This window comes from Hyperoodon ampullatus, assembly GCF_949752795.1.
Source record: "Hyperoodon ampullatus genome assembly, chromosome: 5".
Lineage (NCBI taxonomy): Eukaryota > Metazoa > Chordata > Mammalia > Artiodactyla > Ziphiidae > Hyperoodon > Hyperoodon ampullatus.
Genome location: NC_136918.1, coordinates 110,669,908 through 110,741,996, shown reverse-complemented (window position 1 = coordinate 110,741,996; position 72,089 = coordinate 110,669,908).

Genomic DNA, 72,089 nt, shown 5'->3' with positions numbered 1-72,089 from the left:
AATTGGTATTCAGTGTCAAAGACATATGTGATGTTTTTGATCCAATAACTGAAAGATGAAATTGCTAACAACCGGAATGTGGCAGAACAAGAAGGAGTACGCTTGCAATTGGAGTGGGGTACCAAGAATATAATTATTAGAATATGAAATTTGAAATGCCCTCTAGATATCCAAGTGAAGATGTTAACTGGAAAACTAAATATACAAGATGCATTAGAAATATGCCTACTAGAGACTGCATAATTTCAGGAGCCCAGCTGTGGTGGGAGTTCAGCCTAGGAATAAGGTGTAGGTGCCAGCAGAATAAGGAGTAAATCCTAGAGGGTAGGCCAAAGAATTCACAGTACACACCACGGGTTTCTCTCCCCAGAGACTAATTGAGCAACCTGTATCTTTATCACCTTCTCTTCCCATTTTCCTGAAAAGATGGTGAGTTGCCCAAATAAAACAAGAAATGATATAGTATTTTCTGCAGCAACATCTTATTTATATTTCTGCCAAATATTGCCTCCTCTCTGCACAGTTTTTACTTTATTTTGAAATTTAATTTTCATCATTTATTCATTCATTCAGCTTCCTGCTCCCACAATAAATAATGTATTAAGAACTTTCTGTGTGTCGGACACTCCGTTTTTACAAACCGTAGCAGGACGAGGGTTGCAGACACCAACCAAAAACAGGAACAAAAGAATACAAACATATGTTTTTAAGAGTCCCATAGTCTATTAAAAATATAAAAGATGTTTGAAATTGTAAAGATTAGAGAGGATTATTGTATTTAAACTAAAACTTCAGGAGGGTAGTATTTTAAAATGGACCTTAAATAAAAAATATTTTATTTTTTTCTTGGAAATTTGTAATATTAACATTTATTATTATCCCCATAACTGGTGGGGCCTTAACGATTTATGCTTTTTGTTGGCATTTACCTATGGCCATTTAAAAACCTCTGTCCATACATTTGAGGTACTGTGTAAAAAATACTTCAAAAGGTAGAAAGAACACATACTATAAAAGGCAAACAGGGTGTCGAAATTTCTGAGTTAGGAAGATCCTAGTCATAAACACTTTTCCTCCTTGCAGTCAGCATCTGTTTGACCAAAACAAAGTTAATTTTTTGAATTATAATTTCAGTTAAATTATTTTCAAGAAATTTATTCCAGTAATTCAAAAATGTTTCTGCAAAGAAAACTATGTTATTTAGAAAGGCCAGTTGTCCACAATGGTACCCAAGCAGTTAATCTTACAATGTCTGTTTTTAAAAATAAATTGAATGCTTTAAAAAGTTATCTTTTCACTTACTGTATAAGTTCAAGTTTAATTAAGACAACTGCATGGAATAAAGCATGTTAAAACTCTGAAGATCATTCAACTGGCAAATTTAAGTGATTTTGAATTTGGGTCATAGAATAAAACTATTCTAAGTCTTTCATGTTATTTAAGTGAACAAGAAGTATAGCAAACCTCAACCACAATGAAATGATACCCTCTAAATCTTATGTGGGTTTCAGAGTATCAAAAATATTTGAACAAATAAATGCAGATAATCATTTCAGTACTAAGATCTACTTATTTCTTTTAACACAGATGAGATACAAAATATATTGTTAAAAGTTAATCTTAGAGGGATTATTAAAATTTTTCATAAGATATTTTCTAATAATATCAATTATTAAAATAACACTTACTGTAACTGACTGCTCTCTTGTGGTCTAACAGAACTATGATATAAGTAACCCTGGCACTAGTAACTAAAGTTAGAGAAAAATAGCTATCAGCTGTAAATAAAAATATTGATTTATTTTTTCTTTCTTCAGTCCCCATGTATGAAGACAGACCACAGAATTATAAATAAATATACACAAGCCCATCTATATTGGGGTAGAGGGATATTTAACATAATGGTAAAGGGCAAAAAAATTGTAAATGTTAATTTTTCAGAATAAATAAGTAATGTAAACATTTTTTGGAAAGAAAAAGAAATTTGTTTTCGGATCTCTTGTTATGTAAGTGCCTACATAAGAGCTTCGATTTCACCTCTTGGCCTGCAAAGTGTAAAGAGTTTACTATCTGGCTCTTTACAGAAAATGTTCACTGACCCTTGGTTCAGGGTTTTTCAGTATTTCTATATAACATATTAGAATATTTTTTATTCAGTTTTCTCTAGACAAAATAAATTCACCTTTGTACTATCCAAGAAAGTATTTAAAGTATCTAGATGTGATGATTTTGGATAAAACACAATCATTTTTTAACATTCAGTTTTTCAACACACAAAAAGAAATACTGGTTAATTTTACTTTGCAGGCAAAATAGAAGTTGACTTTATGAATGGATTTCTCAGATATAATCTAACATTTCCTGAGTATTGATTTATGAGACAGTAGGATTAAATCCTTTAATTAGCTGAGTTACAGCTATCATACATTTCTGGATTTCTTCTTATTAAAGGTTGAAAGAAAATCAAGCATGTCCTAGAACTGTCAACAAAAAAATTTCCGCCCCTACAGAGTTCTTTGATTTTTATTTTGTTCTATGTAGGAAAGTAGATACTTTGATTCTTTGCCAAAGAAGAAAAAGTCAATGAATTGAAAATTTTTCTGACCATTGATAGATTAGGTGATATCAGTGTGAGTCCTGGGGTATTTTAAGTCAGTCAATGTTGGAAGATGCAACTCAGTGAGGTTTGATAACTGTTTGTACAGGATGTTCTTACACATACACACACAGACACTCGAGGTATATCCTTTGTGCACTCCATTCTACTTAGAGTGTTTTATCTAAATAATACAACTATTATAGCATTTAGCAGATGCTAACTGTATACTCTAGAGTTTTTTCAGATATATTACTCTCTGTAGGAAGCCAATTCACAAGCAATTTTCTTGTTTGTACTTAAAAAGTCCAAGTTTTTGTATGCTTTCAGGTCATGGTTCAAACACTTGCTTTTTCTTGAAAATCAAGTCTCTTCTAACATTAATTTCAAATGCCTATCTCTTATGAATCTTAAAAGTGCATTTCGAAGTTAACACACCCTGTGATTTGAAACAGTTATATGTGGTCATAAATAATATGCCAGAGGCTGCCATTGATCGCATCCATTTCTACTTATATTCCACTTTCACTGTAACAGGCACTTGGGACCAAATTACTGGATCTCAGTGGGGACTATTTTAATGAAGAATAAACACTAAAGCTGTGATTCCTTTGTGGTACCATATATATTATGTCTTGGTTTCCCTTTTCCCACTTTTATCCATTTATATTTCTGTGTTTAGTAAATTTAATGCCTGTAGTATACATTCTCATGCTGTTCTATATCATCCAGCACCCTTTATCTTTTACCTGGTTCACCCATTAGAAATACTTTTCTATTCATAAGAGATCATAGTAATTTAGGACAGTTGTGGATTGTATACTACTATTAAAGAAATAGAGAGAACCAAAGTTTTCAGATTATTTTTATACATTTTATGAGATTGCCATTTTTTATATTACATCAGTCAAACATACTAAAGCATCAGAAGGCTCTTGTGTCAGATAAAGATGGTCAATCACTACATTAAAGGTAAGAGAACTACATACACATACATACACTACACACACAAATAAAATTCTGAAATTTTGTACAGTCTAAGGTTTGAAAATATTTTTGTTATTTGGAGTAGTATGAAAATTATGACCATAAGCAAAAACATTCAACTGTCATCAGGCCTTATCTAGAGCTTTATTCCTTATCTCACTATAGTAAACCAAAGTCAAGTTAAGAGTACATAATGCGATGGACCCCATATCTGATTTTCTTTTCCACTTATCACTATATGATATAATAGACTACTTATACACCCGGCTCCATTTAGATGATGTTGTAAGGTCTGTCAAATTAACAATGATTTTTCAAAATATTGATGTCAGGTAAATTGATTAGTATTCTGCACTTCCTAAACTTCTTTGACTGGAGGAACATATAAAATTATGGATTTAAATGCTAGTATCAAATAGGCAACAGACTCTCATTACAAATTTTTACTCATATCTTAACGTACATTTTTAACTCTATATGTATAGTTAACTATAACTAAATCTGAGAAACTCTGAACTTTCACACAGCCCTTAAAGCAATTTGTATACATATTTACCCTTTCCCCTTTTTGGATAACATTATTATTATTATCATTATTATTATTATTATTAATTATTTTTTTGCAGTATGCGGGCCTCTCACTGTTATGGTCTCTCCCGTTGTGGAGCACAGGCTCCGGACGCGCAAGCTCAGCGGCCATAGATCACGGGCCCAGCTGCTCCGCAGCATGTGTGATCTTCCTGGACTGGGGCACAAACCCGTGTCCCCTGCATCGGCAGGTGGACTCTCAACCACTGAGCCACCAGGGAAGCCCAGCATTATTATTTTTAAGTGCGTGAATTGCCCTAGGACAGAAATAATGAAGAAACACATTTATGTTTATTATTAGAAATTGTATGAATAAGCAACACTAATATGAGAATTTTTGACAAACCTGTGTGAATTAGTAAGATATTGTTGAGAAAGGGGATCAGAGACTTGAATCCTTGTACAAGGAGAATGTATGAGAAAAAGACGAATAAGTAAAATCTGTAACGTGCCAATTTGGCTTTCAATATGATTAATAAAAATGAATTATTTTTGCTTACTTGGCAAAAGGGATACTACCTATTCAAGAGGCTTTTTAGATCACCAGTATCTTGCTTTCCTCAAGCAATAATGTAAATAAATCAAATGTGGACAGACAAGTGAAGCATGGAAAAAATCCAATTCTTCATACAGGCATAAGGACTTTCCCTGTCAATTTAATAAGGTTCATACCTCCACAAAGGACTTGGAAACCCAGAATCACTTGGGTAGTAGTAATTAATTGAAGTGGCTAAGGCCAGGTCTTCTATGTTGAATCAGTTATGTGACAAGCATAATTCTGCTGAAACTACAATGGGTATCATGGGGTTAAAACTTGGTGGCAGCAAGAAAGAATATAATCAAGGGTGAAACATTATCAAGATTAAGAATCTGGGGAGGCTATTTGGAGATTGAGTATATTTTTAGAACCTACATTCTCCCTTCTTATATTCAAAATAGTTTGAGAGAAATAGAGATTCAGAGAGAGAGAGAGAGAGAGGGAGGGTACAGAGATTTAGAGACAAAAATAATGCCAAGATATTGTAAGGAGAAAAATCTCTGGAAAGCACAGACATACACACATGCCACCACCAGTATATATTCCACAGTTTATTAGACTTACTGACATTTTATATAATACCTTGAGTTCCCTGAAAGAAAGGTGTTTCAAAAATGCAAAAACAGAAATCTCAGGGGAAAAAAATGTGGGTTAGTTCTAACAGAAAGAAAATATTGCTCTATAGTCATTGAGAGTTTTAGTTTTCTTAGAATTCGAAAGTTAGTGAAAGAAAGAAATTGCAACACAAAGCAGAAAGTGCTCAAAATCTTTCAAGTTTCTTATTACTTCCCTTCTCTCAGCCACTCAGCCTTGGCAAGTCAAGGTAAGTAGGTTCTCTTATATATAAACGTATGTAAGAAAGTAGAGAAAAAAGACAGATTTCGTTGAGAGTATCTCTGTACTTAGGAGATCTGCAGTCTCTTTCAAATGCAGTGTTTTCTAATATTTGCTAGAGAAATTTAACACATCCCACTACCTTCTTCCCATGCTTTTTACATTATAAGATTTTTTAAACTGGCTTACTCTGTCCCTCAACTACTTTATTTATATAAGGCATACTATGATTAATGAACTCTGTTAAGCAACTTAATCTGGTTAAAACATTTAAAATAGGCATATTTGGGCTTCCCTGATGGAGCAGTGGTTGAGAGGTCGCCTGCCAATGCAGGGGACACGGGTTCGTGCCCCGGTCCGGGAAGATCCCACATGTCGCAGAGTGGCTAGGCCTGTGAGCCATGGCCACTGGGCCTGCACGTCCAGAGCCTGTGCTCCGCAAAGGGAGAGGCCACAACAGTGAGAGGCCCACATACCGCAAAAAAAATATATAATAAAATAAAATAGGCATATTTTTAAAAGGTCAGGATGCATAGATTAGTAGCTTCGTTCATCAGATATGTTGGCCCCAGAGGTATTGTTAATTTTCATTTTGACCATTGTCAGGAGTAGGGTATATGGTGAGAGCAAACAACTGGAATAGGGCTCCTATATTCTTAGCAAAGTAGAAGAAGACACTGAATTTGTCATTTTCAGAATCACTTTAAATCTAGTATATTTTACTTACTTGTTGAATATGAAACAAAGTCCCATGGGCTGGTGTATGAGTAAGATGAATCAAGTAGGATCCCTGGCTTCATATGCTGGCATGATACAGTGCAGCAAAGAGGCGTTCATAAAACTGAGACAGCCAGTTTGTTGAAAGAGAGTAAGGGAGAAATATGAGTGTGGGTTGAATGTGAGAGTATTCAGATTCGTGATTATAAACTTGGTGTTTAAGAAAATATTTCATGGTCTGCAGTTCTTAAACTTGTTTATCCATAAGTCCTTATAGGGAAGGGTAATCTTCCACTATCAGTGTTTTTCAGAAATAATTTTGAAAATGATAACAAGATATATCCATATATATGCATACACACATATGTATGTGTTATTTCTCTTTCTCCATCTCCTTCTCCTTTGATGATGACTTCTCTTCTCCTTTTTCTTCTCCTTCTCTTCCTCCTTCTTATTCTCTTTTTTTTTAATTTATTTTTTTTCCAAGCAGTGTGTTTCAAAGTAGATGCTTCTCTTGTGTTGGAGGATAGAAAAGCATGTTGAATAAATGGAACTATTTTAAATTCCATCCTAGAGGCATGACCAATGCAGAAGAGTCCTCAGTGGTTGGAGAAATCTTATAAGAGATTTGAACATTTGGATGGTCAGAGACTCATTTAAAATAGTATACAAACAACTACCATATGTAGTGAAGACTTTAGATATTCAATTTGGGAAGTACTGATACATAGAAGTCTACCACAAAAAAGGATAACACATACAAGATGGAAAATAAAAACACTACTTTCCTGGATATTCAGTTTCATGTAAAATTTCCTGACTATGCTGTTTGTTTTGCTTTTTTTTTTAAAATACATTTGTCCAGAATCTCTCTGAACTGCAAAGACTGTGTGTACCATTAGAACAGTAGCTTCAGAACAGGCTAGTGCAGCTACCTAAAGGACCTTTTAGAGTTTTCTGAGCATATTTTTGATTATCATCATTTGGAGGACATATTGCTGAACACCTTGCATTGATCATAGTGGGCTATCTTAACAGATGATTATCAATCATGTGTGTGAAATTTTGCTTAATAAGACTAGAAGATAATTTATTCTTGAAAGTCAAATATTTTTACACAATTTTAATAAATAAATGGAATTTTCCAAGAATAGAACTAAAATCAAGGTTAGCTTGTATTTGATTTTGTTCAGATTTTCCTTTGCATTTATCACTATTTTGTAGTCATGTCATTAACAGTAACAATGTTCATGATATCTGAATCATAAGAACAGCACACCTCTCTGCATTGGTAGCTGTAGAATTAGGTGGAAACATTTCACTCTGTCATCATATTTTCTATTGTACAATAACATTGAACATTTGCTTATTGGAATTTATATTGTTTTACTTTTAATTACCTTTCTTCTTTATCTTTTTATTTTATTTGTAGAGTGTTATACTGATATGAATTTTTTAAAATGATTTGTGCAGGTTGGTTATGGTATCTATGACTTTCATTCCAAGATAGGAAAGGAATGTTACAAAATATTTTTTATACAAAGGGAGTGAAAGGTTTTACAAGGTTGGAAAGTGCTACATGTGAAGAGGTCAAAATTTCCCTCTGTTGCATTCCATAGGTATCAGAGACTGCTAGACAGAGTAAGAAGGGATCAACTGTTACTAAAACCCTCTTCATTTACAGAGGATTCTGAGTCCTAGAATGATTAAATTTCTTTCCAATGGTGACATAAAAATTAGGATAATGGAGTAGAAAATATCTATTAAAAGTAAAGCATTTTCAATTTAGACACATGAAAGCCATATAGATCAGAAACTTGTTTCAATAATGAGGAACTGGGGTGGGAAAACTTGCCTAGATGGAGTTATGTATAATATACACCACTGCCCCAGATTCTACAGTCAGAAGTTTCACTACAGTAGGTCTTTATGCATTTGTATATTTTTTTCTGCTTTATATTATGTGCTAGTAATACCAAAAATGCCAATGATTACTGTGATAAGTCAACACATAATAATTATTATTAAAGTTATTAGCTTTAAAACCTTTGATTCACATTCAGAAGTACATAATAAACTCCACCAGTCACATATAGAACAAGTTGGAAATGATTTTCAAACGTGTGATCAAGTTAAATACACATTTCTGTGTTCTGATCAAAAGACTGAAGTGTCAAGTAAATACCAAACAAAAGTGGAAATTATGTGTTCATACATAAAGGGTAAAATTGTTTTCCATATATTATCATTTCATTTGGATTTGATTTCTAAAACTTCAGTTTATCTTTCAATGTTGTTATACTTATTATCAATTAAACCAAATCAGATACACCTGTTATTTAGATCATGTTGCTGAATTAAAGCAATAGTAACTTTTTTGTTGTTGTTAAAGTGGCAGTGTTTTACTTATTTCTTATTTCAAAAGGTGAAAGTCACTACATTTATAATTCAATAGTGGCAGCAGAAACTAGGGAGAAGATTTATGTAGTCTCAAGCAAGAGAGAAACTATGAATAAAAAATTCTGGCTCAGTTCCATAATAGATTTCCAATTTTTTACCTGATTAGTTGTGAGATAATTCTAAATGGAAGTAAGGAGTGCTTCACCTTCTAAAATAGACCATAAAATGCTGATGAAATCCTTTGTTCTCATTACCAATATCAGTGCAAATAGGGAAGAAAAATATTTTCCTTTTTTTCTCTCATGTGAAGTACATAGAGCTAATAAAGGAATTTAAAATATTTTATGAAGTTATAAATTTATATTTATAAATATATTTTATATATATCATATCAGAAATAAAATACTTCTGAAAATTGTTAGTTTTCACTATATTTATTTAGAATAAGCCTAAAGACCTTCGAGTCTTTCAAACAGGTATGGAATGATGATATTGAACTTTTCATCTAAAAGAGTAAATTATTATATTTAAATAGAGTTGCATGCTATTAATAGTTTTGACTAAAATAATACCATATGTTGGCTCTTTCTTCCAGAAAGGTTGAGTAGATACATTTCTCCCTATTCTGCCGGTTAGGAAATTAAAAACAAAACAAAAAAGAAACCCAACAACCCTGCCTGTTAGTATAAAAATCTTGGGTATTATGTGTAAAACAAACATAAGAAGACTCAGAAAATTGGAGAGAAGAAGGTAGAAAATCTAGTGATCTCTACACAATGACCTACATGGTTTTGAATTCTCTAGGTTTTCTTTTTGCCTCAATTAACCAAAATGGGTTCCAGAGAATCCAATAACTTGGAAATACCAATGGACACAGACAATAAGATACCCAACAAAAACCTGCTCTTTATAGCCAAAGGACCAGGAAATGGGGAACTTAGCTAGGCTGAAAACCTTTAGAAAATGACTGCACCATTGCAGCCAAATACCCAAAAAACATATGAAAACAAAAACAAACAAATAAAAAGCAGCAACTGTGGGCCACCCAGGCCCAAATCACCAATGGCTAAGTGGGAACACAAACTTCTCTTCTTGTTGTCAATAAAGAAGTACCCCCACCTTCTGCCAATCTCTCATCCCACTAGGGTAGGATCAGAGAAGACTAAATAAGGAAACTGGACTTTCACCCCATCCTGACTCACCTGTCCCTCACATTGGTGTCAGAAGCCCATGTTGGAGAGTAATAACAAGGAATCCCTAGCACTCTCAGCCAAGGACATATCAGTGGATGGTTACGTGGAAACTGAAACTCTTATTCCCACCCAGCAAGGATGAGGAGTTCTCCTTCCTCTGACTGATGGGGAAACTTGGGCTTCTATCCCCACTAAGCTATAACTAGATGTCACTCCTGTGCAGGGTCAAAGAAAGCTACCTAAAATAGAAGGTTTAAATAAGACCCAGAGTCATATGACATGTTAAGGTTTCAACAGAAAAATTACTCATCATACTATGAACCAGGAAGACCTCAAACTGAACACAAAAGACAATCAATAGTTGCCAAACCCCCGAGATGATAAAGATGTTAAAATTATCTGACAAAGATTTTTTAAAAGATATTATAAAGTTGCTTTGACCAGCAATTATGAATATGCCAGAAATGAATGAAAAAATACCCAGTCTCAGAAAACAACATAGAAAGTCTCAGCAAAGTGATAAAATACATAGTGAAGACCCAAGTGGAAATTTTAGAACTGAGCTGGAGAGCTGAGCTGTCAGATATAGGAACTGTCAATTCTAACAACAAACTAAAATGAAAATAACCCTCCAGTTTTTAATCACTTACTCCCATGGTGTAAGCAAGAGGCCAAACCTAAGAAATTGTTGGCTCTCCCAACATCAATTTTTCACCATGGGAACAGCTCCAGGCCTGGTCAGCACAGACACAGGGATCTTTGCCCTTCCAAGGGACATCTGATGGTCAGTGGGGAAGGACAGGGGTAAGGGTTAGGACTAGAAAAGTATTGAATGCTGAGTTAGAATGGAGAAAAATATCTTTAAGTTTCCCCCCAGTTCCCTCTATAAAATATTCTCAGCAGAATTGCCTGGGGGAGGAATGCAGATAAGTATAAAAGCATGGCCAGCTGAGGACCCTGAATCCTTGACTTCAACTCCCTTGGGAGACTGCAAGGCAAAGGCTGTGTGCGACTCTTGTGCCCCCTGAAGCCTGACAGGTACAGCCTTTGTAATTTCTTCTGGTCAGGCCTGAAAAATCAGACACAGGCTATTTAGCCAGGAACCAGACCCCTCACTTACCAGCCCATGCAGTTTTTTTTCTTTCCTTTATCTTTTCACATGTTATTGAATCATTACTGTTTCATTTATTTAATTAAATAGTTTGTGACTTATTTAATATGGACTATTCCAGGTCATTCAGATTTGAAGAAAGACAGGAAAAGAGACAAAGCTTTCACATTTGCTTCACACTTTTTCTGGACTGGGAGGGGTTGAATAGCAGAGTGTAAATGCTAAACTAAGGGAAAACAAGCTCACTCCAAATGGAAAATTTTACTCAAAACATTTAGGTTTAGAAGTTTCACCTTAAAGTGTAAATTGTCCCATTTAAGCAGAAAACTTAAAAAAAAATTAAACTGTCTCAATTGATATGGATTTATTTATTTCAAAAATCTAAAGAAACATATTCAAAAACATGTCTTTTCTTCTTAAACATCTGACAGTGTGGATTTAGAAAAAAAAAATCCTCTCTAATGGCTTAGTTTCCAACTCATAGATAGGGTGTTAATAATCATCACCAGTAGAAATCCTCATACTGGCTTTGGTTACAAATATACATAATGTGATTCAGATGATTATTTTTCCCCTAAGGGGATATGAACTCAACTGAAATGCATTTTCTTACAGCTGACAATCCTTTGCATAATCCTGATATTTTGATTAGCGTTTAGAAGACTTTAAAAGGACAAGCAGAAAATGTCACACCTATGGTATCTCAATATGGGATTCAGATTGCATATCAGATAATGTGACGCACATGTCATTGAAAGGATTCGATTTTCTTTCTGTTGCTTAATTTCTGGGTCATGGGGGTTGATGCTCCAACAGGATCATTTCAGTGCTTCCTACAGAACTCTTGAGAACAGTTTTGAGTTTTCTGCTTTTAATTCTTCAATAACAGTCAACCAAAGTAATGATACACAGATCAAAAAGTACAATGCAGGGCTTCCCTGGTGGCGCAGTGGTTGGGAGTCCACCTGCTGATGCGGGGCACACGGGTTCGTGCCCCGGTCCGGGAGGATCCCACATGCCGCAGAGCGGCTGGGCCCGTGAGCCATGGCCGCTGAGCCTGCGCGTCCGGAGCCTGTGCTCCGCAATGGGAGAGACCACGACGTGAGAGGCCCGCATACTGCAGAAAAAAAAAAAAAGGACAATGCAGAACAGACAAAAAGATACATGTATCCATCTATTTTCTCTTCTAAAATTATCCATTAAATCTATTTTAAATATAAAGTTTATTTTCATGTCCATAAACTTTGCCTTGTATCAAGGAAGCTATTTGTTAAGTTTCATTATTTTCACTGTAAAACATCAAAGATTTTGTGAATTTTAATGAAGACCTAAAACTAAGACTATAATAAAATATCTACAGAAATATCAAGCAATTGTTATTTTACTCAGATCTCTGAATTAGAAATTAGGAAGACACACACCCATAAACACATGTAATATTTAGTTGCTATTTCACTTTAGAATATCTCTCCTCTTTCTTAAAAATATTTCTGATATTTCATCCTCCTAGTTTAGAACTTCTGATTGTAAACACTAAAATTTTGGCGCCTCAAATAAAATGTCATTCATTGGATATGTTATAAAGAAGTGAAAATATTTCAATGATAAGTGAGAACACTATAACATATCTGGAATTACAGAACTGAAAATGTTATATGAAAACAATAATAATGAGTATTTGAAGAAATGTACATGATATGTAGAGAAAAGAAAATCATTATATTTGTTTTTAAGCACAATTGAGGATGTCAATTTTCAACACAAAATGGTGCAATCCTCCCAATCCTACTGAATATATAAACTTGGAGAATATATGAAATGAAAATAATGATCCCTTTACATAGAATGACAGAAACTTGCTATCCAGAAATGTGTTTAAATTTGTGTATTATAATTATACTTGTACGTTAATTCCCATAAAAATATTCATATTTAACAGAAATGTATGTGCACGTGTTTGTGTGTCTCTGTGTGTATTTAACCTTTAAGTAAATCTTTTTTTTCCTTTTGTGAAGTTTTTCTTTAATTTTCAAATAGTACTTTTGACAGTGTACCTATGTTTCATACTAGTTTTTTTTATTGTTTGATAACAAATAATGTTAGCATCCTTGTTATCTTAGGTTAATTTGAATTTTTGTATATTCATAGTAATGAAATCAAACCAAATGTACTTTTTTGGGACTGGCTTCTATACTCAACATAATTCTTTTGTGATCTTTCCATGTCATTGCATGTAGCTGGTTAATTTACATTACAGAGTAGTACTCCATTACATGGATTTACCAAACATTATTTTTCAGTCACCCATTGATGGGCATTTAAGTTGTTTCCAGCTCTGGCTATCACAATGAAGTTACTATAGACATTTGTGTACAACTCTGTGAGAACGTATATACTCTTCCCTTGAGTAAATACCCAGGAGTAGAACGGATCTCTTGTATGGTAGGTATATGTATAACTTTTAAGAAACTGCCAAACTGTTTTTCAAGTTTGTGCCAGTAAACATTCCCACTAAGTGCATGACAGTTCCAATTCTTCCATATCCTTGCAAATTCTAGATATCTTCAATCTTTACTTTTAGTCGTTTTAATAGATATCCAAATGTACATCATTTGTGGGGTAATTTTTCATTTCCCTAATAACTAGTGATATGGAGCATCTTTTCCTGATATTATGTCATCCATATATCTTCTTAGTAAAGGATCTGTCTAAATAATTTCTAATATTTATATATTTTGTTTTCTTATTAACAAGTTTGGATAAGAAATATTGGATAAAATTTTTAACCAGATACATGTTTTGTGAATATTTTCACCCACTTCATGGCTTGTCTTTTATTAATAGGATCTTCTGAAGAACAAATTTTTTTAATTTTGATTAAATGGAATGTTCCTTATCCTTGTATGTAAGAAATACATCACAAAGAACCTAATATCACAAAGGTTTTCACTTATTTTTTTCCTAGATGTTTTATAGTTTTAGGTTTCATTTTTAGATCTACCATCCTTTTTAGTTAGTTTTTGTATATTTGTATTAAGATACCCAATTGTTCTTGCAATATTTGTTGAAAATAATTATTTTTTCTCCACTAAATTACCTTTGTACTTTTGTCAAAAATTGTCTAAAACTGGTAAAAACTGAATAAGGTCTGTGTTCTAATTAACAGTATTGAATCAATGTCAATTTTGTGGTTATGATTGTACTACAGTTGGGTAAGATGTCACCATTGTGGGGAGCTAGGTGAAGGATTCGAGGTACTCTATTTTTATTTATTTATTTTTTTGGCTGCATTGGGTCTTTTTTGCTGCATGCGGGCTTTCTTTAGTTGCGGTGAGCGGGGGACTGCTCTTTGTTGAGGTGTGCAGGCTTCTTATTGCGGTGGCTTCTATTGTTGCGGAGCACAGGCTCTAGGCGTGTGGGCTTCAGTAGCTATTGCTCGCGGGCTCTAGAGCACAGGCTCAGTAGTTGTGGTGCACAGACTTAGTTGCTCCACAGCATGTGGGATCTTCCTGGACCAGGGCTCAAACCCGTGTCTCCTGCATTGGCAGGCAGATTCTTAACCACTGCTCCACAAGGGAAGCCCCGAGGTACTCTATTTTTGCAATTTATTATAAGTTCATAATAAAGTCTAAATGAAAGATTAAATATTTTGTCCATATATTTTTGATATACATCTAGATTCTCTGTTCCACTGGTGAATTTTTTTTCCTCTTCATGCCAATACCACACAATCTCATATGCAGTTTTATAAGAAAACAAAATTAAATACAATTAACCCTCCAACTTTGTTCTTTTTCAGTTTTTTTGGTTGTTTTTATTCTGTTTTTGAATTTTAGAATCAATCAGATTTTCTATTTCCACAAAGAGTGTACTGGAATTTTGCTTGGGATATACATGAATCTATAGACCATTTTAAGGAGGAATTGAAATCCTAGCAACTTTGATTATACCCAGTATATATCTCCTTTTATCTATGTCTTCTTCTCTCAGCAATATTTTATAGTTTTCATAGTACAGATCCTAAACACCTTTAGTCTTGATTTCCCACAAATTATTTTATATTTTATATGCTATTATTAAAAGATTTTTATTCAGTTTTTGACAACTTATTGAAATATGCTAATAAACATGTAGAAATACATTTGATTATTTTATGTTGGTCTAGTATACTGCATCCATGCTAAATTCAGTTCTAGAGCTTTTTTGTATATTCCATTGACGACATCACCTGTGAATAAGGCAATTTACTTCTTACTTTCAAATATGTGTGCTTTTACTTATTCTCAATTTATTGCACTGGTTAATATCGGCAATAAAGTTTGGATACGTGTGATGAGAGCAGTGATGTTTATTTTGTTATAGAACTTAGAAAGTCTTCATTAATTATAAAATATGACATCCTCTTATTATTTCATACATTTTTTTTTAGGTTAAAGAAGTTCCTTCCTTCTATACCTATGAATGACTTCATATTAGTAGTTCTTATTTAAGAGTTGATCTTGTTTTGAGCAGTTTTAGGTTCAGAGCAAAACTGAGGGGTAGGTGCAGATATTTCCCATATAGACCCTGCTCCCACATATGCATAGCTTCCCCCATTATCAACAAACCCCAACAGAGAGGTACATTTGTTAAAATTGATGAACCTACATTGACACATCATAATCAACTGAAGTCCATAGTCTACATTAGTGTTCACTCTAGATGCTGTACATTCTATAGGTTTGAACTACTGTATGATCACATGTATCCATCATTATAGTATAACAAAGACTACTTTCAATGCCCTGAAAATCCTGTGTTCCACCTATTCATCCCACCTTGCTCCAACCTGTGACAACCACTGATCTTTTTATTTTCTCCATTGTTTTACCTTTTCCATAATGTCATATAGTTGGAATTATACAGTATGTAGCCTTTTCAGATTGGCTTCTTTCACTTAACAATACGAATTTCAGGATTCCTATGTTTTTCACGACTTGATAGCTCATCTCTTTCTAAATCTGAATAGTGTTCCATTATCTGGACATACCACAGTGTATTTAACCATTAACCTACAGAAAAAATCTTGGTTGCTTCTGAGTTTGGCCAATTATGAGTAAAGCTATTATAAACAATTTTGTGCTGGTTTTTGTATGGACATAAGCTTTCAGATGCTCGGTAAATACCAAGGTGTGTGATAACTGGGCTATATGGTAAGATTATGTTCAGTTTTTTAAGAAAGTGTCAAACTGTCTTCCAAGGAGGCTGTGCCATTTTGCATTATCACCAGCAATGAATGAGATTTTCTGTTTTCTCCACACCCTCATCAACATTTGATGTTGTCAGAGTTTGGGATCTTGGCCATTCTAGCAGGTGTGTAGTGGTCCTCATCTTTGTTTTAATTTGCATTTCCCTGAATGCATAAAATGTAGACAAAAATTTTAATATGCTTATTTGCCATTTGTATATCTTCTTTGGTGAAGTGTCTATTCAAGTCTTTTGCCTATTTTTAATCCAGATGTTTTCATATTTTTGAGTTTTAAGAGTTGTTTGTGTATTTTGGGTAATAGTCCTTTATTGTATATATCTTTAGCAAATAATTTCTCTCATTCTGCTGTTTATCTTTTCATTCTCTTGACATTATCTTTCACAAGCAGAAGTTTTTTTTTATTTTTAATAAAGTACAGATTATCAATTATTTCTTTCATGGAACATGCCTTTAGTTGTTGTATCTAAAAAGCCATTGTCATACCCAAGATCATTTAGGTTTTTTCCTATGTTATCTTCTAGGAGTTTTATAGTTAGTTTTACATTTAGTGTTTTCATTCATTTGAGTTAATTTTTATGAAGGGTTTAAGATATGTGTCTAGATACACTTTTTTGCATGTGTATATCCAGTTGTTATAGCAACATTTGTTGGAAACACATTTGCTCCATTGTATTGCCTTTGCTCCTATATCAAATATCAGTTTACTATGTTTATGGGGCACTATTCCTGGACTCTATTTTGTTCTGTTTGTCTATTTGTCTATTACCTCTCCAATGCCACACTATCTTGATAACTGTAGCTTTACAGTCTTGAAGTCAGTTAGTGTCTCTCCTCCAAATTTGCTCATCTCCTTCAATATTTTCTTTGCTATACTGAGTATTTTGCCATTCTATATAAACTTCAGAAAAAATTTATATAGATATCCATAAAATAACTTGCTGGGATTTTGATTAGCATTGCATTGAATCTATAGATCAAGTTGGGAAGAACTGACATCTTGACAATACTGAATCTTCCTATCCATGAATATGTAATGTCACTCCATTTATTTAGTTCTTTGATTTTGTTCATTGGAGTTTGTTGTCCTTATAGAGATCTGTACATAATTGATTTTGTTTGTTAACTTTGTGTCTTTCAACCTTGCTATAATTGTTTATTAGTTTCAGGGGTGTTTAGGTCAATTCTTTCTGATTTTCTACCTAGACGTCTGCAAGCAAAGATAGTTTTATTTATTCCTTTCCAATCTATATACCTTTTATTTCTTTCTTTTACCTGATTACATTAGCTAGTACTTCCATAAAATGTTGAAAAGCAGTGTTGAGAGAATATATCCTTGCCTTGCTCTTGATCTTAGTGGGAAAGCTTCCAGTTTCTCACAATTAAGTATGAGGAAAGCTGTGGGGTATTTTTGTAATCTATGTTATCAAATTTATGGGTATAGAATTGTTCAAACTGTTCCTGTATTATCCTTTTAATGCCCAGGGATCTGTAATGATGACCTCCCATTTTCTGATATTACAACTGATATCCTCTTTTTTTCATAACTGAGCTAGGGGCTTATCAATTTTATTTATCTTTTCAAAAATATACTTAAGTTAATAAAATATAAAATTGATATATACACTCTTTTAATATTCTTGATGGTTGATTTTAGTGTTTGTGTCACTTCTGGGATGATTTCAATTGATTAATTTCTTTTTGCCTTATGACATCACATTTTCCTGCTTCTTTGCATTCTGAATATTATTTAATTGATTGCCTGATGTAATGGTTAATTTTATGGTTCAAATTAGCTAGGCAACAGTGTTAAGATGTTGGACATATATTATTTTGGATGCCTCTGTGAAGGTGTTTCTTTGGATGAGATTAACATTTAAATTAGTGGACTTGAAGTAAGGTAGATTACCCTATATGATATGGATGAGTCTCATCCAATTAGTTGAAGACCTTAGTAGAACAAAGACTGATCTCCCTCAAGCAAGAAGGAGTTCTGCCAGGAAAATGCCTCTGATTCCAGTTGAACCTCTTCCCTGGGATTCTAGGCTGGCAGATTTTGGACTTACCAAGCCCTTGTACAATGACTTTAGCCAATTCCTTAAAATCTCTCGATACATAGATAGATACATAGATAAATAGACAGATATATACACATTCTGTTCTGTTTCTCAGGAAAACCCTAACTAATACACCAGACATTGTGCATTTTATGTTTTTTGTGCTGGATATTTTGTATTCCTACACCTATTATTGAGCTTTGTTCTGGAATGTAGTTACACTTAATTATTTCTTGCTTTTAGCAGTTGTTAGATGGGACAAGAAGAGAACTTAATCTAGGGTTAATTACCCACCCCCAACTGAGGACAAACCATTCTGGGTAGTTTTCCCAGTATCCTGTGAATTTTGAAGGCTTCTTTTGTGAGTGTCAGGTACTGTTCCTTTTTATCCTTTTGGATAGTTCTTTCCATGTGTCTTAGTCAGTCTGGTTGCAATAACAAAGTACCAGAGAGTGGGTGGTTTATTAAAACAAACAAACAACAACAACAAAAAAAAAAACCCAGAAATTTGTTTCTCATAGTTCTGGAGGCTAGAAGAGTGAAACCAGGTGTCAGCATGGTCAGGTTCTAATAAGAGCTCTCTTTGACTTTGTAGATTGCAGACTTCTTCTTGTATCTTCACATGGCAGAAAGAGAGTAAGCTAGTTCTCTGGTCTTTTCTTATAAGGGCATTCATCCCATCCATGAGGACTCTACCATCATGATCTAATTATGTTTTAAAGGCTCCTCTTCATAATACCACCATTTTGGGGATTAAATGTCAATATATTCATTTAAAGGGACATAAATATTCAGCCCATAACGTTCTGCCCTAGCCACCAAAATTCATGTCCCTCTTATATAAAAATTACATTTATTCCAGCCCAACATCCCCCAAAATCTTGACTCATTCCAGCACTAACTCTAAAATCTAAAGTCTCATCAAAATATAATCTAAATTAGACATGGGTGAATCTCAAGGTATGATTCATCTGGAGGCAGAATTTCTCCCCAGCTGTCAACTTGTAAAACCAAACAAGTTATATGTTTCCAAAATACATTCATGGGACAGGAATAGGTTAGACATTTCCATTCCAAAGGAAGAAAAAAGGAAGAAGAAAATGATGATGGGTCCCAAACAAGTCCAAATCCTAGGAAGGCAAGAGAACTTAAGTATTGATAATAAACTCTTTGGTCCCCTGTTCTGCCCTTCAGGCCCAGTAGGGTAGTGGTCCTACTGCTACAGAAGAGCAGGAGAGGTTCCTGTCCCCAGACCTCTGATGGGTAGAGATCAAGACCCCATGCCTTTGGATAGATATTAACTGCCCTATTAAAAATGAAGCAATGGCCCCAACTTTTGAAATTAAGGAAGCAGCCCTGATAATCTTTGAATCATTTTAGGGGATCATTCTTTCCTTATATTAAAAACTAGAGTACATTCACAACCAACTAGCCCCATGGTCCCATCCTGTAAATCTATGAAGTCTGACAACATTTCTTAATTCTGTCCTGTCTCTTTCCTCTTCAGTTCAAACTGTAGTTTTCTTGTTGGGGTAGTTGATTAAGTCCAGAGTTCATAAGCATACTAATATCCTTATCAAGTGGTTGCTTAGCCATACCCTTAGTATTCTCTTCTGAACACACTACCTCATTTTTTGCAATATGGATAGGCTGAGAATTTTCCAAATTTAAGTTCTAGTTCCTTTTTGCTTAATAATTCAGTCTTCCAGTCATTTCCCTCTTCTTGTGTTTTACTATAAGAAGTCAGGTAGACCAAAATGTTGATTCAGTAATTTTCTCCTCCCCTAAATGTCTAATTCTATTGCTGCAAGTTTTACCTTCCACTCAACACTAGAACAGGAACACAGTTTAGACAATTTCTTAGCCACTTTATAGCAAGGATTGCCTTTTCTTTATTGTCCAATAGCAGTTCCTCATTTCTGCCTGAAACTTCATCAAATTAGACTTTACTGTCTGTATTTCTACCAATATTCTGTACATTATTTATATATTCTCTAAGAAAACAAAAGTTTATTTACATTTCTGAGACCTCATCAGATTTGCCTTTAAAAATCCCTTTATGACAATCTTGGCTTTTTCTAGAGTGTTTTTCTTTCTTTTTCCTTTTTTTTATTAGTTTCTGCTTTATAACAAAGTGAATCAGTCATACATATACATCTGTTCCCACATCCCTTCCCTCTTGCGTCTCCCTCCCTCCCACCCTCCCTATCCCAACCCTCCAGGCAGTCACAAAGCACCGAGCTGATCTCCCTGTGCTATGCGGCTGCTTCCCATTATCTATCAACCTTACGTTTGGTACTGTATATATGTCCATGACTCTCTCTCGATTTGTCACGGCTTACCCTTCCCCCTCCCCATATCCTCAAGTCCATTCTCAAGTAGGTCTGTGTCTTTATTCCTGTTTTACCCCTAGGATCTTCATGACATTTTTTTTCTTAAATTCCATATATATGTGTTAGCATACGGTATTTGTCTTTCTCTTTCTGACAAACTTCACTCTGTATGACAGACTCTAGGTCTATCCAACTCATTACAAATAGATCAGTTTCATTTCTTTTTATGGTTGAGTAATATTCCATTGTATATATGTGCCACATCTTCTTTATCCATTCATCTGATGATGGACACTTAGGTTGGTTCCATCTCCGGGCTATTGTGAATAGAGCTGCAATGAACATTTTGGTACATGTCTCTTTTTGAATTATGGTTTCCTCAGGGTATATGCCTCGTAGTGGGATTGCTGGGTCATATGGTGGTTCTATTTTTAGTTTTTTAAGGAACCTCCAAAATGTTCTCCATAGTGGCTGTACCAATTTACATTCCCATCAGCAGTGCAAGAGTGTTCCCTTTTCCCCACACTCTCTCCAGCATTTATTGTTTCTAGATTTCTTGATGATGGCCATTCTGACTGGTATGACATGACATCTCATTGTAGTTTTGATTTGCATTTCTCTAATGATTAATGATGTTGAGCATTCTTTCATGTGTTTGTTGGCAGTCTGTATATCTTCTTTGGAGAAGTGCCTAATTAAGTCTTCTGCCCATTTTTGGATTGGGTTTTTTTTTTTTTTTGATAATGAGCTGCATGAGCTGCTTATAAATTTTGGAGATTAATCCTTTGTCAGTTGCTTCATTTGCAAATATTTTCTCCCATTCTGAGGGTTGTCTTTTGGTCTTGTTTATGGTTTCCTTTGCTGTGCAAAAGCTTTGAAGTTTCATTAGGTCCCATTTGTTTATCTTTGTTTTTATTTCCATTTCTCTAGGAGGTGGGTCCAAAAGGATCTTGCTGTGATTTATGTCATAGAGTGTTCTGCCTATGTTTTCCTCTAAGAGTTTGATAGTTTCTGGCCTCACATTTAGGTCTTTAATCCATTTTGAGCTTATTTTTGTGTATGGTGTTAGGGAATGATCTAATCTCATACTTTTACATGTTCCTGTCCAGTATTCCCAGCACCACTTATTGAAGAGGATGTCCTTTCTCCACTGTACATTCCTGCCTCCTTTATCAAAGATAAGTTGACCATATGTGTGTGGGTTTATCTCTGGGCTTTCTATCCTGTTCCATTGATCTATCTTTCTGTTTTTGTGCCAGTACCACGCTGTCTTGATTACTGTAGCTTTGTAGTATAGTCTGAAGTCAGGGAGCCTGATTCCTCCAGCTCCATTTTTCGTTCTCAAGATTGCTTTGGCTACTCGGGGTCTTTTGTTTTTCCAAACAAATTGTGAAATTTTTTGTTCTAGTTCTGTGAAAAATGCCAGTGGTAGTTTGATAGGGATTGCATTGAATCTGTAGATTGCTTTGGGTAGTAGAGTCATTTTCACAATATTGATCCTTCCAATCCAGTAGCATGGTATATCTCTCCATCTATTTGTATCATCTTTAACTTCTTTCATCAGTGTCTTATAATTTTCTGCATACAGGTCTTTTGTCTCCTTAGGTAGGTTTATTCCTAGATATTTTATTCTTTTTGTTGCAGTGGTAAATGGGAGGGTTTTCTTGATTTCACTTTCAGATTTTTCATCATTAGTGTACAGGAATGCCAGAGATTTCTGTGCATTAATTTTGTATCCTGCTACTTTACCAAATTCATTGATTAGCTCTAGTAGTTTTCTGGTAGCATCTTTAGGATTCTCTATGTATAGTATCATGTCATCTGCAAACAGTGACAGCTTTACTTCTTCTTTTCCAATTTGGATTCCTTTTATTTCCTTTTCTTCTCTGATTGCTGTGGCTAAAACTTCCAAAACTATGTTGAATAAGAGTGGTAAGAGTGGGCAGCCTTGTCTTCTTCCTGATCTTAGGGGAAATGGTTTCAGCTTTTCACCACTGAGGATGATGTTGGCTGTGGGTTTGTCATATATGGCCTTTATTATGTTGAGGAAAGTTCCCTCTATGCCTACTTTCTGCAGGGTTTTTATCATAAATGGGTGTTGAATTTTGTCAAAAGCTTTCTCTGCATCTATTGAGATGATCATATGGTTTTTCTTCTTCAATTTGTTAATATGGTGAATCAACTTGATTGATTTGCGTATATTGAAGAATCCTTGCATTCCTGGAATAAACCCCACTTGATCATGGTGTATGATCCTTTTAATGTGCTGTTGGATTCTGTTTGCTAGTATTTTGTTGAGGAATTTTGCATCTATGTTCATCAGTGATATTGGCCTGTAGTTTTCTTTCTTTGTGACATCCTTGCCTGATTTTGGTATCAAGGTGATGATGGCCTCATAGAATGAGTTTGGGAGTGCTCCTCCCTCTGCTATATTTTGGAAGAGTTTGAGAAGGACAAGTGTAAGCTCTTCACTAAATGTTTGATAGAATTTGCCTGTGAAGCCATCTGGGACTGGGCCTTTGTTTGTTGGAAGATTTTAATCACAGTTTCAATTTCAGTGCTTGTGATTGGTCTATTCATATTTTCTATTTCTTCCTGATTCAGTCTTGGCAGGTTTTGCCTTTCCAAGAATTTGTCCATTTCTTCCAGATTTTCCATTTTATTGGCACAGAGTTGCTTGTAGTAATCTCTCATGATCTTTTGCATTTCTGCAGTGTCAGTTGTTACTTCTCCTTCTTCATTTCTAATTCTATTGATTTGAGTCTTCTCCCTTTTTTTCTTGATAAGTCTGGCTAATGGTTTATCAATTTTGTTTATCTTCTCAAAGAACCAGCTTTTAGTTCTTTGATCTTTGCTATAGTTTCCTTCATTTCTTTTTCATTTATTTCTGATCTGATCATTATGATTTCTTTCCTTCTGCTAACTTTGGGGGATTTTTGTTCTTCTTTCTCTAATTGCTTTAGTTGCAGGGTCAGGTTGTTTACTCGAGGTGTTTCCTGTTTCTTAAGGTGGGATTGTATTGCTATAAACTTCCCCCTTAGAACTGCTTTTGCTGTGTCCCATAGGTTTTGGTTCGTCGTGTCTCCATTGTCATTTGTTTCTAGGTATTTTTTAATTTCCTCTTTGATTTCTTCAGTGATCACTTCGTTATTGAGTAGTGTATTGTTCAGCCTCCATGTGTTTGTAGTTTTTACAGATCTTTTCCTGTAATTGATGTCTAGTCTCATAGCATTGTGGTCGGAAAAGATACTTGATACAATTTCACTTTTCTTAAATTTACCAAGGCTTGATTTGTGACCCAAGATATGATCTATCCTGAATAATGTTCCATGAGCACTTGAGAGGGAAGTGTATTCTGTTGTTTTTGGATGGAATGTCCTATAAATATCAATTAAGTCCATCTTGTTTAATGTATCATTTAAGCTTGTGTTTCCTTAATTATTTTCATTTTGGATGATCTGTCCATTGGTGAAAGTGGGGTGTTAAAGTCCCCTACTATGAGTGTGTTACTGTCAGTTTCCCCTTTTATGACTGTTAGAATTTGCCTTATGTATTGAGGTGCTCCTATGTTGGGTGCATAAATATTTACAATTGTTATATCTTCTTCTTGGGTCGATCCCTTGATCATTATGTAGTGTCCTTCTTTGTCTCTTCTAATAGTCTTTATTTTAAAGTCTATTTTGTCTGATATAAGAATTGCTACTCCAGCTTTCTTTTGATTTCCATTTGCATGGAATATCTGTTTCCATCCCCTTACTTTCAATCTATATATGTCTCTAGGTCTGAAGTGGGTCTCTTGTAGACAGCATATATATGGGTCTTGTTTTTGTATCCATTCAGCCACTCTGTGTCTTTTGGTGGGAGCATTTAGTCCATTTACATTTAAGGTAATTATTGATATGTATGTTCCTATTCCCATTTCCTTAATTGCTTTGGGTTTGTTATTGTAGGTATATTCCTTCTGCTGTGTTTCTTGCCTAGAGAAGTTCCTTTAGCATTTGTTGTAAAGCTGGTTTGGTGGTGCTGAACTCTCTCAGCTTTTGCTTGTCTGTAAACTTTTTAATTTCCCCATCACATCTGAATGAGATCCTTGCTGGGTAGAGTAATCTTGGTTGCAGGTTTCTCTCCTTCATCACTTTAATTATGTCCTGCCACTCCCTTCTGGCTTGTAGAGTTTCTGCTGAGAGATCAGCTGTTAACCTGATGGGGATTCCCTTGTGTGTTATTTGTTGTTTTTCCCTTGCTGCTTTTAATATGATTTCTTTGTGTTTAATTTTTGAAAGTTTGATTAATATGTGTCTTGGCGTATTTTTCCTTGGATTTATTCTGTATGGGACTCTCTGTGCCTCCTGGACTTGCTTAACTATTTTGTTTCTTATATTAGGGAAATTTTCAACTATAATCTCTTCAAATATTTTCTCAGTCCCTTTCTTTTTCTCTTCTTCTTCTGGAACCCCTATAATTCGAATGTTGGTGCATTTAATGTTGTCCCAGACGTCTCTGAGACTGTCCTCTATTCTTTTCATTCTTTTTTCTTTATTTTGCTCTGCAGCAGTTATTTCCACTATTTTATCTTCCACCTCACTTATCCGTTCTTCTGCCTCAGTTATTCTGCTATTGATCCCATCTAGAGTATTTTTCATTTCATTTATAGTGTTTTTAATCTATGCTTGATTCATCTTTAGTTCTTCTATGTCCTTGTTAACTGTTTTTGCCTTTTGTCTATTGTATTTCCAAGATTTTGGAAATTGGAAATAGAATCTTGGATCTACTTTACATCATTATTCTGAATTCTTTTTCAGGTAGACTGCCTATTACCTCTTCATTTGTTAGGTCTGGTAGGTTTTTATCTTGCTCCTTCACCTGCTGTGTGTTTTTCTGTCTTCTCATTTTGCTTACCTTACTGTGTTTGTGGTCTCCTTTTTGCAGGCTGCAGATTCGTAGTTCCCATTGTTTTTGGTGTCTGTCCGAAGTGGCTAAGGTTGTTTCAGTAGGTTGTGTAGGCTTCCTGGTGGGGGAGACTTGTTCCTGTGTTCTGGTGTTTGAGGTTCAATCTTTTCTTTCTGGTGGACAGGTCCACGTCTGGTGGTGTGTTTTGGGGTGCCTGTGGCCTTATTATGTTTTTAGGTAGCCTCTCTGCTAATGGGTGTGGTTGTGTTCCTGTCTTGCTACTTGCTTTGCATGGGGTGACCAGCACTGTAGCTTGCTGGTCATTGACTGAAGCTGGGTGCTGGTGTTGAGATGGAGATCTCTGGGAGATTTTCACCGCTTGATATTATGTGGAGCTGGGAGGTCTCTTGTGGACCCATGTCCTGAAGTTGGCTCTCCCACTTCAGAGGCACAGCATTGACTCCTGGCTGCAGCACCAAGAGCCTTTCATGTACACGGCTCAGAATAAAAGGGAGAAAAAGTAGAAAGAAAGAATTAGTAGAAGAAAGAAAGAGAGAGAGAAAGAAAGGAAGAAGGAAAGAAAGGAAGGAAGGAAGAAAGAAAAGAGGAAGGAAGGAAGGAAAGAAAGAAAGAAGGGAGGGAGGGAGGAAGGAAAGAAAAAGAAAGAGTGAAAGGAAGAAGAGAGGGAGGAAGGAAAGAAAGAAAGAAAGAAAGAAAGGAGTGAGGGAGGATGGGAGGAAGGAAAGAAAGAGAGAAAGAAAGATGGGAGGTAGGGAGGAAGGAGAGAAAAAGAGAGTGAAAGGAAGAAGGGAGGGAGGGAGGAAAGAAGAAAGAAAGAAAGAAAGGGGCGGAGGGAGGGAGGGAGGGAGGAAGGGAAGGTAGGAAAAAAGAAGGAGAGAAGATAAAGTAAAATAGAATGAAGTATAAAATATAGTAGCGTTATTTAAAATAAAAAAGTAATTATTGAAAAAAAAAAAAAAAGGACGGGTAGAACCCTGCGACCTATGGTGGAAGCAAAGCTATACAGAGAAAATCTCACACAGAAGCATACACATACACATTCACAAAAAGAGAACGGGGAAAAAATCGAAAATCTTGCTCTCCAAGTCCACCTCCTCAATTTGGGATAATTCTTTGTAAAAAGAGGAAAATGGGAAGAAGTCTTAAATCTTGTCTTCAAAGTCCACCGCCTCAATTTGGGATGAATCGCTGTCCATTCATGCACTGCACAGATGCAGGGCACATCAAGTGGACCGTGGAGCTTTAATCCGCTGCCTCCGAGGCTGCACAGAGAGATTTCCCTGTCTCTTCTCTGCTCTCACAGCTCCCGGGTTTCAGCCTTGGACCTGGCCCCGCCTCTGTGCGTAGGTCGCCAGAGGGCGTCCGTTCTTTGCTCAGACAGGACGGGTTTAAAGGAGCCGCTGATTCAGGTGCTCTGGTTCTCTCAGGACGAGGGGAGGGAGGGGCACGCAGTGCGGGGTGGGCCTGCGGCGGCAGAGGCGGGCGTGACATTGAACCAGCCTGAGGCTCTCCGTGCGCTTTCCCGTGGAAGCCATCCCTGGGTCCCGGGACCCTGGCAGTGGCGGGCTGCACAGGCTCCCCAGAAGGGGGGGTGGACAGTTACCTGCGCTCGCACACAGGCCTTGTGGCGGCGGCAGCAGCAGCCCCACCATCCCACGCCCGTCTCTGGGGTCCGTGCCTTTAGCCGCGGCTCGCTCCCATCTCTGGAGCTTCTTTAAGCAGCGCTCTTAATGTCCCCCCTTGCGCACCAGGAAACAAAAGGGAAGAAAAAGTGTCTTGCCTCTTCGGCAGCTCCAGACTTTTTCCCCGGACTCCCTCTGGGCTAGCCGTGGTGCACTAACCCCTTCAGGCTCTATTCCTGCCGCCAGCCCCAGTCCTCTCCCTGCGCTCCGACTGAAACCCAATACCTGAGCCTCAGCTCCCAGCCCCGCGCACCCCGGCGGCCGAGCAGACAAGCCTCTCGGGCTGGCGTGTGCCTGAGGGCACCGATCCTCTGTGTGGGAATCTCTCCGCTGTGCCCTCCGCACCCCTGTTCCTGTGCTCTCCTCCGCTACTCCGAAGCTTCCCCCTCCTCCACCCGCAGTCTCCGCCCGCAAAGGGGCTTCTAAACCTTTCCTCCTTCATGGCTCCCTCCCACTGGTGCAGGTCCCGTCCCTATCCTTTTGTCTCTGTTTATTCTTTTTTCTTTTGTCCCACCCAGGTATGTGGGGAGTTTCTTGCCTTTTTGGGGAGTCTGAGGTCTTCTGTCAGCATTCAGTAGGTGTTCTGTAGGAGTTGTTCCACGTGTAGATGAATTTCTGATGTATCTGTGGGGAGGAAGGTGATCTCTGCATCTTACTCCTCCACCATCTTCCTCCGTCTCCCCTAGAGTGTTTTTCAATACTTTTCCAACCTCTTCCCACTACCCAGTTCCAAAGCTGCTTCCACATTTTTAGTGGAAGTGTTTTGCACTGTTGTAGTGTTTTAGATCAACACCCTATTTCTCAGTACCAATTTCTGTCTTAGTTTGGACTGTAATAAAAAATTACCATAGACTGGGTGGCTTAAACAATAAATATTTATTTCTCACTGTTCTGAAGGCTCGAAGTCCAAAATCAGTGTGCTGGAATGGTATGATTTTGGTGAGTGCCATCTTCCAGTTTGTAGACTGCAGACTTCTTATAATCTTACATGGAGAAAAGAGAGCAAGCTAGTTCTCTGGCCTCTTCTTTTAAGTGCACTAATCCCTTTTGTGAGGGCTCTACCCTCATGACTCAGTTACCTCCCAAAGGCACATAATACTGTCACATTGGGGACTAAATTTCATCATCAATATTTTGGAGACAAATATTCATAATTTCATGTTTTCAGGTAGTTTTATTATATGCAATATGATGATCAATATCCTACCAAATACTCAAGAAATACATTCTGCTGAGTATCTGCAGATTTCTGGGTTTCTTTCTCTGTATCACTTTTAATAATTGGTACTATATCCTGCAACTCTGTCTACGTTGGTTTGTTGCACTCTTAACTCTGTCTCTTCAAATATTGTGATTTCTGGGTTCTGCTTAGATTCCTTCTCCTGGCGTCATTTCTAAAACTCTCCCAAAACAGAAAGCAATATTAGGGCTCACCTCACCTCTTTCCAGTATCCAAGGGTTTAATGTCTTCTATTGTTTGATGTCCATTGTCTTGAAAACCATTGAATTACATATTTTACCTGTTTTTTAAAATTTAATTAATTTATTTATTTATTTATTTATTTTTGCAGTACGCAGGCCTCTCACTGTTGTGGCCTCTCCCGCTGCGGAGCACAAGCTCCGGGTGCGCAGGCTCAGAGGCCATGGCTTACGGGCTTAGCTGCTCCACGACATGTGGGATCTTCCCAGACCGGAGCACAAACCCGTGTCCCTTGCATCAGCAGGCGGACTCTCAACCACTGTGCTACCAGGCAAGCCCTATTTATTTTTTTATATAGCGGGTTCTTATTACTTATCCATTTTATACATATTAGTGTATATATGTCAATCCCAATCTCCCAATTCATCACACCACACCCCCCACCACCACTTTCACCCCTTCTTGTCCATACGTTTGTTTTCTACATTGGTGTCTCTATTTCTGCCCTGCAAACTGGTTCATCTATACCATTTTTCTAGGTTCCACATATACGCGTTAATATACGATATTTGTTTTACTCTTTCTGACTTCCTTCACACTGTATGACAGTCTCTAGATCCATCCACATCTCTACAAATCACCCAATTTCATTCCTTTTTATGGCTGAGTAATATTCCATTGTATATATGTATCACATCTTCTTTATCCATTTGTTTGTTGATGGGCATTTAGGTTGTTTCCATGACCTGGCTATTGTAAATAATGCTGCAATGAACATTGGGGTGCATGTATCTTTTTGAATTATAGATTTCTCTGGGTATATGCCCAGTAGTGGGATTGCTGGGACATATGGTAATTCTATTTTTAGCTTTTTAAGGAACCTACATACTGTTCTCCATAGTGGCTGTATCAATTTACATTCCCACCAACAGTGCAAGAGGGTTCCTTTTTTCTCCACACCCTCTCCAGCATTTGTTGTTTGTAGATTTTCTGATGATGCCCATTCTAACTGGCATGAGGTGATACCTCACTGTAGTTTTGATTTGCATTTCTCTAATGATTAGTGATGTTGAGCAGATTTTCATGTACTTCTTGGCCATATTTTTGCCCATTTTATTGTTTATGTTTTTGTTATAAGAAGAAATATTAATATAACCCCTGTTACTCTATTTTCATTGGAATCAGAAATCTATTTAATAGTATTTTTTTTAGTTTTAAGAATTAAAGTAAATAATAAGGGAAGAAAGACAAGGAAATATGTTATTTGCCACAGTCATATATCTTCTTATGAGCTAGTAGGTTGAGAATCATGCTGCTGAGATGTGAATTATTTTGGTTACCACTTAAGAAAGGCAAAAGGCATAACTAGAACTAATTTGAAGAAAGCCAAGACTGTTATAAGACTAAATTTCTGAACTTTAAAGATAGTGTAGTATGTCAAAGGGTGAAATTCTAAACACTGTGAAGCAGTGGCTTTAGCCATCTAAGCAGCATGGTATCCTGAAGATTGTCTTGTCATGCTGGAAGGTCAGGTTCCGAAGTCTCACTAGTGAGGTTTCTCCCCACAGAGAGGGGAAAAAAAGAGTGGCAGAAGTTTTCTGCATACTGTGAAGGTGACTTTATTCTCAGTGTGAGAGCAGGGTGGTCACAGCTCTCTAGGCTGAACTTGCTGTAGGCCCATCTATAATGCCTATGCAGGGAGCAGAAAGGTCAGTTTGGCTCTAACCTTTTATTCCCCCCCTCATGAGCCGGCAGCATAAGTCTAGCTTCTTTTCCAAAAGAAAGGCTGAAGGGCAGGGGACACCAAATCCTATCCAGGATTGGTACATAATTTTTACATAAGGAAAATAAAACCATGACACAATTCTAAACAATGGCATGAAATGTGAGAGGAAAGGGGAAATGGAAATGAAGTAGAATGCAAGCACAAAAACTTGTAGAAAAGGGGCAATATTTTTAAGAGTTTATAATATTGGAGCCAATTCCTCTCAGTTACTTCCTCTAAAACATCTTAAAGGTGAGGTCTATAACTTTTTCTGCCAGTTTTACAGTTTACACATTGTGAATATATTGCCAAATACTATTACTACGACGCCGATTAATGTTTATGCAATCCATATATGTGTTAATGACATTGGATGGCTTTCTCTTTGAAGGAGTCTTAGGTATTTATCTGTCTTTAAAATAAGTTTTGACCATTATTTTTCCCTTTACTTCAGAGATTATATATAAATATATAGATACAGATTTATATAAATATTAATATGTAAATAGGTATATAAATATATATGTGTATTAAAATAAATTTGAAATAAGTTGACATCTTTCACTTTTTTACACTCTACGTATAAACTATTGATACTTTACAATTGGTGATGACTTTTACTGTTCAAAAACCTTTAATAGTTTAACCTTGCCTACATTATTCCATTCCTTAAGATTGTTTTACCTATTTAAATATTTGATCTTGTTCATAAATTAAAGTTTAACTTTTCTGCAGTTAAAATTACAAGAGTGCTTTCACTGGTGTATGGTGACATTTATGTGTCAGCCATCTTGGAACCATATTGGAACAGCTGTTTTGGGATCATTCTCTTATAAGCTTCTTAACACTCTTAACTATGGCATGCTGAATTTATACTAGTCTTGTTTTGTTTCCCTGTTATGTATTAACATTTATTTTTATTCTAGTTGTGTGATAATTATACTCAAGTTTTTCACTTGAAATTCATTTTCCCATATAAAGTGAGTTTTTTGGGAACATGTTTTAACCAATGACTTTTATCTAGTCACTGAAATTATACACCAATATATCATTGGCACATGATCTTCAATTTATATAACAAGCATAAATCTTGGTCTAAAAGTATTTAACTAATAAACTAAAAATGAATATGAGTATGCTTCATTTGAAAAGCCTTAAAAATGAACCTTGAGAATTCACAGTCTGATGTGTACCTTGGTTTTTTTGGCCTGTGTTTGAAATAATTTTAATTATGTTTATATATATAGTGGTTGTCAGGTCAGTTGATTTTCCCCTTTTGATATAATAATAAGAAGAAGATGCTGTTATGACTTTATTAAATAAACATTTAAGTGGAGCACAGGGTGTCTGATGGTGAAACACGGTTCAGCAAACAGTTCAAAAGAGAAATTGAAATAGAGTAGTTTATTATTCGCAGTTCTTAAGTTCTGGAAAAATTAAAGACACACCTTGAGCGGCCACATGGCAAGGTCAAGGCAGAATGCAGAGAGAGACAGGACTTGGAGCACAAGTCTTTATTAGTGACCATAGATGGGGGGAGGGATTGGGGTTCTGTGGCTATGGCCTGATTGGTCAATTCAAACCAAAAGAGTGGGGTTTTAGTAAATCCCGCAAGGGTCACATAGAGCATACGGGTGCTAGGAGGCAAGAGAGACTGTTGACAAAAGGGCTGTGGAATGAAGTATCTCAGGGAAAAATCTTTGCTTGTATCTAGGGTATGAGCTTGAATGAGGGGGCAAATGTCAATTTAAGATCCCTGCAAGCCCATTGGTCAAACAAAATGGACACAAGGATCCAATCCCAAGAAGCAACTTAGCTAAACACTCAGCAAACGCATGCAATGGGATTTTAAAACAGAGTGAGATAAAGGAGGGATCCAAGGCTTTGGGATCACTAGATTCTTCAGCTGTCAAGATTACCTGTGTGACCTCTGATAGGTGCTTTACATAATTGTGTTCAAAGTGCCTAGCACAAAGTTATAAGGTAATGGGATTTTTATGGTTCTTTTATGTAAATTTATAACATTAGATTCTCTTTATCTTCCTTCACTTGATTTGTTTTCCTCCAGATCACAGTAGTCCTGGAGGGTTTAGGTTTTCCCTAAGGTAACCTAGCCAGTTTAGGTTAGCAATCCAAGCTAAATGTTGGTGGTACCCAAAACAGGATGAAAACCTAATCTAAATTAACTGAGCACATGGCTAATTTCTACAGATTTGGATTAATATTAAAATTACTTTTTGGTCACTTAGTATGTTTTCACAATTAGGTAGAGAAGCCTTTCTTTTTTCCTGTTGTACTAGTTTAGTCCTTGTTAATTTACAGCACTGATGAATTAATTTTGATTCTTTGAGAAATGTAAAATAATTAGTTGGCAATTAGGAGATTTAATTTGTCTTGTGAATTTAAAGTTTATCTATAAATGTGAAAAATGTGTTTCTATATCATAACACTTTTTATATATTATATTAAACCACATAAAAGTGCTGCTATTTGATTATTTTTGGACAAGATAAAAAATGGTAATTTAATGTTTAAATATAATCAAATATAATTATTCTACACACATATAGCTTATTGCAAAAGGAACACATGGTCATGGAAAATTTTAGAAGGGGATATTGCTTTCAGAATCATGGAAAAAACATTCTAGTTGTATTTGAAAAAATAATATTCTGGCATGTCAGACATAATTTAAAATATTTGGCTTTGTTACCTTGTTGCATAAATTGGCATTATTTAAATATATGTTCATTTTTTAAAAAACACTTTTTTCCTGGAAAGCTCTTGACACTCAATGGCATAACATCTCCAAGTTTCAGGCTGTCAGACAGTCACATTGGCACTGTCAGGCAAAAGGCTAATGAGTCTGAGATGGTCTAAAATAAGGACTAAAACATTTGGGAGGCCTGGGAGATACCATTAAATAAATGGGAAATAATCAGCTCTAGAGCAGTTGATTAGGAAATAGGGCACATTTTACTTGCAAATAGGACACAGTTGGCAGGTTAACCTGAGCAGGTCTCAGTGCTATTGAAATCTCATAATAGTGCTTTGTGAACACTAGCTCTTAAGCTTTGACATTTTATAATTGAGTTATGTGGTTTATTGTTTCCTTTTTGGGCGATGGGCTATTTAAGCAGAGGAAAACTTTAAAAATGACTAAAATGCTTTCAGTCCATTAATATAAACAAGTTATCCTAAAATAAAATCAGCAAATAACATTTAGTTTTCTCTTTTCCAGTCTGTACCATGTCTACAAAATTGCAGTTGTTTTTTTTGTTGTTGTTGTTGTTGTTTTTCTTTTTTTTCATTTAACAGTCTGGGAAATAGTAGTTTGAAAAATTATTACCATTGGAAATCCCTCTTCAATTCCTCCTAAATATCAGAGCTTGAACAGAATTGCAGTAGGTTGCACTAAATCATTATTGTTATGACCTTATATTTTGAAATTTTAAAAATGTTGTATATGTTTGTGGAAAAAAAAATAAATGTATCTGGATGAGTAGAAGAAAAGTTCTTATCCTTATGTCATATAAAACTGACTCCTTAAATTTTGAAGAAAATTATTTAATATTTATTTTCTTATATGTAAAATGAGTGTTCTAATTTCCTGCCAATGAGAAAAATTATATAATCAAAAAATCACAATTTAAAAATTCAAATATTCTTATATAGCCAAATTAAGATATGACATTATTTTAGGATTTCTTTGATATGTTATAAGTAAAGTAACTTGGAAATAACTTGTGTCAGTTCCACACCTGTAATTATGTGGAATTATGTTAATTAGACTAACTAGAACGTGTTGAACACTAATGATTAATGATAAGAAAGAAAAGATCATAAAAAGTCTAATAGGATTCAAATCTGATCTAGATTGAATATTTTTACACAAAATGAATATTTTTACACAAAATGAAAGGAGTTATGCCAATAAATGGAACAATTAAATGCTAATAAAAACAGCAATAAGGTTAAGTGTAATGATCAGGGTTTAGATTCCACTGGAAATTTCAAGTCATTGATATCTCTCCATTAGAGAAGATGAAGTAACACTATAGTATATTGTCCTTCAACTATTCACTTTATAGTTTTCATATATATGTTAGCCTCATTTGTTCTATTATATGGATTTTAATAGGTATAGATTAAAGTCACATAAGCTAGATATTCTATAAACATCTTCCTATTATAAATATGGATTTCATTTCAGAGGGCACCCCAATGTATTTCAGAACAATTAAGGAAAACATTATATAGTGACTTGCAAGCCTCTTCAATTAAGATCACCATTGATACAATACATATCTCTAGAAGATATGTTCTAAAAAATGAAAACATCAATAGAATCTGACATTCATTAATTAAAATCTTTCAGTATTTAAACACCATAACTGCACTCAGTGGAGCATAACACCAGAGATTCTGATTTTCTATCACCATAAATTTGAAAAATATTATTTGAAAGTTGACTATTTTATATATAATTTGTTAGTCAAAAGAAGCATTAGATGATAAAACTCCACAAATGACAAATGATTGTAATCTTAATCGGAGTACTTTCTAAAGTTCTTTTTAAGTTTGTCAAACGTATTGAAACCCAGAAAAGTAAAGTGACTTGTCAAAGATACAAAAACACACATGCTACTTATATTTTTCCATATGAGTTACCAAAAAAAAAAACCCAATTTATTTAGAGCCTATAGGGTAAACAGTGATTTGTCCAAAATTCCAGAGACACATGTATTTGTTTTATCTTTGCTAAATTTTTAACTCATTCATTCATCACATTTTTTTTTGCACACTAAAATTTCTAAAGGCTAATGGCTTAACTCAGGATATAAAGATAATACTAAATTTTACTTACTCTGCATAAATAGAATGACAATTAAAGTGCAAGGTAGTTTGCATTGAGATAGAAGTGTTTTGAAAGCTCCAAAGAGAATTCTCTCAACCAGACTAAAAGATGAGATGAAGAAACAGGCTTTATGTTATAAAGTATGTGTGTGTGTATTTTTTCCCTAAGATTTTTTTAAAATAATTCACTCTACAATCCACAAATGTTGTAGCTCTGTCTGTTAGAATATATATATCATGAGACGAGGACTACTCATCTTCTGACCGTTGCAGTCACTACCTTGCTGGTTTACACCTCCTTAGTCTGTATTTGCTGCTAGCACAACAAAAGCAGTTTTCTGATTCCTTCTGGGAGCACACCCTCAACCTGAGCTCTGTATTTCACACCGACTAGACTGCAAACGTTGTGTATAGCCTGCTTCACCTTCTATTGCTAACAAAAATTCTAATCTACGTGGAAACGTGCATTAATCCTACTCACTTTGAAAAAAATAATTTTTTATTGATCCCATGATTCCCTGTGTTCCACTCTGACCTTATTCCCTTCCTCCCCAATTATGGCCCAATTTCACAACACGGTTAATATTCCTCCTATTCACCCCCCTTCCATCCTAAACCCACTTCAGTTGGGTGTCATTCTTTATCACTCCACTTAAGCATCAAAGTCCTCCTTTTGTGAAGTACAGTAGTCTGCTTTCTGTTCTTATCCTACTACATTTTCCCTCCCCGTTTAACTGTTGACCACTTTCCCTAGATTTCTGTGAAACCACACCCTCAAGTTTTCTTCTGCCTCCTGGATCACTTGCGACATTCTCCAGCATTTTTCAGGTATTTCCAAAACCTTAAATAGCAACCGTATGCAGATGACTAATGTATCTCCAGCCCTCTTTTCTCTTTCGAGCTTTTCTCAAGCATCTCCATTTGTATGTTTAATCAACTTCTCAAACTGACCGTCTTTAGCATAGAATTAAGTCCAAACCCCAGACCAAAGCCTAAGATGCCTCACCTGATCTGATCCCTGACTATATCTCCAATGTCAGTTGCTATCACTCTTCTCCCTTGTTCATGAAATTACAGCCAAACCTTTCTTGTGTCTGTGCCTTAAATACACTGCACATAAATCTACCTCAGGGTCTCTTAACTTGCAATTCTTTCTGTTAGAACAATTTTCACCTCTTGTTTCTTACCATTTGTTTCAGTTCTACTCAGGCAGGAGTTTTGTTACCAGGCTTTGTAAATTAGTTCTCATCGTACAACTCCTAAAATGTCTAAAATTTATTTCTTTAATATCACTCTTATTATCTAAAATTGCCACATTTTTGCTTATGTTTCTCTTATTCTCTATATGATCCTGGTAAAAAATTTACTCTATGTGTTTCCCGCTTTGTTTATCCCATTTAATCATATATCTCCAGAGCCTTAGATGGTCACTGGTAAATATTAGGTTTTCAATTAATATTTGATAAAGAAGTGAGTGCTTTCTAAAAAGTAGTAGTTTAGGTAGGTTCATCTGGTATCTTGATATCATCAAATCAGAAAAATATATTTAAACATTAATAACAGAATCTTGAATAATAAACACCAAAATCATATTATAAAGTTTTATTGCAGTTTATCAAATACAATAATAATTAGCTTAATCTCATTAATTATTTACTGATAAGCAACATATATGTTTTCCTATTTAGTCAAAACAGTGCACAACAGTAGCTTTATAATATCAATTTCAAAGCTAACATTCTTGCGCAGGAAATGTATTTCAATAGCAGTGATTTTAGAAATATTACATATGTCCTCCTTAATATTAAGGTGAGAGTTCTCTCTTTTCAGACTTTTGTTTTATGGTAACAGATAAGAAAATATTAGAAGTGTATCCTCATAATTTAAAATAAAATGCTAAAATGGAGGAAACAAACACTACATCTCACATTAATGAGCTAGCTTGGTATATTTATAAAGTTTTATTTTAATCAAGTATTTTACCAGATACTAAATCAATATAATTCAATATTTTCTATAAAATTAAAAATAATTGATATTTCCATGTGAAAGATTTTTTCAAGACTAAAATGTAAGTATATGGATTTTAACTGACAGCTGTTGTCCAAAGACTTGAACTATTGAGTGGAAAGGTTGAATGATTTTTCATAATCATCTCTTTCTCTGTCTTTCACATCACCCCATAACAAGAAGCCGTATAGAAAACTTTGAAAGAAAAAAAAACTTAGAAAACTTTTTTTTTCCACATTGTTATATTCCTTAATTAGAAAGCCGACTGACAGTATCAATCCTTCGTCAAACCTTTATACAGACACACACTCTGGCTGTGGGATTATAGAACTCTTCTTATTTTCTTCAAGTTTTTGTTTGGTCAAGGCTAATTTTATTTCATACTGAGGGATCAAATCAATGTAAAGGTTGAATCTGATCAGAAAATATCACTCCATAAATTACACAGGAGACACTTGGAGAAGACATATAATTGGGAAGCCTTTATACATATATATACAAGGAATGCATAGCTCATTTTTATTTTTATATGTTGCCCTTCAAGAAAAGTCATTAGCATACCTGAAACAATATCATTTCATCATGGGAAAGCCTTTTCAGTGTGGAAATTGTTGGCTTAATATGCAGCCCTGAGGCAGAACTACTAGAGAGAGAGGAGCACAATATCTGCAACATATTCCATAAAAAATCATGCTTTCTGAAAAAGATACTTGTAAATATAGAGATTTGAGACCTATGGAGAATAATATGAATGCATATATGGAAGCTAACTATGGAATCCAGATTCACAATTTCTGAAAAGAATCTAAAAATAAAATTTTCAGAAGTCCCTATAGCCTGAGGCACCAGTTGAAGACAGTTTATGATTTACTTGGTGGTATCTATTGTTCATCTCTTTTTGTGAAAATATAATTTCTGACTGCTGTTATTAAGTTTATGGAACATTTAATATTTTTGAGAATACCCTATATTAAAATTCCCAGAGAGTGTGTCTAAACATATATTTAATTAAACTAATTTAAAAATGATATGAGTTGGTAAAAATGCATAGAGCCACATATAGAGCAGCTGGATAATGTTTGGCAAAGTCAAACCTAATGTTTTTATTCCCTCTAGACTGATGGAAAGGCTAGTTTGAACTGAATTACTGCTCACAAAGTTTTTTTTTCATAATGTTGTAAAGTCACAAACTAAAGTCATGTTTGTTTACACAAATATCTGTTTCAAAGTTCTTCAAGGGATTTGATTGTTTGAATAAGTTCTTAAAGAGACTTTAAAAATATAAAGAATATTTGTTTCCTCTGCCCCCTTATGTTAGTTGTCCCAATATACAGAAATGTAAAATAACTTACCTACAAATTACCTAGCATCTCTCCTTCATGTGTGGGATCAGAATCTAACATTCATTATTTAAATTAAAAAATATATATTTTCTCATAAACTGAACAATTCACTTTCTAATAAATTCTCAAAGGAAATTGTGAAACATAGATATTTAATATTAATTTTTATCATTTAATATTAAATATGGTATTAGTAGAAAATAAAATGTAAGTATAATTTTAAATATTCTAAATGTTTCCAGGTAGGAAATAGTTAATACATTATAATACACATAAAAGTTTGAACAATATGTACCTATAAAAACAATATTAAAATGTTAAATTACACATTATTAAATCAAAAGAACAGGCTACAAAATTGCATGTATAATAATACATACCTGTGTGTCTGTGTGTCTGCATATAATAATATATGTAATGTATAATATATAATCATATATATAATTTTATAGTATATAATATATGACATATAAAACTTATAGAATTGTATTTAACATTATTATTTAATACTATTAAGCACATTTGACAAAATAGACCGGTCTATACATATTACACACACACATTCACACAACTATGTGTGTATATGTACATTTAGAAAAAAATATTTTAAAATCTTAAAAATTAAAAATAGAATCCAGTAATTTAGTGATCAATATTTTCTTCTTTAAATTCTTTTCAAAATACATATCAAATTATTACAGTGTATGAAGTATGAAGTTAACTTTGAAAGATTAACATTATTACATTTTTTTCTAAATTTTTTCTTAAAAAATATTTCAGGGTCCTCTGTGTTTAAGCACCAGATGCCATATCTGGCTAAATGTGACATAAAACTTAACAAAAGAGAAAAAAAAATAAAGGAAAAAGAAAAATAAATTATTGGAAAGTAAAAAATGGCTCGGAGTATTCAGACACATGTTATGAACAATGACGCTCAGGAAAGGGAGTATAGTTAGCAGGAAATGTTTCTAGGAACCTCCCAGATTAATTAAACAAACCCATCATTTTCCAGCCTTATGTAGCTGGAAGATCCCGATTCTCAGCGTGAAGAGACATTGTTCTTGCCTGTGTCCTGTGCCCATCAGTTTGCCAGAGTGGGATGGGTACCTTTACTGGCATTCTCAACAGACCTGTGTGTGATGGAGCATGTTTATAATAGCTCCTGAGGGAATATTGTGGTGCAGAGAGCAAGAAAAGGGTAAAAGCATACTGACTGGGCTGGCGAAATGATGCTTGTCCTCTACGTGAAACTTTATGAATAAATGCTCTCATTTCTGTTTCATTTTACAAGCTTATTTACAAAGATGGGTGCCTTTGCTCATTAAATTACACTACAATTCTCGATTTTGAGAGGTGGAATACTCACATTCCAGGCACAGAGAAGCATTTCAACTTCCCAGTGAAATTATTCACAAAATAAGCAGGTACAGAACATAGGAATAATATTAAGTGTGGGCTTATACAGTGAAAGCTAAAGGTTGTCTTTTGAATGCTGATAAATACTGCATAAAAAATGAGGAATTTTAATTTTATGTGTACATTATGTGGCTTTATGTCCAAAAAATCCATAATAATCAAGTGAAATATGAATCTAATAAGATAAATTCAAAGATAATAAACACAAAGCAAATAATTTTTACATACATTATGTTACCAGTGAGAATATACTATGTTAAACATTATTTTCCTAAGAGTAATTGCCATATACTCCAGTGTAAGGAAAAACAAAAATTCACATTATGTATATTGACTCACCTAGAATTTTTATTGACACCATATAGTTGAATACATTTCACATGCATTTACTAATTAAATATTTTAAATTATCACAAAAATAAGAGAAATATAATTGAGAGTGGAATTGCTAGGAATACATGTACAAAATATAAGAAAAAAACATAGTTTTCATTACAAAAGAAATGGACAAGTTGTTGGACATTGAGTAAGGCTAGAAAAGTGTTTGCAGCTTGCATAGCAAAAATACTATAAAATTTTTAAAACAGGCACTAATGGAAATATGTAATAACATGGGAATATGATAATACATTTCATGTCAGATGTACCCCCTTACACATTTACACAGGTATATTTTTTAAAAATCTATACATAGAAGGAAAATAGAACAAATATGTTGAATACACAGATATTTTCCTTGCTACTTTTCTTCATTATTTTCATATTCTATAATGAACAAATATTCAGTAATAAAAGTTTAAAAAGTCACATTAACCCACATAAATCATTCAACTCCTTTATAAAATAATGTTTTCTCTTTCTAAAAGGCCATTATTTATTTATTTATTTTAATATTTCTTAGATTATTCAGAGAATAGCTTCCTGAGGAAGAACTCTTGTAGAAACATTAAACAGACATGTCAATACTAAAGTCCCAGTGAACAAATAGTATTAAACAATGTTGATGAACGGAAATTAGGCTCTCTCTATGGCTCTTGTCTATGGAAATAGCCAGAAATGAAATGGATTTATCCCAGGCATTTGGAACAGAAAGGCTGTAAATACCAAGGAACTGGGGATGTATAAGTGTCCTGAGGTACATTTATTTTGTTAAAAGTCAGCTTTTCTGAGAAATTATGATTCATCAGTCATCTTGGTTTATCATGAAGCAGTGAAGTTTTGGACTTATACTTTTTCATGCCAAAGAAATGGCTGCCTCAGTATTTTGTAGGTAAAAACTCATATCCAAGTACATCATGAAACATTTACAGCCATGCCCAGGGAATCAGTTGTCCAGCAAGCACATCTGGCTAGTGGCTACAAATACAACAGAAGAATGAGCTGAAAGTGTCAAGCAAACTTCTTCCAACAGGTGTAGGCCCATAATGGTGTCCTCCAGGTAATAGAAAAAAATGAGTCAATTAAAAACTGAGATGAAAATTCTTTTATGACCTCAGAGCTAGAAAAACTAACTTTGTGTATCATTAACAACATGTTTTCCTTGCCTCATGTTAGTGTATATTTGGACCCACTGAAGGCAAATTTCAATAACTCAGCATGTATTCAAAGAATAATGTCCAAGTAATTATGTTTGTTGTTTGCTCGGTCCTTTGTTTTCAAAAATTCTTTAAAATAAGTAAACTAGGTATACGAAATGTGGATGAGTAGTTATTGGAGCAACGATTTTAACTTTATGTTAAGAGTACCAGAGATAACAGAACTCTGAAAAGACTACACGTTTTCTTGTTTCTGAAACACCCAGTTGAAATTAATAATGATTTTTTTAAACTTAGGTTTAAAAGCAATGCACAGTTGCAAATTGAAAATATGAAAATATTAAGAATTTAGCCTAAGTAGTGGCTCATATGGGCCTTTTCAAAATGTAGCTCTTGGGTATTCATTCATTTATTTGTTCATTCACTCAGTAATCATTAATTAAATACTCACTGTGTGCTAGCAACATCTGCACTAGACACTCATGATCAAATGCTAAGCAAAACATTGAATTTTAACTTTCATACAGTTTATAAGAAAACACTCCATTAGTCTTTTTATTCAAATTCAAACTCTTATATTTATCCTATTAATTGTTCTCACATATTTTTCTTTTTGACTCTTCTCTCAAAAATCCACATTGTGATATAAAGTATTTCTTTGAAATTTTGAACTACTCTTGATTCTAGTATATAGATTCTAGACTTACAATAAATATACTGCAAGAGTAAATATCTCTAAGAAAGGTTCCATAAGTGGTGAACTATTGTGAAATACCTAACAAATACTAATAGCCTACTGCAGGAAGGGAGAGTCCCCATTTATTCACCTCAGTTATTATATTGACATGAGTATCCCCTAAATTATTTGGAAACGATCAAGTAACCTTACAAATGGAGAACTTCTAGCTTTTGAGGACTATTTGAGCAGTAATAGTCACAGAAAGAACTAGCTTAATGGGATAAAGTGTCATGTAGAGCATCTGATAGACATTCATATTATCTACTCCAATTATGTCCAAGACTACTAGGCTGTTGATGAGTGTTGTGTGTGGGTTGATTTTGACTCGACATGTGCTCAGTAAGCATAGCTAATGGTTCGTTTCTAACATCTGGGATGACTGGTTCTATGGGTATGTTGGTCTGTGTTATTTTTTTTTTCCTCAAAAATTATACTTGATATACATACTTTTAATATAAAGAAAATATATATATTTGGACACCATTTTACAAAAGAACTATTAGATTTCAATACCTAAACTGTTAAAGAGAATAAAAACATTAATTTTAAGAAAACCTTTTTCTCATTTCACTGACATGCAAAGGAGAATTTGTCATTTTTATATAGGGTCTTTCTTAAATAAAATATGACAGATTTTCTTCTTGATTCCTGTTCCTAGGTTATTGAATTTGACTATTTTATTTTCTATTGCCCATAAATTATAATCTCTTCAAGCAGTTCAGAAAAGGACAAGCAGAGTATATGTCAATCCACTTGTCTCCACGATATAGAAAGATGATACATTTTTCCCTGTGTACATTGAATAAACCAGAAATAATTATAAAAAAAAAAGAGAGAGAGAGAGGAAGGGTGGCTATTCACCATTATTTGGATTACCATCTCTGCATGTGGGAAATGTTATTTTCAGTAAGCCTTCTAAGGCCATGGAAATAAAAGAAGTGGGAAGACAATATTGATATGGCAAATTGCTCTTTATTTAAAGATGCTTTTTAATATGAATGTGGCTTTATAATCTGTAAAATAAAAATGGCACACAGATAAAAATAAAACGTTAGAACAAAAACGTTTTTTTCTGTGAATAAATTTACATGTCAGTCAAGTATCTGTCAGTGCATCTGCTGAATGAGTGACATGTCTTAAGTAAGTAAAAACAGAAGGAGAGTAACTAACGAGAATAACTAAAAGGAGAAGTGGTGAAATTGACAGTCTTGATGAGTGGGGATTCTTCTCTACATGCAGAATGTATTCAGTTAGAATAATGCCTCCAAGCAAGTAAAGAAATAGTGACAAACTAGCAATTATCATGGAGGGAAATGTAAACAGAAATGGAAATTTTGATGTTTGGACTGTTCTGATGAAGGATTTAAGAGTATGTGGTAGCATTACCTTTCCACCCATGGGCTAGTGATTTATTAACATTCATTGATATTACCATTTTCATGACACTTCTTTTGCTAGGATCAGAGAGTGCTTTAATTTCACTTGCTTAAGCAAGATTTTGGAAAAACATTTTGAAGAAGGTTAATATACTGCTTATTCAAAGCAGGGCTCCCTGGGAGTAACCACAGGTGCATGGGTTCCTTTTTAAAGACACAGAGTTCTATAATCTTCAAATTACCAGAACTTCATGTAGTAGCATGAGACCACCCTAAATTAAGAAGTTGTACATTTTTTTTACAGTGCTAAAGTTTTAAATAGATTAAGTTTAAATAGTTAATACCCATTTTTAAGTGAAATTTCAGGTGACTCTTTTTTCTTTCTAAAGCAACATTTGATTTGAAATAAAGTTTAAACAATTGTTTACCATTTTACGTAACTTTACATTAAAAAATCTTTCTTATCACAATTCAGAATGTCATTACATTGCAAAGCTTTGTTCTAGTAATATTTATATTTAAATATTACTACTATTAGTTAAGTCATTAGGGCTTACCATGTGCCAGGATTTGTCTGGAATTTTGCAGGATTATCTCACTTGATTCCTCTTAGAACTAATTAATACAATGTGCAGTTAATGTTATATTTGTTCATTGAAGTGTATGCATTTTAATTTTTAAGGCATACTCATTTTTTCTTTAAATATTTTTAATTATTATTAAAATCAACTGATGACTAGAAGCATGTCTTGATCTAAATGCATCCTTAGCACCCAGCACAATGATTTGCAGTTAGAGTAAATGTTCAAAATAATTTTTTAATGAATAATGTTATTTATCTCTTTACTTTCCTGTCAGAGCACCTGAAATAGGATTGTTTGGGCTGCAATTAACATAAATACAAACCATAAATGACTCAATAAGTCTACATTACTTCTCAGATAAGAAAAAGTCTGCAATTCTAAGATTGGTTAATTGAACAGTTTTACAATGTTATCAAGTATTCAGATTTCTTTTTTTTTTTTTTCTAATCTTTCTGTTCTGTCATCCTTAGCATGAAGACTTTATGATCTAGCTTGCTCTCCTCATCACAAAAATTTCAGCACTGGAGGTAAGGTCATAATCAAACATCATTCCTTCTATCTGTTTTCTAGAAGGCCTTAGCAGATGTCTTCTCCTCACCCACTGTTGAGAAATGCACCATATCCTCCTTCTTGTAGCATACTCATGAAAAGGGCCAGAAAGTTGTCTTGAAAGATATGGCCACCTGGCATATAAAATAAATTTTTTGCTAACAAGGAAGAAAGAGGATGGAGGATGCTCAGAAAGCTACAAACAATGTATGCTACAGAATATCCTCAAGTAAACACTGAAAAATTTATGTGAAATTCTATCATTTTGATAAATTTTACAATAACTTTTTCTACTGCATGTAATTCAACAGATTTGTCATTTTGCTTCAGAGGAATTCTAGAGTAAACATTACAATAATAATCATATGCTCCATTTTTTAAATAAAGCATTTAATCTGAAACAAAATGGATTCTCCTGTATAAATTAAATGCAATAAAATAAAAATATTGGATTATCTAAACCATAATGAAGAGGTATAATGAATTTGTTAATTTTAGTTGAGATAATAAAAATGATCTCTTGAGAACAGAATGCATTTCTCTTACTTATCACCAAACAATGTATATGTTCTATATATTTTTTCTTTGAAATCTAAAATAGAGCCCACCTGCATGATTTTCAACTTTATTACTTTGATCTGCTATTCTATTACTTTTGAAATAATATTTATATTGTTAATATTTTTATAATAGACAATGAGAATACATTCAGAGTTGTGTGCCATCTCTTTTTTTCTGAAGTGCCAAGGTGAAAATTAAAGTGAGGGAAGGTACTGAGTGTTACCATCTTTCATGGCTGGAAGATATTTATCATGAGAATTTGACAATGTAATAACATGAAATATGGAATGAGTTGCATATTTTGGTGTATTTCAACAAGTCAGATCCAGCAGAAGACTTTTTTTGAAGTAATGGTCAGTAGACTCTGCTCAAGACACATACATTTTCCAGTCTGAATGATCACGGCCAAGGATGCCACAACTAATATGAGCTTTACCAGATAATAAATTTGCAGTTCACTTTGCCTTTTCTGGATTCCAATAGAAATCCACACTAACCTCTCCTAGTTATTTTTGGTAACTGATCAGAGCTCACAATATATATGATAGCTAACGTATAAAGAGGCACACTTGCTCTTCCCATGCCCATATATATTTGATTTTTTATCTGAAACAATGAAGGAAGGTAAAATATATTATCCTCATATTTCAGAAGACAAAACAAAACTCAGAATAAATAGCAAAACAAAATTCTAAGCACAGATCTGCCTGAAGCCAAAGCTGTTTTCTTTCTCCTTTCCTCTCTCTCTTTCTTCCTTCCTTCCTTCTCTCATTTTTTTTTCTTTTGTACTTCACACTAGTACCCTTAAACATATATTTGTTGTACCTTACCTTTACACTTTGGGAAAAAACAGGTAAGACTTTAGCAGGAGTTATAAAGGAAAAGTGGCAAAACTTACAAACAAACAGTCTATATGCAAAGATGTTTACATTAAACTTTACATCCAGAGAAACGGGGCACCATCTTACCCCAGCGATCAGTGGTAACATCACTGATATTCCAGAAATGGGACAAAACAATTTCATAGGCCTCCTGAGAGAAAAGCACAATAATGTTTCTAAGTATTCCTGACAAAACTGTATGCCTTGACTCTAATCATGATAAAATATAAGATAAACCCAGATTGAGGACACTGTACAAAATGTATGGACTATGAACTTTAATATCAATGCATGAAACAGAATTAAGAACTGAGGAACGGGGCTTCCCTGGTGGCGCAGTGGTTGAGAGTCCGCCTGCCGATGCAGGGGATATGGGTTCGTTCCCCGGTCCGGGAAGATCCCACGTGCCGTGGAGCAGCTGGGCCCGTGAGCCATGGCCACTGAGCCTGCGCATCCGGAGCCTGTGCTCCGCAACGGGAGAGGCCACAACAGTGAGAGGCCCGCGTACCAAAAAAAAAAAAAAAAAAAAAAAGAACTGAGGAACGATTCCAGATTCAAAGACTAAAGAGACATGACAGTTGATGGCAATACATGATCCCGCATTGTATTTTGCTCTAAAGGGCATTAGTGGGACAATTGGTGAAATGTGAATAATGTCTGTATATTAGATAATAGCACCATATTGAGGTTAATTTCCCGAAATTGTTGCTTGTGCTGTGATAATGGAAAAGAGCTTTGTGTTAGTAGTCCAGGTTCTTAGGAAATATACTGAAACGTTTAGGGGTGAAGGAACACTATACCTGCAACTTATTCTCAAGTATATTAAAATGTTAACATTTGGGGAAGGAAATTAATGGAATGCTTTGTACTATTCTTGCAACTTTTTTATGAATTTGAAATTATGTCAAAATATACTTAAGAGAAAAAAATAAATTCATAGCAATTGCTTTTTTCCTTCCCGAAAGGATAAACACTTCTATCTGACCTCAAAATATTGAATGTCAAATGAAAGGGAAATCAATTAAAAACTGCAAGCCTTTGTGTTACTTTTCAATATTCATCATTATTTTATTTCCTCTGAAATTTATGAAACAATTGCTGATGTTAAATTCCAGTGATAACCATATGAAGCTCTTTGTATGTTTTTTTTTTTCACTCTCTTCCTTCCTTAACTAATTTGTATACATGTTTCTGACATCTGTAGGCACATTTTAACCTCATTGGAAAGCCTCAGGAGACTGAAGAGATTGCTGTCCTTATCCAAGCAACATGGCAAATGATTTTACATGAAACCATATCACTTTGATCCAAGTAATAAGGACCCATTGCTCTGAAAGGAAACCAGGGGAATAACAAAACATCATGTACTATCTCTGGAAAATGTAGGTCAAAATGTAACCTAAAAATATGTACATCCATAAACTTTCTTCCCTCAGATGTATTTTTAAACTTGCATTTTACACTTAGAAAGACTGACATTAAAACCATTTCAAGACAAAACATGTATTGTAAATGACTGAAAAGAGACAATAAAATTCTGCCATACATGATTTAAGAATGCACCATCCACTCTATTAAGGCAAACAATTTATGTGAAAAATTAGATTTTAAGTGAACATATTTTATCTTTCCAACACATTCCATATCTCCATGTAGTTATACATATGCCAACTAAGTCATATTCCCATGAAAATAAAATATACTTACTAAAGGCATAGACCTTTATTTAAATTTAGGAGGATGAGGCCAAAAAGCTTAACTAATTCTTGCCTTACAGGGGGTGTTTCAAGCATACATACTGTGTTTAGTAGCCTTTAATCTCCTATGAAATTTATATTCATGGCAGTCTAACACCGGGAAGAGTGAATAAAGTGAACACATAAAGGACAATGGCCCAGGGGAAGCGTAAAGATACAGTTGTATTTTAATATCATTTTTCTACATAACAACAGTAATAATGTCCTGGATTTCAATTTCTTTTTTGCATTCAGGTGCCTCAATGACCTTTATAAATTCAAAGAAGCCTGCTGGCCATGCAAGTTAGTCAAGTATCTATTTTAAAAGAAGGTAAATCAATATACAGGAAAATTTGAAGATTATCCCAAAGCAAACTATCTTTTACCAGTTGCAAATTTTAGCCACATCAGATTATGTCCAAAGGGCAAATGACTAGAAAAATAATACAATGAGAAACTGAAAGGGGGAGAAACTAAATGCTTTGAGGTTGGAAATTAACATGACAATATTTCTTTCTAGATGAAGTAATATCAGAGAAAAAATATTAGGGACACACTACAAATTTTGTTTGTAGAATATTTTAATCATTGGAGCATCCTGGTTATAGGGCTTATGCCATTGTTCAGAGTTGGCCATAGAAAAATTATTATTCTTTAACATAAAATAGGGAGATGGCAGCTAAGATGGTGTAAAGGGAAACATGTTGACATTACTTTGTGCCCATCTAAGAAAAAAAAGAATGTGCTTAAAATGCAAAGAGGAAAGTGTTAAATGTAGACATAAATGTTAATAAAAAAATAGAATGCTGGAAAAAGACTTAAATGTCAAGAAGATGTATAATATTACAAGCCAGGTCTTACTTAGAATTGACAGGTTTGGGACTGAAAGAAAATGACAATAATTAAAATGGGACGGACTTAACGGCTAAACCAAACTGATTAATCTCAAGTAATTCCACATATGATTTTCACTCCATATAAAGTTTAGTTGCATGGAAATTTCCTCAATCCATTGAAACGATTAGTCATGCATACAAAAAAAATACTGTGGTAGGAAGGACGAAAACAGTAACAAGTTTATAGAGAATAATGAGGTATGAGATGTATAAGCTTTCATATGTAAAATACTTAAAGAATAATGTGATATTATAAATTAACAGGAACAATGTAGATATCATGCCAGGCCTAGTTGAAACATATTTATTAGCAATGTAATTTCCAACTATAAGCCCTTGAATTGAAAAAACATTAATGTTGATAACATCAAAAAAATTTAAGCTTGGAAGACCTGAATAAATTCTAATAAATCACTACATGAATCTTCTATTTAGAATATAACATATCTATAACATATTCTCCTTGATAGCATTTATAATTATGATTTTCTGAAGACTGATACTGATAAAATTTTATTTATGCTTGTTGCTTATTTTATCAGAAACCTGCTCTTTTTACAAGATACAGTTTCTTTAACATCTGGTGTCTTTTTGTTTGTTTATTTTTATGTTTTTCATAAAATAAAAATAATTAAAACTAGGTAAAATTTAAGCACAATAGTTTTTCTCAAATTTTCAATATTTTATCATAAGCACAAAAGTAATATTTGCTTGATAAATGTACATTAAGAATCCAAAGAGGACAACTGTCAGTAACACATAATCTCAATTACTTCCCAAGATGCCTTTAAAAGAATTCAAAACTTCCACTAAAATTGTCATAGTCCTTATCACTCTTCATTTCCAATGCTGTCACCTCTAATCTCAGATTAGGCATCCCTTTTATGTGTCATTTCTGTGACCACTCTTTTACAATGTACTGATCAGGGACCTCTTTCTTTCAGTACTTGAGGGTCACCAGATTCCCCCACTGATATTTGACACGATGTTTGGTTTATAGTAGTTACTTCATAAATGTTTAGTGAGTGAACTAACAAATGAATACCTGGACACCTTGGCCAGTGGCCAAGTGAACAGTAATGTCCACTTAGATCTGTGCATTTTTCATGTAAACTTTTCCTTCTTTCTGCTTTAGTCATTGTGCCTTACAGTAATAAAATGAACACCTTGCTGTGATATTGCTGTGGCACTTGGATTTAACTCCATACCCCCGTATGTATGTTCCAGATAGATAAAAATTTTTTTTTACATTCTATCTTATAGGTTTGGAAATAGATATTCAAAGAGGGAATGTGAATTCCCCAGGCTTATACAGTGAATATGCAGTGAAGCAGAAACTCAAAGTCAGATTTTCTTGTTTCTCAAATTGTATTATTTCTATACCACCCATCTCTGTTCTGTTACTTTGACTTATTCTATTTTCTGTCTTCTATTTTTATAATCATGGTTCATTAACCCCCTTACATTTATTTAATGTCCATTCACCACAATTTCTACTAAAAAATGATAGCAATTCCATATATTTCTTATCTCTCAATTATTTTATAGTTTAATGCATTTCACTACACTTCTTGCATATTTTTACCTTCTGCAGGCATTTCACTATATTATATTTTGTTAGATGGGCAATATCTGAGAAATATTGATGTGGAATTTATTCCACAAATTGAGTTTCATTTAATTCCTCAGTTTGTGTGTGTGTGTGTGTTTGATGATTGTAAATTGTTTTTATTTCGTTTTGTTTTGCTCATTGAGGTTTTATTCTTTGCACATGTTCTCTCTTTGGTAATTGACTGGCTTTTCTGCCTGCTTCACCACTATCTGCCATCCAAAGAAGTGACTAGATTTAGGTTAATCAGTATGTACTGCAAGATTGCATTTGATAATAGCAAGGGAAACTTATCTATGTGTTTGGGTTCCTTAGCCATAATTTTTTAGTCAATGGCCACATCTTTCTTATTGTTACTTTCTACAGGAAGAAAGGGCTAAATATTTCCTTCAGTAATATTATTATTAACCATTATTATTATAATTATTATTCTCAAGGGGAATAAATACACCAAAGAATGAGTCTTTCCTTTTTCGATGCTTCTTGGTTCCTCCCTTTACAACACACATGTTATAATGATGAATGAATTATTTAAGCATTGTGAATTTTTTGAAATATTGTTCTTGGAACAGAATGAAGAATATGTTGGATAAGGGACATTTTAGAGAGATGAAGAAAAGCTTAAAAGTACCTGTAATTATCCATTAGTCTAAAATACCTAGATTTGGTGGTAGGATTCATAATGGAAACTAAGGGATAGATTCAAAATATATCTTAAAGAAAATATTCTCCAAAAACTGGTGCTGGGAAATAAATGAAGATCACAGAAAATAATTTAGAGGACTCACATTTGCTGCTTAAATAAAAGATAGCAGTGTAACTAAGACAGATCCTATGGGGCCTTCCCCGGACAGACCCTCTCCCATGTACTCTGCCTGCCTCTTGTTTGTAAAAAAACTGTAGTCTCCCTGGCCTCACCAGAGTCACAAAATTCTAGCTCAAGAATTAATTATTAAAAGGATGTGAACATGCACTTACAAAAATAATAGTTTGGCCAGGAGAACTGGTTACCATTTAAGCAGTAAATCAGCCATATGGCAGTCACAGAATCTTTAGTTTCTCCCTGAAGTACATAGATAACAGTATGTGATGCATATTCCTGAGTTGTTTTACTAAAACCCCCACTAAATGAAGGAAGTTAACTGCATGATGACCATGAGCATGTAGCCCCAAGATGGGCTGGAACCTGAGAATTGATGTTAACCGCTGTGACACCAGCCTGTTAACTCACCATCAACCAATCATATATTTGTTCATGAGCTGATCACACAACCTGTCACTCCCCTCTCTCACCTTGCTCTTAAAAATGTCTTCCCTGAAACCCAACAAGGAGCTCAGGTTTTTTGAGCATTAGCAGCCCTGCAGTACTTGTCTGGCACCTACAATAAATACTGCACTTTCCTTCACCACTACCCAGTGTCAGTAGGTTGGCTTTACTGCTTGTGGGTGAGTGGACCCAAGTTTGGTTCAGTAACAGCAACACTATATCCAAAAGGATAAAAAAGATTCAGGAACTAATACTGTAGGAACATCACTGATATATTCAGAATATTGTGTTGGAGGAGAATATTATTTTTCCTATAATCTTGATAACTCTAGATATTATTTATTGAAGACAATAATTTTTAAGTTTTGCATATGTAAATATATCATATTACTTTGCATTTTTTGTTTCTAGGAAAGTCAAAGATTTTTTAGCTGTGTGTTGTTTACACTTGTATTTCATCTTTGTAATTTACATTGTCATCTTCTCCCAAATTTTGTAGGGTTATTTACATATTTCCAGTTGACTAAACACATGATAATTTACAGAGTAATCTTTGGTATTATACATTTATATTTTTAAAACACTTTTTAAGTATGCATATTACTTTTATTTATGTGTGTTATAATGCAAGGATTATGAACATGGGCAATGAAGAATTAGAATGATGGTTGTGCATCTCCATATATTGCAGTTGTAAACTTAAATTTTGTTCTTATACATTTTAAAGGAAACTATATACTAAAGTTCCTTGTTGTATTTACAACTACCTTCTGGATAGTTATATATCCAATGAACACATGGAGCTTTAACATTTATATTTAAACTCATCCCTTAACCATATCATTATGATTAATTGTTTCCCTTTTATGATCAAGAAACTACCTTCATACTCCCAGTTATCCAGGCTTGAAATCTGGAAATAATTATTTTCCTCACAATTCTCTCACCATTCAAATCCAATCTACTTCCTCCTCTTGGTTATTTCACCTTCACACTTTATATATTTAATGCATAATTTTATTATGATTCCTGCTGATTAAAACCGTCACTCAGGCTCATCAGTAATTCCATCTTGAGCAATTGCATTTATTTTCAATTTTTTTCTTACATATTTTCTTTCTCTCTGTTCATTCACCTTAATAACGATAACAGCTAGTACTTATTGTATTTAAGCATAGTGCCATGTGTTTATATGTATTCTCTCATTTAATTTTTACAACTGCACACAAGAGGTATTGTATTTATCATCTTTTATCTGCATTTCCATGTTAAACCACTTGTAAACCAGAGAGATGAAAGGCATTCCCAAATTCACAAAGCAAGGGAATATTGCTGTTGGTATTGAAACCCAGGAATCTGACCTGAGTCCATGCTCTCAAACACAATACAATAACTTCAATTTACAGTTTTTCCAGATTAATCTTCTACAAATAGCCTTCTGACATTGACAATGTTCTGCTTAAAAACAGTCTGTGATATCCTATTGCCTAGTGATGAAATTGTGGCCCTAGGCCTGATTTTTTTTTTAACATCTTTATTGGAGTATAATTGCTTTACAATTGTGTGTTAGTTTCTGCTTTATAGCAAAGTGAATCAGGACAGGAATAAAGACACAGACTTAATGAATGGACTTGAGGACATGGGGAGGGGGAAGGGTAAGCTGGGACGAAGTGAGAAAGTGGCATGAACATATATACACTACCTAGGCCTGATTTTTATTCTGATTCTTCCTTTCCTGTAGTGTGTCCCTAGATCATTCAAAAACATGATTGCATCTCCTTCTATGGCTTTGGTGAAGCTATTCTCTCCAAATTCACTTGTTTTGTGGACAATAGTTGAAATCCTCTACTCCCAACTTCCAGCCCTGCCTTCTTCTTCTGAGACCATTTCTGTATGCCACTTATATAATGTTATGTGTTATTTTCTTTTCCACCATGATAGATTGTTAACTCCTCCAAGCAGATATACAGTATCATTTATTTTTGGACCCTCAGCACCTGGTACAGTATCTTGTGCAGAGAAAGTAATTGATAATTATCTATTGGTTCAAATAATTAAATGCTTTTTAAGGTTATAAATAATAAGATTCATTTATATAAAGTGAATATCAACAAAATCCAAAGCATGTTTTTTTGTAGAATGTTCCTAATATTGATAGCTAACAAGTAGTTGAACCTACACATTCTTAAAGGCAAAAATGTTATGTACTTTGATATTTTTATAATTTCTATGAAATCAAAATGATTATTTAAATTAATAGCATTTGCTAATTAAAAATTAAAGGAATCTAACCTAAATTTAATTTACAATATTCCCCTAAACGCATGGCTTTTCTATATCACCCTTAACTTACTGTGATTTAACTTTAAAACAACCATACAAATTTAATTATGCATTGGCTCCTAAGGGATGCACTCATGTATCAGTTTTCATCTCTCATGGACAGATCATTTGCACTTAAGTTACAAACCACTGAAAATCAATTTTTAATGGAAATACTCGTACAACCTTAGCTGTAAAAGCGCAAAAATTCAGGCATAATACCAAGTGACAGGTTATTAACTATAATTTCAATTTTATGTTCTTTTGCCACAAGACTATATCAGCCATGAATAAGTGTGCTTTTGCCACACAAGTCACACTTACCAGAAGGTTATTTGTCAAATAAATCTTTAGTAGGTCCAGCATTGAGCCCACAGGGACCCTGGCGGAAATTCTGAGCTGTTTAGCAAGAAGGTACTGAACAAAAACAATAGTGCTGAAATGATGTTACAGGTCTAAATGGAAACCAGAGAAGCAAGGAAATGTTGAGTAAAGTCTAAACTTCATGATTAACCATACCAACCAACTTAGAAAAGCTTTTAGGTAGTGTATAAATTATCTCAAAATTAGTATCTACACTGGAGTAATCTTTCTGCAGTGAGACATGCTCATTCATTATTTGCCTATATTTCTATAGTTTAAAATTATTTTTAAAAATATTCACTTGATTATTTATTTTAATAAACTTAGATTCAAATGAACATGACCTATTATTAATCAGGAGCTAGTAATGATGGTTGCAAATAGTATGGTTTTTCTTCTCATGAATTGGATGGATCAGATTCCTTAGCCAAATAAAGTCCTGTGAAAGTCAGTTTACAAACTCAAATACTGCAGAGTTACCTAGAATGGACTATTATCCTAAGGTCTATAAATAAAATTTATTATAATTCTGAGGTTTAATTTTTTTTTGAAAAAATATCTGTACAACCAGCATAAAATTATTTCAGGCATTATCGTTACACTAAAAGTGGCATTTATTTAGTTAGTCACTACTTTCATTGGAGGAAATGTCTTAACAGAATAATTCTTAACAGTCAAATGCATGGGGGGAGCAGTACTCCCTCCAAGTTTGTTGGGGAGCAGTATGTGGGTTGATCAGAATCTGAGATGTTGACATTATGGGGCATGCATAATTTTAGAGAAGCATATTCAAAATATAAATTTTATATCTGTATAAAAATCTAAACTATAGAAAGCAAATCTAAACATGGTCTTCTGGCCTGATATATGAGCCAGTTTCAAAACCTCATTTTACAAATGGTTTCTTGGGCCACTTTCCTTAGCATCTGTGTCAGTTTGAGTCCTCTGAGCATCACACACCAAGTGAGATTCAATGTGCAGGAGATTTACTGGGGAAATGCCTGTGAAGACTAAGGGGAGGGAGAAGTTGTGGGCAGTGGGTAGGAAGAGTCACAGATGACTACCTCTGTGTTTTCATTTGTGGCCAGGCTAGTGTGGGTATTGTAGGGGGAGTCCCACAGCCTTGAGGAAGGGGCCAGCATTAGTACTTCTGCAGTGCTAAATCCTTTGCTGGGAGAAGCCTGCTGGAAGCATAGTCTTGTCATGAATGCATGATGGTTTTAGAAGAGGCAACCATGAATGCATTTGTGGATCCAGAGAGGAGACAACCACTCTCCCTATAAAGTATTCTCTTGAAGGAGCTGAGTGGTGAATTTCTATGTCACTACACAGCAATTGACTGGGAAGGGACACAAAGGAACTTTTGGGTTGATGGCAATACTTTATGTCTTGACTGTTCTGGAGATTACAGAACCATGATATATTTTTCAAACTGCATTAAATATACACTTAAAGTAGATGCACTTTATATTGTAAACTATACTTAAATGTTATTTTTTTAAAAGCAGAGGTGGGTTACTGCCTTAAATTGTTTGATTTTTAATTTTTGCAATGAATACTTATTTACCACATTATGTTATCTATTTTCATTTATCATCATTTTTAAAAATCATCATCCTTTCTGTATTAATTTTCTTCTTTCTGAAGTTTGTATTGTGGCATTTTTCTTAGTAAAGGCCTATAAGGAGTAACATAATTTTGGTCTAAAAAAAGCTTTAATTCCTTTCATTCTTGAATGGTTGGTAAAACAAGAATCAAATTCTAGATTGACAGTTATTTTGAATATATTATTTTGAATGCATTATTCTACTGTCTCTGGAATCTATTGTTACAAATGAGAAATCTGTCAGTCTTTCAGTCTTTTTAAAGAAGGCTTTACTTTTTTTCTCTTTGATATTCTGCAGTTTCAGTCTGATGAGTCTCTGGTGAAATTGTTTTTTGTATTTCTTGCTTGAAACTTGATGTGATCTTTTAATTTGAGGACTCATGTCTTTCTCCTATTCTAGACAACTTTCAGACTTTATTTGTACAAAGGTTTTCTCATCCCCCATTCTGTTTATTATACCTCTGAGACTCCTTGCAGTCAGTGTTCTTGATTGTAAGCAAAACAAATAAACTGCCTGGTTTAAGGGGAAAATAAATCCTGACTTATGGGGGCAGAAGAATGGAAATCAGTAAATGAGCATAAATACCGGAAAGCAAAGCAATCGGCACAAACAAGAGCATACCACAAAAGGAGGCCAGAGAGAACACTGCCACCGCTGCTGACCATGACATTTTGTTAGCTTCTTAGCCAACACCATTAATGCAGGACACTGGATACTGGGTTTACAAACACTTCCACTGAATTCTAGAGACAGAATATTGCTATGTCTATCTGAAAAGATGCTACATTGTTCCTTCTTAATGGAAACATAGTATCCCATATTGTCCAATGTGCAAGAAAGGATAAAAGGTATTTATCCTTTTCCATGTCTATAGGGGGATATAACTGCTGCCTTCCACAAATTCCAATATTATGAAACATTTCTTAATAAAAAGTAGTGTCAGACCTTCATGTTCCTAAGTAATAGAGTCACTATAATTCAACACTTTAGACAATTTTCTTCAAGAAATATCTCTAAATATAATATACCATTACCTAGTACAAACAAAAATGAACTCTCTCTTCAACTCTGAAGTTTATCAGATATTTTCTCTACAATTCTCCATTTTCCCTCATGTCACTTTATGATCACATATCAATATACTGTAATCTATGAACTAAAATGCAAATTTAACCATCACCTAAATTGTTTAAAAATTAGTGAAAAGAAAATTTTAATATAAATGTAAAATTTGTTAAAATATAGTCACAACACACCATAGATAAAAAATATGGGTGGTTATCACTGTTGTGCTTACTACTTTTTTTCTCAAGGCAACAGTGAATATTTATGAGCTCAACTCACTTCATTTCATGTCTCAGTAATTCTAAATTATGGTTTATGTTACTGTCCCCAGTTCTACTCCAATACTAATTTTTAGCAATGTCAATATACACCTAGATGATAAGTCCAATGCCTTAGCTTCTCAGTTGTTTGAAATACTCTTGACTAATGATCTTGTCCTCTAATCGCTGTAATGTCCCCTCAATCCCATGGTCATACTCTAGACCTTGTCATTACCAATATTCATAAGGCTTCCATAATCTCAGTCACAAGCACTCTACTCCCCAAACACAATTGATTATTTCTTGGTCACTTCTTTTGCAGCAAATCTATTTCTACTACTTGCCTGTACAGGGAGCTACCAACATAGTTCCAGATAGCAGTTGATCTGGTAACTTGAATCTCAGAGTAAGGACAAGTAGTTAAGTCCCTGCCAACCTGTTGATGTACGTGCATACGCCCTCCTTGTCATTTTGATATCTGCCAGGCAAATTACTACTCTAAGACCATTGCACTAATTGTAAAAGTTAGTAAGATATCAATTATTTTAAACATCACAAAATTATATTTGGAGAGTTTTTGTTACATTGTGTAACCTAGGCTATTCTGACTGAAAAATAAATTGTCTCCTAGAAGTGCAATGTGATGTAAAAAAATCTTAACACATGTGGCTGTGGCTTAAAGTCCTGGTGACAAGCAGTGAAAATACTAGAGCCTTGCAGAATGTTAGTCAGTAGTTAAATATTTGACTTAATCTAATGTATTAGCTTTAGGTGAAGATTTTAAAAAATAGAATGTTAATAGTATGTATTGGGTTCTATTGACACTGACAAGACAAAAATGATCAGCTCATTCACTAAGTATAAAGGGGACAAGCACACTAAGAACTGGCCATTTTTTCCTCTCTACCCTTCTACCTCCACACCAGTAGAAAAAGATAAAACTGTAAAAGCCTGTTTGTAAAGATCAGATGAAAGTATGTACTTCACATTTATTTCTAAGAAACACGACCATCTGAATATTTTCAAAGTGTATATGAAGATCAGATTTAACATATGTACACAGTCCAAGAAACCACTGCCACAAACAAGAATAGGAACAATGTCACCACCCCGTAAGGTTTTCTTGTGCTTTTTGTAATCCAGCCCTCCTCTACAGCCTCTTCAGGCAACTGCTGAACTGCTTTCTGTCACTTTTAAAACCAATGAATGGATTAAAGTGTTTCAGAGCAAAGTTCAGTTAAGAATGTAGCGCCTACTTGAATTTATATCCTTTCAAATGTACAAAATGCCTTAGGGAAAAAAGAATAGGTATGTAACTTTCTCACTAAAGCATAAGAGTTTCAACATAACTGGAAAGAAAGAGAGAAAAAGACACATGAGTTAGCAATCAAAGAAATAGGTGTGAGATCTGTATCTCAAAAATAATATTGTGTTTTGTTTGTGGCACATGGAATATATTGGAATTAAAGAAGTACAATGCCTTTGGATTTTTGAAAGCATTGTGCTTTCTAAAGTACCAGTAGTCTGGACAGTTTAAAGCCAGAAATTATCCCTTATGCCCCTGAATGTCCAGAAAGCAGGCTGAGTAATCTGCTGTCAAGGAGAGCCTGGTATTCTCTAATTTCCAGAAACAGAATCAATGATCAACAAATGATCATTCCCACCCCCAGTGTAACGAACCTCCCCAAAATCTGTCCTGTTAAATTTAAAGAATGACTGTGATACGTCTCAGTTTTTGTTGATAAATATTTGACAACCAGCTACCTGGGGAAAAAATAATCCTGATTTGTAGTATTTGCTGATTTCCCTGGTAGACATATTCCCAACATGGCTAATTTCAAACTACTAATATAATGTTAACTGACTTACAAATTTCCTGAAAATTTAGTAGTTGGGCCTTGCAAGCCAGTATATTCTGACACTAGCACATCATTAGCTATGTCTTACCCTCCTCTTTATTATGGGGACTGCATATTATGGCTACCTTGTCCTTGTTCCACCATTGTGTTTGGAATGTATGGGGGCATAACTTGTCCTTTCAATTCATGGTCACAGGATCAAACAGAACTGCACCTAGACTGGGTAGTGAGACTACTACACGATACACATAGGACGTGGATTTTGAGACTAAAGCCATAGCTAGCTATAACTTCTAGGATTTTTCCTTTGTGAGGGGGTAAGAGTATGTAACTTGGAGAAGAATGAGTCAAGTATTGGGAGAACAGAAGACCACATAGTGGCAGTCACCAGTACTGCTTGCTGAATATTTCTGGCATCCAATGTTTCAGAACTATAGTAGGAATACAGGTCCCTGTCATATGCTTATTTTACTTCTCTGACTTATCCTATTACTGTCCCCCTTGTCTCCTCACCCTTACCCAATCACGATGGCCTCCTTGTCATTCTTATTCATTACACTGACTATGTGCAAAGTTTTCTCTGCTCAAAACAATGTTTTCCCAGTTATCCACCTGACTCAGTACCAGTCTCCTTCAAATCTTTATTCAAATATGATCTTAGAGTGGACTACATTCACTACGCTACCTCGGCAACCAGACATTCTGGATCCTCTAACTCAGTTTCACTTTTGTCCTCCATCATATTTATCAGCATACAATATATTATATAACTTACTTTCTTATGATATTCACTGATTATTTTTGCCTTGCTCCCGATGAGAATGTAAGATCTACAAAGGAAAGACTTTGGTTATTTTTATTGTATTTTTTTTTCTGTAATGTACCCCAAACCAGAACTATCTTTTATATATAATAAGGACTTTAAAAAAATTATATGGAATAAATAGATGAATTTCATGTGTGATTTGAAAAATGGGTCAAATATATTCATCTGTAACCAAATCCTGGGTTATGTTCCATTGGGGAGACTTGAAGATGGAGTATGTTGTGCCTTCAATGGTGGATGTGATCAGTCTTGGTGAGGTGAAGTCTCTTTTGATCAGTTCCTGAATAGCCTTCATTGTACCATCAGATTCACTTTGTTTTATTTGTCTCAAAACCTCAGCAAGCCCAAGGCTGTAGGGGAAGTTGGATGACTGACATCATTATACAAGTTATTATATTCTAAGGATTATTTCGAATCTGCTCCACATGGCAGGACTTTTATTTGAAAAAGGACAAAATTATTCCCCTTTTGTTTTGCCATGCAAACTGCTAAACTGCTGCAGGCCTCTTTGCAGATGTGATAGGTTGAAAATGCATTATACATACCAGTGATATTTCAGATTTCTTTTTCAGTATTTCTTTCCCCTTTCATTTGAATGACCCTGAAGCGGTGAAATGACTCAGAACTGGAATTTGGGTAAAATCATTTCAAAAACCTTGGTAACTCCAGTCTGACCTCTTTAATCATAAGACTCTAGAGTATTCTTTTGGCCATAGAAAATAAAATAGGAATTTAAAGGGGATATCATATATTTTGGTCCTAGGGGCACCCTTGACAATCTCCTCATACCAAGTATCCTTATAGGTTAGACTCTTTGATTATTATTTTGACCTTTCTGTCCAATATTTTAAATCTGTCAGATAAATGTTCTGTTATGTCTCTGACACTCTGGGATTGAGCCATTTCCATTGAAATATCTTCCATTTCTACTGCCACGCCTACCGATGTCCTTAAGAAATTGCCACACTTTTAATTTCCCAATGCCTCAATGGTAAGACAATCTTCTCAGTCTCTAAGGTGAACAATATAATAGTGGAATAATTATGCCATATATTGTAATCTATTCCAATAGTCATTTATTGATATTTACCACATAATTCTAAGGATTTTATGATAACTCAATTTTGTTTCATCTTCTCACATTGAACCAACCAAATAAACAATGAGAACTAGCTGCGTAGGTTAACATATTAAATCTAGACTGTTTAGTAAATGCATCTATATCATGGTTCCTTAATCTGGTCTCATTTGACACTTGGGGCTAGAAAATTCTTTATTGTAGGGTATTATTCTTGTTCATTGTAACATATTTAGCAGCATGCTTGGCTTCCAACCATTGGATACCAATTATACCTCTTCCAGTGCTGACAAGCAAAAATGTTTGCAGAATTTATGAAATGTTCCCTTGAGAGCAAAATCACTTCTGAATGAGAACTACTGAATGAAATCAATACATTCAGCCAAGACTTTTTTTTTTTACCTTGTGGTCAAGCATTGTCAGAATACATATCTACATGTATTTTCCACAAATGAGCTTGTATAAATTAGTCATGTCTTGAAATATTTTTGGTGGTCTATCTCTCCTCAGGCTTTATTGGTCTCCTGAAGCATGCTAGAATGAAACTCCAATCTAAGGGATAATGAGAGTGGGGCTTGAGATTTAGCTTTCTCTTGATATGCAAATTCCTGAAGTAAGGCCAGCCAGAACCATTAATCCAGGTAAAGAATGTCATAATCTATGGATGGCATGTAAGGAAGTTTTGGTTAGCCAGGGAAGCATAAGTATGTATTCACTTGTATATGTTTTAACTTATCCAGTGACTTTTTAATATCAATGAATATTTACATATATGTATTTTTCACCTATGGTAAAATACACAAGCATAAAATTTACCATTTTAAACATTTTTAAGCATATACTTCAGTAGTATTAAATACATTCAAAATGTTGTATAACAATTACCAGTACTCATCTCCATAATTCTTTTCATATTGTAAAACATTCATATTGTAAAACTGAAACTAGTAAATGGTAAGTCTCCTTTGCTCCCTCACTCCAGACCCTAGCAGCCACCATTCTGCTTTCTGTCTCTGATTTTTGACCACTCTAAATACTTCATATAGATAGAATCATACAGTATTTATCTTTTTTTGTGACTGTCTTACCTCAGAATGTCCTCAGGGTCATCTGTGTAATAGCATATGTCAGAATTTCCTTTCTTACTAAGAATGACTAATATTCCATTGTATGTATATACCACATTTTGCCTGTCCATTCGTCCATCAATGAACACTGGGTTACTGCCACATTGTAGCTATTGTGAATACTGCTGCTATGAAAGTGGGTGTAAAAATATCTCTTTGAGACCTTGCTTCCAATTCTTTTGGTTCTATACACAGAAGTGGAATTGTTGGATCATTTGTTAGTTCTGTTTTAATTAAAAAAATTTTTTTTGAGGAACAGCAATACTGTTTTCCACAGTTGTACCATAGTTGTACCATTTTGCATTTCCACTAACAGTGCACAAGGGTTCCAATTTCTCTACGAACTCACCAACACTTGTAATTTCCTGGTTTTTTTTTTTTTTTTTTTTTGGTAGTAGCCATCCTAATAGGAGTGAAATGATATGTCACTATAGTTTTAGTATTCATTTCCCTAATGATTAGCAATGTTAAGCATCTCTTCACTTGCTTACTGGTCATTTGTATTTCTTCTCTGGAGAAATGTCTATTCATGTCTTTTGCTCATATTTGAATTAGGTTTTTGTTGTTAAGTTTTAGGAGTTCTCAATATATGCTTAATATTTACAAATTATCTGGTAAAATTCACCAGTGAATTAATTATGTCTAGGGCTTTTGGGGGGAGATTTTTGATTACTCTATCAATATCTTTGTTATGTCAATTCAGATTTTCTATTTTTTGTGATTTACTCTTGTTAGGTTTTGTGTTTCTAGATATTTGTTCATTTCACCTAGGTTATCCAATTGGTTGTCATAATTGTTAACAGTATATTCTTCTAATCCTTTTTGTTTCTGTAGTATCGATAGTAGTGTTTCCACTTTAATTTCTGACTTTAGTAACTTGACTCTTCTGTCTTTTTTCTTAGTCCATCAGATAAAGGTTTGTTGATTTTTGATTTAAAGAATGAATTTTTTAAAATTTTTATTGGAGTAGAGTTGATTTACAATGTTGTGTTAGTTACAGGTGTACAGCAAAGTGAATCAGTTATACATATAAAGAATGAATTTTAGTTTGCTTTGATTATCTCATTTGTGTTTCCATACTCTATTTCATTTACTTCTGCTCTAATCTTTATTATTTTCTTCCTTTTGCTAGCTTTGGGTTTAATTTGTTCATATTTCTCTAGTTCCTTTATTTGTAAAGTCAGGTTGTTAATTTGAGATATTTCTTCCCTTTCAATATGAGTCTTTACAGCTATAAATTTTCCCCTTAGTATTGCTCTCATTGTGTCTCATGTTTTGGTACATTGTATTTCATTTTCATTTGTCTCTAAGTGACTTTAATTTTCCTTGTGATTCCTTCCTTGATCTATTTTTTGTTTACAAATATGTGGCTTAATTTCCACACTTTTTTGAATTTTCTAGTTTTACTTGTGTTATTAATTTCTAACTTTATCCCATTGTGATTAGATAAGATATCATATCTGAGTATTTTTAGTCTATTTAGATTTAATTTGTGACCTAACATATAATCTATCCTGGAAAATGTCCCATGTATACTTGAGAAGAATGTGTATGCTGTTGTATTTGGGGATTGTGTTTTCTATATGTCTATTAGATCTAGTTTGTTTCTTATGTTGATTAAGTCCTCTATTTCCTTATTTATATTCTGTCTATATGTTCTAACCATTATTGACAGTGGGGTGTTAAAATATCCAACCATTATAAGCTGTCTTTTCACTGTCTTTTTCACACTTCAATTCTGTCAATTTTTGCTTCATATATTTTGATGGTTTCTTTTAGGTGCAAAGATATTTATAATTAATATATCATTTCACCCGTTTGAATCTTTTATTAATATATGATGTCTTTCTTTGTCTCAAGTAGTCTATTTTTTTAACACACATTTCTTATTAAATGACCATGTAGTCTTTTTTTCATTTAAAGTCTATTTTGTCTAAAATTAGTATAGCTACCCCTGCTCTAATTTGGTTACACTTTGCATGGAACAAATTTTTTTCATCCTTTAGCTTTCAGTATATTTGTATCTTGAGATCTAAAAGGAGCCTCTTGTAGATAGCATATAACTGCTTCTTCTTTTCTTATCCATTCTGCCAATATCTGTCTTTTGATGGGAGAGTTTAATCTATTTACAGTTAAAATAATTACAGAAAAAGAGGAACTCACTTCTGTCATTTTGCTATTTGTTTTCTATACACATTATAATTATTTGTTCCTCATTTCCTGCATTGCTCTCTTTTTGGTGTGTGTTCAGTTGATTTCTTTTTGTAGCTAAACGTTTAAATTATTTTCTCATTTCTTTTTGCATATATTCTATAGCTATTTTCTTTGTGGTTATTATGAGATACATTTAACATCCTAAAGTTATAACACTCTAAATTATAGCAGCTTAACTTTAATAACATATGAAAGTCTACTCTTTAACAGGTCTATCCATACTCCTTTTGGTAGTTGTTGTCACAGAATTACATCTTTCTACATTGTGTGCTGGAAAACATAAACTAATAATTATTTTAAGTTAAACTAATAATTATTTTAATTTCATTAGGCTTTTAAATTATGTGGAAAACAAAATATGGAATTACCAGTCAAATTTACAGTAATATTAGCTTTTAGAGTAATTATTGTCTTTTAAGATGTATTCATCTCTTAAATCATGTAGAAAACGAATAATGGAGTTACAAACTGTTCTTACAATAATACTAACTTGTATAATCACCCATCTATTTACCTTTATTGAGATATTAACTTATTGAGATATTCATGTTTTCTTATTCTTTCACATTACTGACTAGTGTCCTTTCATTTCATGCTGCAGTACTTCCTTGAGCAATTTTTGCTGGGTAGGTTTAGTAGTAACAAACTCCCTCAGATTTTGTTTATTTGGGAATATCTTAATTTCTCCCTCACTTTTGAAGGATCGTTTTGCTGGATATAGGATTTGTAGTTGACAGTTTAATTCATTTTTTTGTTTTTTTTTCTTTTAGCACTTTGTATTGGCCCACTGTCTTCTGGCCTTCAAAGTTGCAGGAGAAATCTTCTGATGATCTTACTGAGGAGACTTTTTATGTGATATGATGAGTTGTTTCCCTCTGCTTTCAAGATTCTCTATTTCTCTTTGGATTTCAAAAGTTTGATTATGTGTTTCAGTGTGGGCCTCTTTGAGTTCATCTTACTTGGATATTATTGAACTTTTGAATGCTTATATTCATGTCTTTCATAAAATTTGGGAAGTTTTCAGCCACTATTTTCTTCTGAAATTTTATCTGCCCCTTTCTTTCTCTTGTCTCCTTCTGTACTCCCATAATGAATATGCTTATCTTTTTGCTGGTGTCCTACTGATACCTTAGGTTCTGTTCACTTTTCTCAATTTTCTTTTTCCTGTTCCTCGGACTCAGTAATTTCCATTGTCCTATCTTCAAGTTTGTGAATTCTTCCTTCTTCCTGCTCAACTCAGTCTTCAAATTCTTCTAGTAATTTTTATTTCATTTATTGTAATTTTCAGCTCCAGAATTTCTTTTTCTTTTTTTCATTTTCTATTTCTTTATTGTTATTTTAATTTTGCTCACATGTTGTTTTTGTAACTTTCTCTTCATCTTCATTTTGTTCTTTCAGCATCTTTAAGACAGTCATTTTAAAATTTTTGTCTAGTAAGTCTGTTATCAGGTCTTTCCCATGGGCAGCTTCTGTTGATTTAATTTTTTTGAATGGACCATTCTTTCTCATTTCTTTGTATTTCTTGTGATTTTTGTTGATGTTATTGTTAAAAACTGGACATTTAAGTCTAATAATGTGATGACTCTGGAAATCAGACTCTCTCCTCAGGTTTTTCTGGTGTTTTTTTTTTATTATTATTATATTTTATTGTTATAGGCTGTCTCTAGTCCAAGAATCAACCTGAGGTGAAAACTTAAGGTCTTCTCTGGTCTTTGCTGAGTCTTCACCTTTTCCTGGGCATGTATGATCACTTTTTATTTTCCCAGTATATGCAGTTGCTTTTGAATCTCTGGCTCCATGAAAGAAGAAAAGAGAAAAATGAAGGGAGGGAAAGAGCACTGAGCATTTAAATCCCCTGAAAATCATTTCAGCTGGTGGAGGAGGAACCTGCCACAATGTGGGGAAGCAAAATAATGACTGCTAAGCTTTTTGTCTGTACCTCTGTGATCAGAAGCAGTAATCAGTTATTAGAGAATTGATTCTTGATATTTGGAGGACAAGGCACTTTTTTGCATACATTATCCCCTGTAAACTGTATGCTGATCTCTCCAGGAACCAGGGAACAGCTTCTTGTCACAGGTCTGGGGGTGGGGCATGGGTAGGTTCTACTATGCTAAGAGCTAAAATTGACCAAAATTAACTGCAGTTTACCATCCAAAGCTTTTCCTGGAAGTTGTAAGTCAATAGACTCCAGGGTTCCAAAATAGTTACAGCAGAGAGATTTTGTCATTGCAATTTTTGTCTAGTGGGGAGACAGTTTCCTCACGCGTCCTACTTTTCCTTCTTCTCAGAATTCTCCTTTCAGTGAATACATTGTTAACTTCTGTAATGTTGGTCTTATTCAAATATACTTATTCAAAAATTATAGATTGATTTTCATAATAAATTCTTGACTTATAAGTGACACTATATCTGTGAATATTTTGAAAATATTTATTTCAATGACTCTTTAAAATTTCCATTACTGTTCATTCATTTGATGAAATACATTTTTTTTGTTTGTTTCTGGAATAACCAGACTCTATGCTGTAATTTTTATTTTTTTCTTTGAGTTCAAGTTTATTGTGATGTATTTTTTATTTATCCAGTTCTCTGAGTTCACATTTGAACTTACTATAGATTAATATACAAGGTCACAACATGTTGTCATGCAGATTTATCTGGACATTCTCCACCCTTTTGGTAATAAAAATTTAGAATCCATTTCCAAGAATGATGCATATTTAGGGCTCTGATTTCTCAGTGTCTCTTTACTTATGATCCTGAAGTGTTCCAGAATAAAACAAGAGTTCTAAATTTCATTTTGGTGATGTGCCAATTTTAACTACTGTCTTTATGTGATAACACAGATCCAGATTTTATAGCAAAAGGTAAAGTACTTGTTTCTTGTCCCTATGTAGATGTTAACATCCAAATTTCTAGTTGTTCAAGTATTTATATAATTCTGATTTACCTGTGATTTATCTGCATTTTAAGTCTGACTCACAAATATCAAATATGATGCTATGATTTCTGTTTTATCTTTCTGATTTTGTAATGTTTTCCTTTCTGGTTTGAACTAAGTTTTTTTCTAAAATGATTCTATATTAATTGCTATATCTTTTGAGACACAAAATGAGAAGTGAGACTCTCTCACAAAAAATTAAATCTGCCATATTGAATAGAAGGCAACATTAACAGTGCTCCAATTATAATATGTATTATATTATATTTAATTTTTTTCTGAAATGCCAAAAGTGCAGAATACTAGTTATATCCCAGAGATGAATTGATATAAATTTAAACAACAATTCAAAATATTAATATCCCAATTCTAATACTTCAAGAAGCTTGTCATAATTTATCTTTGAAGATTTTTTCTCAAAGGGTCTAAAATGGATAGTGTAGATTAACAGATGGCAGTCTGTAATTACAAAGTATTCTTTAAAGGTATTTTTCTTTATTCTGTAAATGTTTATGGAGCACCTACAATGTACCAAGCACTGTTTCAGTTACTGACAATAAGCTGATAAATAATATGGAACTATATTTCAGCTTCAATGTGTTTATATTCTAATTTGGGACTCAGAAAAATTTATATATACACACATATAGATGCAGTACTATATAAATATACAATGTAATGATTGATAGATACCGGTAGATACAGGCTATATCTATAAGTAATAAAGATGGTTAATTGGAAAAAATTTAAGGAGTCAAAGCAAATTATGAGTAGAATGATGAAGGAAAACTTCTTGAGGTGTGAATTTGGACAGAATCTGAATAAAAGAAGAAAAAGGTCATTTGAAAACATGTGAGAAGACTATTCAAAGTAGAAAGAAGCAGACATTTATACTCCTTTACATGGGAACAAATTTGATTTATGTTGGAAGAAAATCAAGGTTACTAGTATTAACATGGGTAATGAAGCAGGAAATTTTAGAATAGCTTGTTAAAGATGTAGCCAAGGGCCATGGGCTAGTCAGAATAATGGCCCCACAAAATTGTCCATATCCTAATTCTGGGATTCTGTGAATATGTTATGTTAAATGGTGAAGGAGAGTTAAGATTACAGATGAAATTATGTTTACCTTTCAGCCAATTTTGAGATGAGATAATTCTGCCAGATTATCTGGGTTGGCCCACTGTAATCACTAAGGTCCTTATAAGTAAAAGAGTAAGGCAGGAACGTCAGTGTCAGACTGATACAAATAAAAAAATACTCAACCAACCATTGTTGACTTTAAAGATGGAAGGAGGCTATAAGCCAAGGAATGTGGGGAGGTGAGAGAAAGTAGAAAATATGAATTCTCACCTAGAGCCTCCAGAAGGAATAAAATCCTCCAGACACCTTGATTTTAGCCCAGTGTCACCCATTTTGGACTTCTAATCTCCAGGACTACAAAATAATACATTTGCATTGTTTTAATCCACTAAATTTGTAGTATTTTGTTACAGCAATAATAGGAAACTGTGAAGCCATATCATCTAGGGCCTGATAGTACCTTGAATTTTGTTCTAACTTTGTAGGAACACACTAGCACACATTAAGCAGAAAAATAATACAATATGTTTTGCTGATTTATATTATTCTAGCTGATTAATGGAGAATCAACTACATGGAGTTATTAGTTTAAGCAAGGAGACTAGTTAGGAGGATATTGAATAGGCAAGAGGAGAGAAGGACTCAAGACAAAAGGAGAGGAGTGATTGGACAAGGATTATACCCATGCATGGTAATGTATAGTTACATTCAAGTCATATTTTAATGGTAGACCCATCTGTATTATTAATATAAGCTGTGTTTCATAGGTAATTACACAAACACATCTAAAACTGGTAATCAAGGGTTGAAAAAAAGATTTGGGAATTAGTGAATATGTGCTAATTAAAGTCAAGGGACTTGAAGTGAATACTTCAGTAGACTATAGATGAAAAGGAAAAGTGCTAGAAAGATAAGCTATGAAATATTCTAACATTCTGGGTTTGAGACATGGAGGAAGATTCAGAAAATTGGAAACATAAGGAATGACCAGTCAAGTAAAAGGAAATCTAGTGGAGTATGTGTACTGGAAGCCAAGTGAAAAGACATTTAAAGAAAGTAGGAGTGATCAATTGTTTCAACTACCACTGAAAAGCCAGTGACATGGTAAAATGAAAATCTAGAATTGATCATTGTCACTTAGGGATATTTTGTCACCTTACCATATATAGACTAGATAGACTCATGGGAAAAAATTTTTCTTTGGCTGGATGTAAGAAAGAAGGAAAAACAAAGAAATAAAGCTGGTGAGTTTTAATCTTTTGCTGTTTACTTACATATCAGGTATGTTCATTTGCTGATAATTTCATAAAAATATTTGGAGGAAGTAAAAGAAACACATCACTTAAGGATACAGTTTTTTGGTGGGGAAAAAAATCTTTACAAGAAGATTCACATTCTGGACTCCAAACCAGGATTTGATGACATCTTGAGAAGTTTAGGAGAGTCACTTAAAATTATGAGCCCAGAGGAAACTGGACCATAGTTTTAAAGGTCAATTCTACCTCTTAACAACTACTGTCCAGTCTTCCACTTCCCTATAATTAACAACATCTCTTCTCTGCCATCTAACAAAAAGAAAAGCCATTATGACTTGTTTCATAATTAATTTAAATCTGAATTAATTTTAATAACATTCATAAACTTCAGCCAACATAAAAATTGTGCTCTTTGTTTATCTGAACAATTTTAAGAACCATTTATTTAGCAAACGTTTCAGACACAAATAAATAGAGATATTATTTGTGTTAATTAGAACTTGATTATGTAAATTACTTTAGTTTTAAAGGACAAATGTGTAGTATTGCCTATAAAACTAGATTATAAAAGATTTGTGTTTGAAAAAAAAAAAAAAAAAAAAAAAAAAAAGATTTGTGTTTGTATATTTGATTCAAATACTTACATGTCCAGAATATAGAAAACATTTAATTTTAGAACTTCAAAATATGCCAAAATAGATGAGAATAGTAGCATGCAGTACAGTTTGCTCATTTATCTGAAGTCTTTGTATGTCAAGAGGGTATTAATTAAATATGTTTGTATTTGTCTGTTTTACCTTTTAAAAAAAATTTGTAGAATTTTAAATGCACAGAGAGCTGAAAAAGACATGGTGTATATTCATATAAAATATAATAAAACTATTCAACATATTTTCTGTCTGACAGAATTATAGCTTGTTTACAGGAAGAAATGTGGCTTAGAAAAATTTTAAATGACAATGTTGATCATAATGTTTCTTCTCATTGCTAGGAAGTTCTCAGAAAATATACCTATAGAAATCATAATATTCTAAATAAATTACTACCCTTCTTCTTTCCAGCTTCTCCCCCATTAAAAAAAAAGTGTTTTTGTAACATCTTTCATTGTAAATTCTTGTTAAAGCTATACAAGAAGAAATTAAAAATTGAGGTCTATGTTTACCAATGTTTGCTTGGCATCAGCATGGCTACTAGATCATACTACATTAATATTGTTTTACTATCATAGAGAGAAATATTAGGTGTTCTAACATTATATTAAATACTGGCCCAAAATATAGTGTAGTAAAACCTCATAATTTGGAGCCAATCAAATTTAAAGTATGGATCATTTGTTCAACAGAGAAATGAAAAGCTTTACAGACAAGCAAAAGGTAAGAGAATTCAGCACCACCTAACCAGCTCTACAACAAGTGCTAAAGGAGTTTCTCTAAGTGGGAAACACAGAGAAGAAAAGAACCTACAAAAACAAACCAAAAGCAATTAATTAAATGGTAATAGGAACATACTTATGGATAATCACCTTAAATGTGAATGGACTAAATGCTCCAACCAAGAGACACAGGCTTGCTGAATGGATACAAAAACAAGACCTATATATATGCTGTCTACAAGAGAACAACTTCAGACCTAGGGAAACATACAGACTGAAATTGAGGGGGTGGAAAAATATATTCCATGCAAATGAAAATCAAAAGAAAGCTGGAGTAGCAATTCTCATATCAGACAAAGTAGACTTTAAAATAAAGACTGTAACAAGAGCCAGGGAACGACACTACATAATGACCAAGAGATCAATCTAAGAAGAAGATATAAAAATTATAAATACTTATGCACCCAAAATAAGCAGACACCAATACATAAGGAAAATGCTAACAGCTAAAAAAGAGGAAATCGACAGTAACACAATAATAGTGGGGGACTTTAACACCTCACTTACACCAATGGATACATCATCCAGAGAGAAAATTAATAAGGAAACATAAGCTTTACATTACACAATAGACCAGATAGATTTAATTGATATTTATAGGACATAACATTTGAAAACAGCAGATTACACATTCTTCTCAAGAGCACACGGAACATTTTACAGGATAGATCACATCTTGGATCACAGATCAAGCCTTGGTAAATTTGAGAAAATTGAAATCATATCAAACAACTTTTCTGACCACAACACTATGAGATTAGAAATAAATTACAGGCAAAGCAACATAAAAAAACACAAATACATGGAGACTAAACAATATGTTACTAAATAACAAAGAGGTCACTGAAGAAATCAAAGAGGAAATCAAAAAATACCTAGAGACAAATGACAATGAAAACACAATGATCAAAAAAGTA